General features: G+C 46.0%; 2 protein-coding genes across 5 annotated transcripts; both read left to right on the plus strand.

Annotated features, from left to right (window-relative positions):
- Positions 1 to 25,808: 25,808 nt before the first annotated feature.
- On the plus strand, positions 25,809 to 35,859 carry LOC123045145 (uncharacterized). Of its 4 annotated transcripts, none has more exons than XM_044468088.1 (17): positions 25,844 to 26,004; positions 26,806 to 26,849; positions 26,972 to 27,380; positions 27,516 to 27,741; positions 27,816 to 28,064; positions 28,161 to 28,276; positions 28,382 to 28,477; positions 28,563 to 28,650; positions 29,414 to 29,643; positions 30,137 to 30,321; positions 30,410 to 30,609; positions 30,985 to 31,317; positions 31,426 to 31,527; positions 33,659 to 33,956; positions 34,447 to 34,595; positions 34,804 to 35,176; positions 35,255 to 35,859. In XM_044468088.1, the coding sequence occupies exons 3-16, from the start codon at positions 27,082 to 27,084 to the stop codon at positions 35,146 to 35,148; spliced, it is 2,916 nt and encodes a 971-aa protein (XP_044324023.1). In that variant the 5' UTR covers positions 25,844 to 26,004; positions 26,806 to 26,849; positions 26,972 to 27,081; the 3' UTR covers positions 35,149 to 35,176; positions 35,255 to 35,859. The 4 variants fall into 4 exon arrangements, with proteins under 4 accessions (XP_044324022.1, XP_044324023.1, XP_044324020.1 ...); XM_044468085.1 differs by having other exon boundaries at positions 34,804 to 35,088; XM_044468086.1 differs by having other exon boundaries at positions 25,849 to 26,004; positions 26,412 to 26,849; positions 34,804 to 35,088.
- A 436-nt stretch (positions 35,860 to 36,295) lies between these two features.
- Positions 36,296 to 37,984, plus strand: LOC123045146 (probable disease resistance protein At5g45490). Its single transcript, XM_044468089.1, has one exon. The coding sequence runs from the start codon at positions 36,382 to 36,384 to the stop codon at positions 37,771 to 37,773; it is 1,392 nt and encodes a 463-aa protein (XP_044324024.1). The 5' UTR covers positions 36,296 to 36,381; the 3' UTR covers positions 37,774 to 37,984.
- Positions 37,985 to 72,089: the final 34,105 nt, after the last annotated feature.

Genomic DNA, 72,089 nt, shown 5'->3' on the forward strand with positions numbered 1-72,089 from the left:
GCCGATCCAACTCGACTTCCTTCTCTTCGTACATGCGCACGCGAGGCGAATCATGTATTATGTCGCAGGGTAGTACTGCTTCTGCGCCGTACACCATAAAAAATGGTGTATATCCGGTGGTGCGATTTGGCGTGGTCTGCAGCCCCCATAGTATGGAATCGAGCTCCTCGACCCAGTGCGTGTCTGATTCTGTCAAGGATCGCACTAGTCTGGGTTTGATGCTACTCATGATGAGACCGTTTGCACGTTCGACCTGGCCGTTTGTTTGGGGATGATAGACGGAGGCGTAATCGAGCTTAATGCCCATGTTGTCGCACCAAGTTTTCACTTCATCGGTTGTGAAGTTTGAGCCATTGTCAGTGACGATGCTGTGGGGGATGTCGTATCGGTGTACAACCCCCGATATGAAGTCTATCATTGGTCCGGATTCGGCCATTTTGACTGGTTTGGCTTCTATCCATTTGGTGAACTTGTCCACCATGACCAATAAGTATTTTTTTCTTATAGCTTCCCCCCTTAAGGGGTCCGACCATATCCAGCCCCCAGACCGCGAAGGGCCAAGTGATGGGGATTGTTTGGAGGGCGGTAGGGGGCATGTGGCTCTGATTGGCAAAGAGTTGGCAACCGACGCAGTGTTGGACAAGGTCTTGTGCATCTGCTCGGGTTGTAGGCCAATAAAAGCCTGTGCGGAAGGCCTTGCTAACAAGTGCCCGAGCCGCAGCATGGTGTCCGTCGAGTCCGGCATGGATTTCAGCCAAGAGCTTCCGCCCTTCCTCTTCGGAGATGCATCTTTGGAGCACTCTGGTCGCACTTTTCTTATAGAGTTCCCCCTCGTGGACCTTATAGGCTTTGGAACGCCGCACGATGCAACGTGCTTCATTTTGGTCCTCGGGGAGTTCCTGCCTATTTAGGTAGCCAAGAAGGGCTCAGTCCACGAGGCGATTACAGCCATGATTTCGTGGGCCGAAGGTGTTATTTCGGTGGCGGAGCCTCCGATTACGTCTGATGGTTCGGAATCTCGGGGTGTATTCGGATACGTACTAGTGTTGCCAGACTCCCTGTCGGTGTCAAAACCGGCGGATCTCGGGTAGGGGGTCCCGAACTGTGCGTCTAGGCGGATGGTAACAGGAGACAAGGGACACGATGTTTTACCCAGGTTCGGGCCCTCTTGATGGAGGTAAAACCCTACGTCCTGCTTGATTGATATTGATATTGTGGATGTTTACAAGAGTGGATCTACCACGAGATCAAGGAGGCTAAACCCTAGAAGCTAGCCTATGGTATGATTGTAATGGTTGTTGTTGTGTCCTACGGACTGGAGCCATCCGGTTTATATAGACACCGGAGAGGGCTAGGGTTACATAGAGTCGGTTACAATGGTAGGAGATCTACGTATCCGTATCACCAAGCTTGCCTTCCACGCCAAGGAAAGTCCCATCCGGACACGGGACGAAGTCTTCAATCTTGTATCTTCATAGTCTTGGAGTCCGGTCGATGATGATAGTCCGGCCGATGATAGTTCGGCCGATGATGGTAGTCCGGCTATTCGGACACCCCCTAATCCGGGACTCCCTCAGTAGCCCCCGAACCAGGCTTCAATGACGATAAGTCCAGCATGTGTGTAGTCTTCGGCGTTGCAAGGCGGGTTCTCCTTCAAGTTCTACGTACCTGCTGAACAGTGTCCGGCTTCCTCATCAATGTTGTGCGTCTTGGCTTCCACGCCCAATAATGGCCTTCTTCCACGCGTCGCGCGAATGTGAGAAGCCAGGGTGTCTTTTATGTTTTACCCCCTAGTTGTGCGAATAATCTGCCTATAAGGGAGGCAAGAATCCAGATCCAAATCACCATCTTCCTCCCGCAAATACTCATCGGAGCGCTTTCGACCAAGAATCCATTCCATCATGGACCGTCAACGCGGCTCCTCTTCTCGCGCTCCCAGCCCTTTGCCAGGAGATTGGAGGAGATGCTCTGTTCCGCACAACGAGCTGGTGAAGCTCCAAGCGGGGGGATATCTCCCTCCGGCCTTTATGGTTCCGGTTCGAGCCGGGCTGGCCACCTACAAAGGTGGGAAGCAAGCGGAGGTTACCCCAAGTCCCAACAAAGGGGAGCGGGTATGCTTCGTCCCCTATCTGATAAGGGGGCTCCGATTTCCTGTACATCCATTCCTCCGCGGGCTCCTGGAGTTCTACGGACTCCAGCTTCATCACCTCACGCCCGCCTCAATCCTGCATATTGCAGGTTACGTAGCTCTTTGCGATCTATTCCTGGGCGTCGAGCCCCATTTCACGCTATGGAAGAGGTTGTTCTGCCTTGTACCCCGCTCTCACGAGGGGTCCATATATCAAGTGGGCGGTGCCGAAATATGGCGCATTGCCGGGACCAGATATCCATCCGGAACCCCTAAGAAGGCGTCCGAAGACTGGCCTTCGGGATCAACGGGGAGGACGATGCCACCCGTCATGGCCGCAAAGGGCCGGATTCGGTCGAAGACCTGGTGACGATCCTGTCCGGCTTGTATAAGGGGGAGAAGGAGGATTTCCTTCGGACGAACACGTTAAATGGGTTCTCCATGAATAATCCCCGGCCTTGGGTAAGCGAACACTCTGCGTGCCCGACCCATGCTTTTTGAAACTTAAGTTTCTTATATTGTGTTCTTCTTTCGACGCAGGAACTGCGCCGGATCGTGGAGGACATGCTAAGTCCAGCTCCGCAACCCGAGGATCCAGAGAGATCCCGGGATCCGGCCTCCGAAGAGGATCCGGACATAAAGGTGGAGCTAATCGACGGGGTGTTCCACCAGCTCAGCATGGACAATGCTTTAGTCGCCATCACGGCCGACTATCCCGGACTATATCCGGCTTCCCAGGTGATTGCGACCGAAGTCCTGACACCGTCATTCCTTCCTTGCTTATTTCTGACCACCGTATATGATGGCGCTGTGCAGGAGGCGCCCCTAGGGCGAGAAGCCGAGCCCGCGGTGGCTGACCAACAAAGGCCAGTCCGGACCAGTAGGCGGAAGAGGAGCGCGGCGCGGACTGAAACGTCGCCGCAAAGGTGTAGCTCACAATTCATTATTTAGAGCAACGTTCCTAGGAAGCGTTTGAGTGCTCATGACTTTTGTAGTGAAAAAGGCGCCCGCCGGACTACGGGCGTGGAGGTTGCCAATCCAACCTCTACCAGCCAGGCTCCAGCACCTGGTCTGGAGGGGGAGGCGAGCGCAAGGCGCGAGCCGGATGTTCCTCCGATGGAGGATGCCGACAGACTGTCCGCCACCAAGTCTGAGGTGGAGAGTGCCATGAATCACAGCCGCCGCCGGACAGTATTTCGTGACGCTTGCTTCTCCCCCAAGGCGTTGAATGCCTTTAACGCGGGGGACGCGCACCTTCGTGCTGCTCAAGGTGGTTTTACCAGAGCCACGGAGCAGTATGTAAAAGACATACGGGTAAGAGAATTTAATAGTTGTATATGCCAGTAGCCCCCGAGACTTAAAGTAGTTATATTAACTGATTTAAGGATCATATGAAACGTAGGATCTTACCGAGAAGAATACCCAACTATCTCAGGAGCTGCAAGAGTGCAAGGCCCAACTTGAGGCCGCACTCTCTGGTGCAGGAGGAAACACAGGGACCTCTCCTGGTAACGCATTATTTTAGAAAGATAAGTAGTGTTTGGCCTTTGCGCAAGTCTAAAAAATGACGTTGCAGGTGCTGCCGGACAAGATCCGAACAGGCAAGAACTTCTGCGCCAACTAAAGGCCGGCGAGAGGGTGCTGTATAAGGTGCAGCATGAAAGGAACAAGCTCCAGGATGCCCATGCCCAGCTTGGAGAAGAGCTGAAAGGCGTTCGGGCCGAGCTGTCGGGCTCCGTTAAGGAGAATCAGCGGCTTCGTCGCGGCATCTATAGTAAGTGCTTGAGTGAACTCCTTTGAAAAGAAGAGTTCGGCTAGGAAGTCAATTTGACAGAATATGTCTGCAGGTATGCTCACAGGTCGCCCTGCGGAGGAGATGCCCGTATCAACGGGTGATCAACTTCCCGAATTGTTGCAGCTGATCGAACGAGTTCGGCAGGCAATGAGCGGCGTCATCCAGGCTTTATGGCCAGCCTTCTCCTTACCCGAGGGTCTTGGGGAGCTTGCGGAGAAGCTTCAAGGAGTGCGGCAGCGCTTCCATTTATGGAAGATTTCAGCCTGCCGCCAAGGTGCCAGGGAGGCCTGGGCCATGGTAAAGATGCGGTACAAGAAGGCGGATCCCAACCACATGGCCGAAGTCGGACCTGTGGGGCCTGATGGGAAGGAGATCCCTGTGAGTTTAGTATACGGCCAAGTAGAGTTGGCCGCTAAATTTTCCCAACAGGACTGTAAATTAGACAACCTGTTAGACGGGATTGAGGAAGAATACAATCAGTCGATTTGACAATGTATTATAAAATGACATATAAAATGCCTTCTAGCCGGATTGTAGATCGTTTGTCTTTGCCGACCTTTTCGCTTCGACCTCGGGACCCTAGAGTTCGGAGTGTGTCCGGATACCTTCTCGGTTATGAAACAACCAGGGTATGCATGGAGACCAGGCGTAGGGGTCATTAGTGCTTTATCAGACAAGTGCCCAACTAGTTATGTTATATTACATGGGTAGTAAGAAACATCTTCCAGGGAGAATAGTTCCGTTAAGGGTTCCTTTCCTCTGGGGGTGGCATGCCCTAAAGTGCATGTCCGGACTGCGAAAAAAGCAGAAAAACATCTGGGGGCAGATAAATAAGTGGATAAAAAATCATCTTTTAAGTCACCGACCGAATATTCCCTTAAGAACGCTAGCTTTCGACTTCACCCAGTCTGAGGTACACATCCAGCTGACCCGGCAGTAACAATCGCAGAGGTGCTCCCTTTACCTCCTAGTCGAACAATCGGGAACGTAGGGGTAAGCACAGGAGCCAGGCAACCCAGCTTGGCTAAAACTTAAGTCATATCAATGCATATAATGGTGAATAAAAGGTACATGTGGAGGCTTGACACATGTGCTGGGCATGAAGCCCTTATAATTAAGCTTCTGGTAAAGAAGCCCCCAGGTATAATGAGTGCGGATAGCACATCAATTGCGTGCGAACGATGCGCAAGTAGGCCTTTTAAGGCTTTGATGAATAGGGTTGAGAAGAAAAAGATAAACAAAAGGCAGCTGAAGTAAAAAAAAATTGGACGGGGGGAAAGGGACGAACTCTTAGTCCGGCGCTAGGCATAGAATCTTCGGAGGCGGGCTGCGTTCCATGGGTTCGGCTCGAGTCGGTTATCCGACGTATTTCATAGACGGTACGCTCCGCCGGTCAAGACTTTATCGATGATGAAGGGGCCTTCCCATTTGGGCTTGAGCTTGTCCTTTTTCTTGTCTGGCAGGCGTAGAACCAGTTCGCCAACGTTGTAAGTCTTGGCCCGTACTTCTCTGCTTTGGTATCTTCGAGCCTGCTGCTGATAGAATGCGGAACGAGCCTTGGCTTCGTCGCATTCTTCCTCCAATGCGTCCAAGCTGTCCTGCCGATCCAACTCGGCTTCTCTTTCTTCGTACATGCGCACTCGAGGTGAGTCATGAATTATGTCGCAGGGCAAAACTGCTTCTGCGCCGTATACCATAAAAAATGGTGTGAATCCGGTAGTACGGTTAGGCATTGTCCGCAGCCCCCAGAGTACGGAGTCGAGCTCCTCTACCCAGTGCGTGTCAGATTTCGTAAGGGACCGCACTAGTCTGGGTTTGATGCCGCTCATTATTAGACCATTTGCTCGTTCCACTTGACCGTTGGTTTGAGGATGATAAACTGAAGCGTAATCGAGCTTGATGCCCATATTTTTGCACCATGATTTAACCTCATCGGCCGTGAAGTTCGTGTCGTTATCGGTGATGATGCTGTGGGGGACACCATAACGGTGTACTACCCCGGATATAAAGTCTATCACTGGTTCGGACTCTGCCGTTTTAACTGGCTTGGCCTCTATCCATTTGGTGAATTTATCCACCATGACCAATAGGTACCTTTGCTTGTGGGTTCCCCCTTTAAGTGGTCCAACCATGTCAAGCCCCCAGACCGCGAACGGCCAGGTAATGGGTATAGTTTTGAGGGCGGTGGGTGGCATGTGGCTCTGATTAGCAAAGAGCTGACAACCGACGCATCTTTGGACTAAGTCCTGAGCATCTGCCCGGGCCGTCGGCCAATAAAATCCTGTACGGAATGCCTTTCCTACAAGGGCCCGGGCTGCGGGGTGGTGTCCGCCTAGTCCGGCGTGAATTTCAGCCAGAAGGTCTCGCCCTTCCTCTTCGGAGATACACCTTTGAAGGACTCCGGTTGTGCTTTTCTTATAGAGTTCTCCCTCATGGACCTTGTAGGCTTTAGATCGCCGGACTACGCAGCGGGCCTCATTATGGTCTTCGGGGAGTTCCTGCCTAAGCAAGTAGGCTAGGAACGGCTCTGTCCATGGGGCGATTACTGCCATTATGTCGTGAGCTGAGGGTGTTGTTTCGTCGGCTGGATCGCCGGTTATGTCAGATTGCTCTGCGACTGCCTCCGGTTTGTTATTTCCGGACTCCTCTTCCCATAGTACGGATGGCTTGAACAACCGTTCCAGGAAGATATTTGGAGGGACAGCGTCACGTTTTGCGCCGATGCGTGCCAATACGTCGACCGCTTGATTATTATCTCTAGCTACGTGGTGGAATTCAAGTCCTTCGAACCGAGCTGACATTTTAAGGACGGCGTTGCGATAGGCTGCCATTTTTGGATCCTTGGCATCAAAGTCTCCATTTACTTGGGATATTGCGAGGTTTGAGTCCCCGCGCACCTCTAGGCGTTGGATGCCCATGGAGATTGCCATCCGGAGGCCATGTAAGAGGGCCTCGTATTCGGCTGCGTTGTTGGAGTCTGTGTACATTATCTGAAGTACGTATTGGACTCTGTCCCCGGTTGGGGACGTTAGTACGATGCCAGCCCCCAATCCGGCCAACATTTTGGAGCCGTCGAAATGCATAATCCAATTGGAGTATGCGCCGTACTCTTTAGGGAGTTCGGCTTCAGTCCACTCAGCGACAAAGTCAGCCAAAACTTGCGTCTTTATAGCTCGCCGGGGTTTGTAAGTTATGTCGAATGGTAAGAGCTCAATGGCCCATTTTGCAATCCCGCCCATTGCATCGCGGTTATTTATAATGTCATTTAGGGGTACTTCGGAGGCCATTGTTATCGAACACTCTTGAAAGTAGTGTTAGAGCTTCCGGGATGCCATGAACACCACATACGCTATCTTTTGATAGTGTGGGTAACGGGACTTGCAGGGGGTTAAAACAGTGGATACGTAGTACACTGGTTTTTGAAGAGGGAATTTATGCCCTTCTGTCTCTCGTTCTACGACGAGCACCGCGCTTACTACTTGATGTGTTGCCGCGATGTATAACAACATAGGTTCGCCCAGGTTGGGCGCAGCCAGGACCGGATTTGTTGCCAATATGGCCTTTATTTCTTTGAGTCCGGCAGTGGCAGCATCCGTCCACTCGAATTGTTCGGTGTGCCTGAGGAGGCGATAGAGGGGCAATGCCTTTTCTCCTAGGCGGGAGATAAAGCGGCTGAGAGCCGCCATGCATCCAGTCAATTTCTGGATCTGTTTGAGGTTTTTTGGAATATCCAACTGTGATAGGGCTAGTTGTTGCTGCTTTGAAGTTGTTGCTGCTTTTTCTTTAGGCTGTTTGTCGTGGCCATTAGCCTGCATCTGAAACGCTCTTGTTCGACGGGATCCTCAGGCACGACGAATTCGTCGTTGTCGAGGCTTGCCTCGTCTTCGGAGGGAGGTAAGTAATTATCATCCTCGACCTCTTTGTCTGCCGCCCTCTCGTGAGGGCTTGCTTCTGCCTCCTCCTGCGCTGGATCGTGCTGGAGGGGGTTGTCTTCGGCAATTTCTGGGGTGTTATTATCTCCTGTGCCGGAATCTCTATTCTTGCTGTGGCGGGATTTAGAGCGGCGCCGCTGACATCGGCGCTTGGGCTGTTTCTTTAAGGAATCGACCTCCGTTGCTTCTTCGCCGTCCCCATCTTTTGGGGTGTCCACCATGTATATGTCGTATGACGAGGTGGTCTTCCAGTGTCCTGTAGGCACTGGTTCTTGATAGTCTCCGGCATCGTCGTCCATACCGTCGATGTCTTCGGAGTCGTAGTCGAGTACGTCGGTTAGATCGTCGACGGTGGCTACGAAGTGGGTGGTGGGTGGGCTCTGAATTTCTTCGTCGTCCGCGTCCCAACCATCCTGGCCGTAGTTCGGTCAGGGCTCTCCGGATAGCGAGAGATGCTTCAGCGAATTTAAGATATCACCGAAGGGTGAGTGCTGAAAGATGTCCGTAGCGGTGAATTCCATGATCGGCGCCCAATCGGATTCGACTGGAAGGGGCGCAGGAGGTTCGGAGTCCGGCAGAGAGTCCGGCACCTCGGAGTCATGAGCTTTATGCGGGACAAGGTAAGTGTTCGACTCCATCGTCGTAGAAGTTGCAGCTCCCGAGGCGGTGTCCAGCCATCCGTCCTCGATCTGAGCGATCGGCTCCGGACTATGGGTCGGAGCGGATTCGTGTGCGGCCTCCAAGGTGCTGTCCGACGGCAGAGTTAGGTCGTGCCCATCGTGACAGCGCGGCACGCTCGGCTGTGGCTCAGATCCATCGAAGATCAAGTCCCCGCGGATATCGGCCGTGAAGTTTAGACGTCCAAACCTGACCTGACGGCCAGGGGCGTAGCTTTCGATCTGCTCCAGATGGCCAAGTGAGTTGGCCCGCAGTGCAAAGCCGCCGAATACGAAGATCTGTCCGGGGAGAAAAGTCTCACCCAGGACTGCGTCGTTGTCGATTGAAGAGGCCATCAAGCCTATCGGCGACGACACAGAGGAACTCTCAATGAAAGCACCAATGTCGGTGTCAAAACCGGCGGATCTCGGGTAGGGGGTCCCGAACTGTGCGTCTAGGCGGATGGTAACAGGAGACAAGGGACACGATGTTTTACCCAGGTTCGGGCCCTCTTGATGGAGGTAAAACCCTACGTCCTGCTTGATTGATATTGATATTGTGGATGTTTACAAGAGTGGATCTACCACGAGATCAAGGAGGCTAAACCCTAGAAGCTAGCCTATGGTATGATTGTAATGGTTGTTGTTGTGTCCTACGGACTAGAGCCATTCGGTTTATATAGACACCAGAGAGGGCTAGGGTTACATAGCGTCGGTTACAATGGTAGGAGATCTACGTATCCGTATCGCCAAGCTTGCCTTCCACGCCAAGGAAAATCCCATCCGGACACGGGACGAAGTCTTCAATCTTGTATCTTCATAGTCTTGGAGTCCGGTCAATGATGATAGTCCGGCCGATGATAGTTCGGCCGATGATGGTAGTCCGGCTATCCGGACACCCCCTAATCCGGGACTCCCTCACTCCCCTTCCCATACCACGGATGGCTTGAAGAGCCTTTCTAGGAATATGTTAGGTGGGACAGGGTCACGTTTAGCGCCGATGCGTGCGAGGATATCCGCCGCTTGATTGTTTTCTCGAGCCACATGATGGAATTCGAGCCCCTCGAACCGAGCTGACATTTTGAGGACGGCATTACGGTAGGCCGCCATTTTCGGATCCTTGGAATCAAAGTCTCTGTTTATTTGTGATATTGCAAGGTTTGAATCCCCGCGCACCTCCAAGCGTTGAATGCCCATAGAGACTACCATCCGAAGACCGTGCAACAGAGCCTCGTATTCGGCTGCGTTGTTGGAGTCTGTGTATAATATTTGGAGTACGTATTGGACCGTGTCTCCAGTGGGGGACGTCAGGACTACACCTGCTCCCAATCCGGCCAGCATTTTAGAGCCGTCGAAGTGCATGATCCAGTTAGAGTACGCGTCGTACTCTTTAGGGAGTTCGGCTTCTGTCCATTCGGCGACAAAGTTAGCCAGTACTTGCGACTTGATGGCCCGCCGTGGTTTGTATGTTATGTCGAACGGAAGGAGCTCGATGGCCCATTTAGCAATCCGGCCCGTAGCGTCGTAGTTATTTATTATGTTGTTGAGTGGTACTTCGGAGGCCTTCGTAATTGAACACTCTTGAAAGTAGTGTCGTAGCTTCCGGGATGCCATGAAGACCGCGTATGCTATCTTTTGATAGTGTGGGTATCAGGATTTGCATGGGGTGAGGACCGTGGATACGTAATATACCGGCTTCTGGAGCGGAAATTTGTATCCGTTAGCCTCTTGTTCGACGATGAGCACTGCGCTTACAACTTGATGTGTTGCAGCTATGTACAATAGCATAGGTTCGCCAGTATTTGGTGCTGTTAGGATTGGATTAAAAAGGTCGAGAAAGGAAAAAGGAGGGAACATAATTAAAAAGGAGGGGGTAAGGAGACGAACACCGAGTTCGGCGCTAGGCGTAGAATCTCCAGAGTCTGGCCGCTTTCCATGGGTTCAGCTCGAGTTTGTTATCGGATGCATTACATAGGCGGTACGCTCCTCCGATGAGTACTTTATCGATAACGAAGGGACCCTCCCACTTAGGTTTGAGCTTGTCCTTCTTCTTCTTCGGTAGGCGTAGAACGAGTTCGCCAATATTATAAGTTTTGGCCCGCACTTCTCTGCTTTGGTACCATCGAGCCTGCTGCTGATAGAATGCGGAATCGGCTTTTGCGACATCGCACTCCTCCTCCAGGGCATCTAAGTTGTCCTGCCAATCCAACTCGGCTTCCTTCTCTTCGTACATGCGCATGCGAGGTGAATCATGTATTATGTCGCAGGGTAGTACTGCTTCTGCACCGTACACCATAAAAAATGGTGTATATCCGATGGTGCGATTCGGCGCGGTCCGCAGCCCCCAGAGTACGTAGTCGAGCTCCTCGACCCAGTGCGTGTCTGATTCTATCAAGGATCGCACTAGTCTGGGTTTGATGCCGCTCATGATGAGACCGTTTGCACATTCGACCTGGCCATTTGTTTGGGGATGATAGACGGGGGCGTAATCGAGCTTAATGCCCATGTTGTCGCACCAAGTTTTCACTTCATCGGTTGTGAAGTTTGAGCCATTGTTAGTGATGATGCCGTGGGGGACGCCGTATCGGTGTACAACCCCAGATATGAAGTCTATCACTGGTCCGGATTCGGCCGTTTTGACTGGTTTGGCTTCTATCCATTTGGTGAACATGTCCACCATGACCAATAAGTATTTTTTTCTTATGGCTTACCCCCTTAAGGGGTCCGACCATATCCAGCCCCCAGACCGCGAAGGGCCAAGTGATGGGGATTGTTTGGAGGGCGGTAGGGGGCATGTGGCTCTGATTGGCAAAGAGCTGGCAACCGACGCAGTGTTGGACAAGGTCTTGTGCATCTGCTCGGGCTGTAGGCCAATAAAAGCCTGTGCGGAAGGCCTTGCTGACAAGTGCCCGAGCCGCAGCGTGGTGTCCTTTGAGTCCGGCATGGATTTCAGCCAAGAGCTGCCGCCCTTCCTCTTAGGAGATGCATCTTTGGAGCACTCCGGTCGCACTTTTCTTATAGAGTTCCCCCTCGTGGACCTTATAGGCTTTGGAACACCGCACGATGCAACGTGCTTCATTTTGGTCCTCGGGGAGCTCCTGCCTATTTAGGTAGCCAAGAAGGGCTCAGTCCACGAGGCGATTACAGCCATGATTTCATGGGCCGAAGGTTTTATTTCGGTGGCGGAGCCTCCGATTACGTCTGATGGTTAGGAATCTGGGGGTGTATTCGGATCCGTGCTAGTGTTGCCGGACTCCCCTTCCCATACCACGGATGGCTTGAACAGCCTTTCTAGGAATATGTTAGGTGGGACAGGGTCGCGTTTAGCGCCGATGCGGGTGAGGATATCCGCCGCTTGATTGTTTTCTCCAGCCACATGGTGGAATTCGAGCCCCTCGAACCGAGCTGACATTTTGAGGACGACATTACGGTAGGCCGCCATTTTCGGATCCTTGGCATCAAAGTCTTCGTTTATTTGTGATATTGCGAGGTTTGAATCCCCGCGCACCTCCAGGCGTTGAATGCCCATAGAGACTGCCATCCGAAGACCGTGCAACAGAGCCTCGTATTCGGCTGCGTTGTTGGAGTCAGTGTATAATATTTGGAGTACGTATTGGACCGTGTCTCCGGTGGGGGACGTCAGGACTACACCCGCTCCCAATCCGGCCAGCATTTTAGAGCGTCGAAGTGCATGATCCAGTTAGAGTACGCGTCGTACTCTTTAGGGAGTTCGGCTTCTGTCCATTCGGTGACAAAGTCAGCCAGTACTTGCGACTTGATGGCCCGCCGTGGTTTGTATGTTATGTTGAACGGAAGGAGCTCGATGGCCCATTTAGCAATCCGGCCCGTAGCATCGTGGTTATTTATTATGTCGTTGAGTGGTACTTCGGAGGCCAGCGTAATCGAATACTCTTGAAAGTAGTGTCGTAGCTTCCGTGATGCCATGAAGACCGCGTATGCTATCTTTTGATAGTGTGGGTATCGGGATTTGCATGGGGTGAGGACCGTGGATACGTAATATACCGGCTTCTGGATTGGGAATTTGTATCTGTCAGCCTCTCGTTCGACGACGAGCACTACGCTTACAACTTGATGTGTTGCAGCTATGTACAGTAGCATAGGTTCGCTAGTATTTGGCGCTGTTAGGACTGGATTACTAGCCAATAAGGTCTTTATTTCGTCCAGTCCGGCCGCGGCTGCATCCGTCCACATGAAGTGTTCGGTGCACCGAATAAGGCGGTAAAGAGGTAATGCCTTTTCTCCTAACCGGGAGATAAAGCGGCTTAAGGCAGCCACACATCCAGCTAGTTTCTGGATATGCTTGAGGTCTGTTGGGATAGCCAACTGCGACAGAGCTCGGATTTTTGCCGGATTCGCTTCAATTCCTCTATTGGAAACAATGAAGTCGAGCAGCTTCCGAGAGGGCACGCCGAAAACACATTTTTCCGGGTTTAGCTTGATGTCATATGTTCGGAGGTTATCAAACATAAGCCTTAAGTCGTCCATTAGGGTTTCGACGTGTCTTGTTTTTATGACCACGTCGTCCACATATGCCTCCACTGTCTTGCCGATTTGCTTTTCCAGGCATGTTTGAATCATGCATTGATAGGTTGCGCCGGCATTATTAAGCCCGAAAGGCATAGTGTTGAAGCAGAAATGACCATATGGCATTATGAAAGCCGTTGCAGCTTGGTCGGACTCTGCCATCTTTATTTGATGGTATCCAGAGTATGCGTCTAGAAAACACAGTGAGTCGTGTCCTGCGGTGGCGTCGATGATTTGGTCAATGCGAGGGAGGGGGAAGGGATCCTTGGGGCAAGCCTTATTGAGGTCTTTGAAGTCGACGCATAAGCGCCAGGATTTGTCCTTCTTCGGTACCATTACCAGATTTGCCAGCCAATCTGGATGCTTGATATCTCTGATGAATCCGGCCTCAAGTAACTTGGCTAGCTCTTCTCCCATGGCTTGCCATTTGAGCTCTGAGAAGCGGCGAAGAGTCTGTTTGACAACCTTGTATCCTTTCAGTATATTGAGGCTGTGTTCGGCCAGTCTGCGTGGGATGCCTGGCATGTCTGAAGGGTGCCAGGCAAAAATGTCCCAATTCTCGTGTAGGAATTCTCGTAGTGCGGCATCCATTGCGGGGCTCAGCTGTGTCCCGATGGAAGCTGTCTTCATGGGGTCCGTTGGATGGACCTGGAATTTGACTATATCGTCTGCGGGTTTAAATGAGGTGGACCTGGGTCGCTTGTTGAGTATCACGTCGTCCCTGTCCACGGTGGCACGCAACGTTGTTAATTCTTCGGCTGCTAGAGCTTCGGATAATGCTTCCAGGGCTAGTGCTGCGGTTTTATTTTCGGTGCGAAGTGCGACGTCCGGATCATTGGCTAGAGTGATGATTCCATTGGGTTCGGGCATTTTAAGCTTCATGTACCCGTAATGGGGTATAGCTTGAAAGCTTGTGACCGAGTCCTGCCCTAAAAGGGCGTGGTATCCGCTGCTGAAAGGAGCCACTTGGAATGTGATTTATTCGGACCTGTAATTCTCCGGAGTGCCGAATACCACATCGAGTGTGATCTTTCCCGCACACCGTGCTTCCCGACTAGGGATGATTCCCCTGAAGGTTGTGCCGCTTTACTCAATGCGGTTTTTATCAATTTCCATCTTATTGAGTGTTTCTTCGTAGATCAAGTTTAATCCGCTTCCGCCATCCATGAGTACTTTAGTGAGCCGAAAGCCGTCCACAATTGGTCTAAGTACCAAAGCGGCGGGTGCCCGGACTGTCTGGAATTGAGGCTCATCACTGGCACTGAAAGTTATAGCAGTGTCGTTCCACGGGTTTATTTTTGCCACGTGGCAGATTTCAGTGAAATTTCGATGAGCTCGCTTGCGCCTATTGTTTGAGGCGAAAGTCTTGAAGACTGTTAGTACCGTATTGTTTTCTTTGGCGGGATGTTGTTCTGCTTTATGGCTTACAAGAAGATCCTCGCCACTTTTTGCTACCTGCCGGAGTATCCAACATGCTCTAAGGCTATGTGTTAGTGTAGTGTCTGGCGTGCTGTGGAGTTTACATGGCCCATTGAGCCATCCTTCCAATATGGTTCCACGCCCTGGGGTGGGCTTTGGTTTCTTGGGGATTCGATCAGCTGACTTACGAGAGTTCGCCCGTTTAGCTCGGACAAAGGTTTTGGTGAGAGCCGGACTATCCCAAAATTCTATTTGGGTTTTCCAGGCGCTTTCCATCGCACAGTACTTCTGTACTGTGGCTGCTAAGTTAGCGAAGTGCACTATGTCACGGTGGCTTATAGAATTAAGGATCCCTTTGTTCGTGCAATTTTTACAGAAAAGTGAGATTGCGTCTTCCTCACGACAGTCCGTGACCTTGTTTAGCACAAGGAGGAATCTGGCCCAGTAGCGATGTACTGTCTCTTGGGGCTCTTGTCTGATATGGGAGAGATGGTTTAAGTCCGGGTGGGTGGATGTAGCTGAATCTGGATTTTGATCCGATCTAACGCCTAGGGGCAGAGGAGCTTCCGGGCTTGATAGCTCGGGATCCGGAGTGTTGCCCGATTTTTCCGGCCCGATACCCGATTCTAAATATGGGGTCTGGGTCATGTTCTCCCGTGAGCGGGTATCCGGCTCAGAGAGCTCGGTAATCCGGACATAATTCGTCCTCAAAATAGAGGGATAATCCGTATGCGGCTCCTCAACTACCGCTATCTCGTGGGTGACCGGTGGGGATTTAATATCCCTCTGGTCGGGTTTAAGCCCGACCCAATCATAGTCTATAGCGACTCCCAGAGCAGTGATGCGATCCAAGATCTCATTGAGGGAGGAGAGCTCTATTGGATTCATCTGTTCGACGAGTTCCGAATTGATGTGGAGGCTGTTTTTGATGACTTGAGAGGTCATCGTCGGCGTGGAAGCCGATCGGGCGGCCATGACGAAGCCGCCTAATTGGAGAGTCTGGCCTACCGCCAGCGCTCCCCCAGAGGTGATGTTGTCCTTGACAACGAGACGGGCCATCGAGCCTTGTAGCGACGACACAGAGGAACTCTCAATGAAAGCACCAATGTCGGTGTCAAAACCGGCGGATCTCAGGTAGGGGGTCCCGATCTGTGCGTCTAAGGCTAATGGTAACAGGAGGCAAGGGACACAATGTTTTACCCAGGTTCGGGCCCTCTCGATGGAGGTAAAACCCTACTTCCTTCTTGATTGATATTGATGATATGGGTGTTACAAGAGTTGATCTACCACGAGATTGTAGAGGCTAAACCCTAGAAGCTAGCCTATGATGATTATGATTGTGTCTCTAAGGACTAAACTCTCCAATTTATATAGACACCAGAGAGGGGTAGGGTTTACATGGAGTCGGTTACAAAGAAGGAAATATAATATCCAGATCGCCAAGCTTGTCTTCCACGCAAAGGAGAGTCCCATCCGGACACGGGACGGAGTCTTGAGTCTTGTATCTTCATGCTCCAACAGTCCGGCCAAAGTATATAGTCCGGCTGTCCAGATACCCCCTAATCCAGGACTCCCTCAGTAGCCCCTAAACCAGGCTTCAATGATGACGAGTCCGGCGCGTAGTTTTGTCTTCGGCATTGCAAGGCGGGTTCCATCTCCGAATACTCCAAAGTACCCGTTGCAACGAACAGTGTCCGGCTTCCCATCAATGTTGTACTCCCCGGTTTCTGTGCTTCAATAATGACCATCTCCACGTGTCGAGCAAATACGAGGGGCCAGGGCATTTTTGCATTCGCCACCCCGGTCCTGCAAGCAAAACCCTCTATTTGAAGGGACGGGGATTTTCAAATCCAAGCTTCACCTTCTTCCCTTGAGCGAGCATCCAATAGAGCGTGCCCAGAAAAAATCATTCCAGCATGGCCGGTCGTCGCAGCTCCTCCTCTCGCTCCCGTTGCTCTAGGCCAGGGGGTTGGGAAGAATGTTCTATTCCTCAAAACCGCTTAATAAAGCTGCAGACCCAAGGGTATCTTCCACCGGCGTTCATGGTCCCCGTCCGAGCCGGAATAGCCACCTATAATGGCGGGGAGCAAGCAGAGAGATCCCCTAATCCATCCCTGGGGGAGCGAATATGCCTCATACCTCATCTGCTAAGGGGCGCTGGGTTTCCAATCCACTCATTCCTTCGCGGGCTCCTGGAGTTCTACGGCCTCCAGTTGTACAACTTCACCCCTGCCTCCGTACTGCATATAGCAGGATACATCGCCCTTTGTGAACTATTTCTGGGCTGCGAGGCTCACTTCGGGTTATGGAAGAAGTTGTTCTGCCTCGTTCCTCGCAATCAGGGGGAATCCATATGTCAGGTGGGCGGAGCCGAAGTATGGCGCGTCGCCAAGACCGGATACCTATCCGCTACTCCCAAGAAGGCATCGGAGAACTGGCCCTCGGAGTGGTTTTATGTTGATGATGTTCCCCTTCCGGATCCAGTCCGGACAGGTCTCCCTAAGTTCAGTAATGCTCCACCGAAGGCACGCCAAAGTTGGAGCCCTCAGGGCCCCCAAGAGGAGGATACCAGAGAAATACACTTCCTGATGAGCAGGATAAAGTTACTGGCCACATCAGGGCTGACAATAGTCGAGGTTATGGCAATATGCATAATGCAGGGAGTGCAGCCGCTTCAATATCGAGGGAAGCCCATGTGGCACTACAACGGGGAAGATGATGCCACCCGCTGTGGTCGCAAGGGTTTGGACTCTGCCACTGCTTTGGCGAGGATATTGTCCGATTTGTATAAAGAAGAATAAGAAGAATTCCTTCCTATTAAACCGCGGGATGGGTTTTCTATGTACAACCCCCCAAGCTGGGTAAGTCGTCATTCTTTCACTTGCCTCATTCATTCTGGCGTCCTTCGTCAAGATTATTTACCTCGATATTTCTGAGAAGGTACTGAGGAGGGCCGTAGAAGGAATTTCCAGCCCCTCCCCGTAGCCAGAGGACCCAGGAAGGGCCTTCGACCCAGGACTCGAAGAAGACCCGGATATTACTGTGGAGCTCGTCAATGGGACATTTTATCAGGCGAGCTGCGATGGCGCCTCAGTGGCTATTATCACCGACTATCCCAGACTACTACCTGCATCGCGTGTAAGCAAAGCCAAAAAACCCTATCCTCTGAAGAGGACTCCTTTCTGATGTCATGCCCTATGCCTGAGATATCGTATTTTTGTAGAGACGACAGTCGGAACGCGGCGCCGAGCCCCTGGGGGCTCGTCGGCAAAGGGCGTCCGGATCGGGCAGGCTTAAGAGGAAGGCGGTTAGGGCCGAAACGCCGCTACAGAGGTATGGTAAAAACCTGCTCTGTGATTATTGTGTTTGAAATGTGACAACACCCTTTGTGTCCTGGCAGAAAGAGGAGTAGCCGGACTATATCCGGAGATCCTGCCAATCATGCCTCCACCAGCCGGATTCCAGGACCGGCTTCAAGAGAGGAAGCGGACACGGGGCCGATGCCGAATTGTCCTCCGATAGAGGATGCGGATATGCTCTCTGCCACGAATTCCGAAGTAGAGAGTTCCATGAATCACCGGTGCCGACGGGTCGTACTATGCAACAACATCTTTTCCGAAGAGGCATATAATGCTTTCAATTCAGGAGACACATACATCCGAGCTGTTCAAGGCGGGCTTGCCCGGGCGACAGACCAATATGCTAAAGATATACGGGTAAGAAAATTTGATAAGCATATATAGCAGTAGCCCCTGAGACTTTAAACGGTTGGAACAACTGTTTTAAGGATCAATTTATGCACAGGGCCTTGTAGATAAGAATGCTCAATTGTCTCGAGAGCTGGAGGAGTGCAAGACTCAGCTGAGGGCCATGGTTGCCAAGCTAGAGGAATCCCCGAGGGCCTCATCTGGTAACATTTATCTTAATTGTATGGAAATGTACCAGTTAGTAAGTGGCTTGTATGATAAGTCTAGCAGAAAATTCTGCAGACAATCCCGGGGTGAATCCGGAGGCCGTAAGAGGTGACGAGACACATCTCTAGAGGCAGCTAAAAGCTGGCGAGCGTATTCTTACGCAAGTTAGGCTGGAGAAGAACAATCTTCAAGATGCCAATGTCCGGCTGGGCGTCGAATTAGGAGATGTTCGTGCTCAGCTGGAAGACTCCGTGAAGGAGAACAGAAGGCTTCGTCGCGACATTTATGGTAAGAGCTAAGACGAACTGTAGTACAGCTCCGCAAGGAAGCATATTGAAAGAATTTATATCTGTAGGTATGTTGACGGGCCGCCCTGAAGAGGAGATGCCCGCGTCTACAGGCGATTTGCTGCAAGACCTTTCACAGCTGCACGAGCGAGCTCGGCAGGTGATGCAGGGTATTGCCCAGGCCTTGTGGCCATCTAGTTTCCTGCCAAAAGGCATGGGGGAGCTCGTGGATATGCTCCAAGGAGCACGACGGCGCTTCCGATTGTGGAAGATGTTGGTCTGCCGACAAGGTGCAGGAGAAGCCTAGGCTATGGTGAAGACGCGCTACACCAAGCTTGACCCGAACCATATGGCCAAAGTTGGACCGGCGGGACCAGATGGGCAAGAAATTCCCGTGAGTCTAGTGTATGACCAGGTAGCTCTTGATTCATTGCATATCCCGGTACACTGCCGGAGGCATTCATATAGAGTCATATCTTGTTCTAGTATCGAGTTGTAATCCATGAGTTGTAAATAAATAGAAGTGTGATGATCATCTTTATTATAGCATTGTCCCTCGAATAAAAAAAGAGAAAGGCCAAATAAAAAAAAGAAAGGCCAAAAGAAAGAGAAAGGCCAAATTTAAAAAAAGGAAGGCCCAAAAAAATAAAAAAAAATAAAAAAGGGGGACAATGTTACTATCCTTTTCCACACTTGTGATTCTAAGTAGCACCATGATCTTCATGATAGAGAGTCTCCTATGTTGTCACTTTCATATACTAGTGGGAACTTTTCATTATAGAACTTGGTTTGTATATTCCAACGATGGGCTTCCTCAAAGTGCCCTAGGTCTTCGTGAGCAAGCAAGTTGGATGCACACCCAATTAGTTTCTTTTGTTGAGCTTTCATACATTTATAGCTCTAGTGCATCTGTTGCATGGCAATCCCTACTCCTCATGTTGACATCAATTGATGGGCATCTCCAGAGCCCATTGATTAGCCTCGTCAATGTGAGACTTTCTCCTCTTTTTTTTCTCCACACAACCTCCATCATCATATTCTATTCCACCCATAGTGCTATATCCATGGCTCACACTCATGTATTGCGTGAAAGTCGAAAACGTTTGAAAAGGCTAAAGCATGAAATAATTGCTTGGCTGAAACCGGGGTTGTGCATGATGGGAGTATTTTGTGTGACGAAAATGAAACATAGCCTAACTATATGATTTTGTAGGGATAAGCTTTCTTTAGCCATGTTATTTTGAGAAGACATGATTGCTTTGTTAGTATGCTTGAAGTGTTATTACTCTTATGTCAATATGAACTTTTATCTTGAATCATTTGAATCTGAACATTCATGCCACAATAAAGAAAATTACATTGAGAAATATACTAGTAGCATTCCACATCAAAAATTCTGTTTTTATCATTTACCTACTCGAGGACGAGCAGGAATTAAGCTTGGGGATGCTTGATACGTCTCCAACGTATCTATAATTTTTTCTTGTTCCATGCTATTATATTACATGTTTTGGATGTTTATGGGCTTTAGTAAACACTTTTATATCATTTTTGGGACTAACCTATTAACCGGAGGCCCAACCCAAATTGTTGTTTTCTTGCCTATTTCAGTGTTTCGAAGAAAGGAATATCAAACAGAGTCCAAACGGAATGAAACCTTCGGGAGAGTTATTTTTGGAACGGAAGCAATCCAGGAGACATGGAGTGGATGCCAGGGAAGCTTCGAGGTGGCCACGAGGCAGGGAGGCGCGCCCTACCCCCCTGGGCGCCCCCACCCTCGTGGGCCCCTAATGGCTCCCCTGACCGACTTCTTTCACCTATATATATATCCATATACCCTAAAAACATCGGGGAACACAATAGATCAGGAGTTCCGCCGCCGCAAGCCTCTGTAGCCACCAAAAACCAATCGGGACCCTGTTCCGGCATCATGTCGGAGGGGGGATCCCTCACCGGTGGCCATCTTCATCATCCCGACGCTCTCCATGGCGAGGAGGGAGTAGTTCACCCTCGGGGCTGAGGGTATGTACCAGTAGCTATGTGTTTGATCTCTCTCTCTCTCGTGTTCTTGAGGTGATCCAATCTTGATGTATGTCTTGTCGTGCTTATCTGTGGTGACAATGGGATATTCACGTGATCTACTTGATGTATGTTTTGGTGATCAACTTGCGAGTTCGATGAACTTATGCATAGGGGTTGGCACACGTTTTCGTCTTGACTCTCCGGTAGAAACTTTGGGGCACTCTTTGAAGTACTTTGTGTTGGTTGAATAGATGAATCTGAGATTATGTGATGCATAACGTATAATCATGCCCACAAATACTTGAGGTGACATTGGAGTATCTAGGTGACATTAGGGTTTTGGTTGATTTGTGTCTTAAGGTGTTATTCTAGTACGAACTCTATGATAGATCGAACGGAAAGAATAGCTTCATGTTATTTTACTACAGACTCTTGAATAGATTGATCAGAAAGGATAACTTTGAGGTGGTTTCATACCCTACAATAATCTCTTCGTTTGTTCTCCGCTATTAGTGACTCTTTGTTGCATGTTGAGGGATAGCTATATGATCCAAGTATGTTATTATTGTTGAGAGAACTTGTACTAGTGAAAGTATGAACCTTAGGCCTTGTTTCCTAGCATTGCAATACCATTGTGCTCACTTTTATCACTTGTTACCTTGCTGTTTTTATATTTTCAAATTACAAAAACCTATATCTACCATCCATATTGCACTTGTATCACCATCTTTTCGTCGAACTAGTGCACGTATACAATTTACCATTGTATTGGGTGTGTTGGGGACACAACAGACTCTTTGTTATTTGGTTGCAGGGTTGTTTGAGAGAGACCATCTTCATCCTACGCCTCCCACGGATTGATAAACATTAGGTCATCCACTTGAGGGAAATTTGCTACTGTCCTACAAACCTCTGCACTTGGAGGCCTAACAACGTCTACAAGAAGAAGGTTGCGTACTAGACATTAGGGGGGCGCCCTGGTGGGTTGTGCCCACCTAGGTGCCCCCCTCTGGTGGTTCTTGGCTCCAGAAATTCTCATTTATTGTATAAAAAATCCTTGCAAAGTTTCGTTCCAATCCGAGAACTTTTATTTCTGCACAAAAAACAACACCATGGTAGTTCTGTTGAAAATAGCGTCAGTCCAGGTTAGTTTCATTCAAATCATGCAAATTATATTCCAAAACAAGAGGAAAATCGTTAGGAAAAGTAGATATGACGGAGACATATCACCACACGAAACACTTTTTCCGCCACCGCAAACTTCTGGTCTTTTGCGATCCCATTTGGAGGGCTTTTCCAGTACTCTGCCTGAGGGGAAATCGCTCACGAGGGCTTCTACATCATCCTTGTTGCCTTTGGATGATGCGTGAGTGGTTTACCACAGACCTACGGGTCCATAGCTAGTAGCTAGATGGCTTCGTCTCTCTCTTTGATCTTCAATACCATGTTCTCCTCGATCTTCTTGGAGTTCTATACAATGTAATCTTCTTTTGTGGTGTGTTTGTTGGGATCCGACGAATTGTGGGTTTATGATTAGATTATTCATTGAAAGTAATTGAGTCTTTTTTAACTTTATTACGCATGATTGTTATAGCTTTGTATTTCTCTCTGATCTACCCGTTCGGTTTACCCAACTAGATTGATTTATCTTCAGTGGAAGAGGTGCTTTGTAATGGATCCAATCTTACGGTGTCCTCACCCGGTGACAGAAAGGGTAGCAAGGCACGTATAGTGTTGTTGTCATTAAGGATAAAATGACGGGGTTTATTTATATTGATTGGGTTTACTTTGTCTACATCATGTCATCTTGCTTAAAGCGTTACTCTGTTTGTCATGAACTTAATACCATAGAATCATGTTGGATAGCGGTCGATTGGTGGAGTAATAGTAATAGATGCAGGCAGGAATCGGTCTACTTGTCACGTACGTGATGCCTATATACATGATCACTGCCATGAATAACATCATAACTATGCGGTTTTCTATCAGTTGCCCAACAGTAATTTGTTCACCCACCGTACGCTACGTGTTCGAGAGAGAAGTCTCTAGTTAAAACTATGGCCCCGGGGTCTACTTTTACATATTATTAAAACCAAAAATACCTTCCTGCAATTTATTTACTTTTGTTTTGTTTTGCAGTTTACTTATCTATCTATCACTATTAGAATTAATCCTTGCAAGTAACGATTTCAAGGGGATTGACAACCCTCTTGCCCGCATTGGGTGCAAGTATTTGCTTTTGTGTGTGTAGGTGCTGTCGAAGGGGGTTTGATTGGTTCTTCTATTGGTTCGATAACCTTGGTTCTCACCGAGGGAAATACTTATCTCTGTTGTACTTCTTCACCCCTCCTCTAATGGGAAATCGCAACACAATTTACAAGTAGCACCTCCCTCCCGCGCTAGATCCCCTCGCAAGCGTGGCCTTGGCTTGATCCCGAACCACGCCTTGACTGGACTGGATCGACGCCTCGGCTGCATCGACGCTGACCACCGGCGCCGTCACATCTTGCGTGTGTCAATGCCTCGTCTGGATCCCTAGAGCGATACATTTTTCTTTTCGAGTGAAGCGAGTCAGCGACAAATCGCCTTGGTTAGACAAATGGGCTTCCGCACCAGCCCAACCAAGCCCAATCAACCACAAGCCTTAGAAAAAGTCACGAGAGTAGCGGCCCTTTAGGACAGGCGGCCCAGGTCACGGTAAACATGCACTGAAACAATGATCTGATGGCCTGAAACAATTTAAAAGCAAAACATGATGGCTGAAATCATTAAAGGTGTGAGAGAGTTCGATTTAGGCTCAGTTTTACTGTCCTAAATAAGTATGCACCCAACTTTTAAGAATATAAAAAGGGAACCTGTCTATCTTACAAATTTTTTGGACTTTGTGCCTACGGCGTCATGATCAATAGAATATTTGCTAATCCTCCTAAGAAATCAAGTTGTCTTATTGAAGAATTGAATGATGACAAAACATGATAAATTTGCATTATGCCTAGCTAAGAGCATCAAGAGTCACATATGATAAATCCGATTCCTCAAAAGCCCACAAACGTGATCGGGCGCATCCGCGGACAATGACCGGTCACGCCTCAAATTAGTTACTCTGCATCCGAATCTCTCATATTTCAACACCTAGATCCATACAAAGCATGTAAAAAAAAAATCCTCCGTACTACATACTACGTACTACCCTAGCTAATCTTCCTCGTCGGAGATGTCCTCGACGTCGGTGCTGAGCGCCGGGTGGACGGGTGCGTAGGAGGGCTCCGACTCGTCCTTCTCCTGCTCGACCTCATCCATGTAGGCGAGCATCTCCTCCTCTATGGCGTGCCGCGCCTCCATCTCCTGCCGGCAACGATGTCTGGCCTCCGCATCCGACTCTGAGTGGAGGGGAATCGATGATGGCGTGCTGCTCCGCCTGCAGATTCGCGTCCCCAATGTCCCGACATCCTCCCCCTGCTCCTCCTCCTCCTCCTCCTCAACCTCCTCCTCCTTCGAATACACTACATCGGGAGGTAGCCCCGCGGCGATCCAGACTTCATGCCTTGCCCGGATCTTCTCAAGGAGTTGCAGCCGGCGCTCCGACATTAGAAACGGGTAGCCCCTTTATCCGGCGGCATGGCTACTAATGGTGGCAGACGTGGAGTGGAAAGTTGCGACGGCCACCGACGGGCGAAGGAAATGTGGAGGGGTAGGGTTCCGGTGCTGGCGATTGGCTTAAATAGCCAGGCTAGGCACTACACGGCCCGCTGGAGCGGCGCCACGCGACGACATCGGTCCGACAGAGGAGACGAGTTTCGGACTGCCGGGTTTCCGGGCGATTCCACGTGGGACTCCAATGTAAGTCCGACGTGGCGGACGTGCCCGGGCGCCCCCATATCCGCCTCATATTCGGGCTGGATATGAGGGGTGCTGGTCAACTAGGCCCGTTTAAGGCGCCTGTCTGTGTCGAAATTTCATGACCGGTTAGTGACCGGGTGGCCCGCCCGAGCGTTTAAGGCGGGTTTGAGGCGTCCGACTGCAGATGCTATAATGACACTAAACAAAAGTGCTTGTTGGGAGGCATCTAATATGTATCTTTTATTTTCTTGTTCAGTATATCGGTCTGCATAATTATTCGTACCGTAGTAATTCTTTTTTTTTTTTTGCTTTTTTGCCAAGCTAAACCTTTAGGAGGTTGCGATGCATGTTTGTTAGGTTCTGTGCAGAAATAGAAACAAAAACTTTTGCGTCTCAGTGTTTGAGTTTTCATTCTGTATTGGATACTCCCTCAAAAATGATTTAGACGCGAACCAATTTGTGATTGGATAGTTAGAGAGACAGTGGTATCTTAGCCCACTAGGGTTCAAGTCCTGATGCTCGCATTATTCCTGGATTTATTTCAAGATTTCGGTACATTTAGTGTATTATTATATTCGTTTGGTGGGACCGACATAGATAGAATCTCTGTAAACTTTCCTACGTTGGTATTGTACAATTTTTCACCCCAAAGTTTTGCTCCTCGTATCCTTTCACTTTCCTTCGTTTTACAAAAATCCTTTGCTTTTGTTTCCTTCAATCCGAATAGGGTCTTAGGAGGTTGCGAACTTGCGATGCATGTTCGTTAGGTTCTATGTAGAAACGGAAACAAAAACCTTTGCGTTCAGTATTTGAGTTTTCATTCTATACTGGATACTTTCTAAAAATAATTTAGACGCAAATCAACCTATGATTGGATAGTTATAGCGACAGTGGTATCCCAGTTTACTAGGGTTCAAATCCTAATGCTCACATTATTTTTGGATTTATTTCAAAATTTCGAGCGATGCGCTTTCAGTGAAAGGAGACGTTTCCGTCAACGACGAGACGCCTATGATGACTTTATAAATCTAAGATAATATATCGGCTTAGTGTCTTAAAGATGCTCACATTAGGGTGTGCGTGTGTACCAGCGCATTTGTACCGCGTTAAAAGAAAATGATTAGACAATGTGCAGCACAACAAACGAACAAACACATGTTTGCGTTGGGTTGGATCGCTGCTGCTGCAAAGCCATAGAAAACAACGAGACAGGGAGAGAAAATAGAAAATGGGAGGAAACCTGTAGGCACGACGGCATCTGGCCTGCCGCCTCCGGGATATTCTTGGCATTTCTTCGTCCATCCCTCCCCCAAATCAAACGCAACGCGAACCAAATGCACGCACTCCCCCCCCTCACTCCCGTCCACCTCCACCGGATCAGGGAGGCAGTTGCCACACCACACCACCCGCCTCTTCCCCCTTCCGCCCACCGGCAAGGCCATTCCCGCGCGCCGCCGGTCGCCCAGGTGCACGTCCACCCCCTTTTTTCTCCCTCCCCCCTCCTATTCCCGGGTGCCAATCCCATTGCCTGCTCCTCGCGAACGCATCATTGTTCCATCTTGCATTGCGTTACTCCTTCACGCAATCTTGCTCCGGCTTCACTCGCTCCTCCTCCATGCCCATGCACACGCGCGGCACGCCGGTAAATTTACCGGTCGCTGATGGGTGCGATGGCCCAAAGATTGGCGCTCTTCGCTCCTCTTTTGGTGCCCTTTCTTCCCTGTCCCCGGCTCCCCTGCCGGCCAGATTAGTTGAAATAGGGGAGATACACCCGCCTGCGTGCTTGCACTTTCCTGTCGAATGCCATGGTTACTAGTTTAATTTGTTGATTAACAGCATGCTGCTAACGTTATTTTTTTTAAATATATGCAAGGGAGAGGCTGTGATGCAATTTAAGAGTCCTTTAATCCGACTGAATCTGCATCAAGTAGTCTTCTCAGTTTATTTATGCAGCTCATGGGATTATATCGGCCCTTCGCGTTTCGACCTTTCAGGATAATCTGTTCCCTTCCACTGTGAATTGACTCTGAATTGTTTCACCCACTACTTATTAATCTAGCTGTTAAACGAGTTACACAAAGGCATAATATCGATCACTAGTATTGATTCTTGACTACGGGCACGGTTTCTTGCTCTGGCAAACTATCTGGGGTCGCTCATTGTGCCATGCTAAGTTCTTGCTTATATCATATCATAAGTGGTACTGGGATTGGATGTAAATAGTTGTTGGTACAAGTATAACACTCATATTTCCGTCTTGGTCACAGAACTTGGAGAAGAAGGAAAAAAACAATTTATCGTCACCACTGTGGTACTGTTTCTCTTTACAACTACAACCATACAATGAGCAATCATGTACTTTGGCTTTCTTAAATTCATGCATCAACTCCTTCTGTTTTGCTGAATTTTTCTGACAGCATCTAATGCATGCAGAGAATCAATTTATCTTGAAGCTTGCAGACTCGAAGGAACACTTGTCGTGCATTGTGCACACTATTGCTCTGAGAAAAAGTAGCTATAGTACTTAAAGCAACTTTTCTTGGATGGGTTCAGACAAGCAGAGTGGTAGCCCACTATTGGGAACCCTCAAGATGGAGAGGGTTCGGACGATCCTGACACACACGCCATATCCTCATGAACACTCGAGGCATATCATGACAGCAGTGATAATTGGGTGCCTCTTTTTCATCTCGTCCGACAATATGCATACTCTGATACATAAACTGGACAGCAATATCAAATGGTGGTCCATGTATGTTTGCTTGATTGGTTTCTTCTACTTCTTTTCATCTCCCTTCCTTGGAAGAACAATTCAGCCGAGTTACTCAAATTTCAACCGATGGTATGTATTCATAGACTTCCTAGGAACTCAGTTGCAAATATATTTGTCGTCCTTATTACACCACATAATCTTTATATATGTACCACATTAAGTTGTTAGGAGAATTTAATTATCAACTATATTGCACAATTGCAGGTATGTCGCTTGGATTTGCTTTGCATCCCTGTATCATCTCCCTAGCTTCCAATCAATGGGCGTTGATATGCGCATGAACCTTTCACTTTTTTTGACTATATATTTCTCTTCTGTCCTCTTCATCACCGCCTTTCACATCATATTTATTGGTCTCTGGTACATTGGACTGGTTGCTCGCATGGCAGGCACAAGACCAGGAATATGGACCATAGTACAAAACTGTACTGTACGTTTACTAAAAATATTTTTTAATTTTTCTTCAAATTGCACTTGGGAAGATTAATTTTGAATCTCTTCCAGGTCATCAGTATTGCATGCTGTGTATTCTACAGTCATTGCGGGAATCTTGCTGTCCCCAAAAGCGAGTCTTTTGACAAGAGTTCTGATCCAAGTTTGCTGGCTTTTCTTAAAAACGAAAATGGAACCACATGGATATCAAATTTTCTCTTTATGAATGAACTAAAAGATCAGATATGTTCATCTTGGTTTGCACCTGTTGGATCTGCAACTGACTATCCTCTTCTGTCAAAGTGGGTTATATATGGGGAGGTAACACTTGCATCTCGTTGATTCGTCTACTCTTTGCTCTCATATTTTTGTTTGGCAACATCCATGCTCCACTTCTTTGATCATGTTATTCTCCAGTTAGTTTGCAGTGGATCCTGTGCTGGCCCATCAGATGAAATATCTCCTCTGTACTCACTGTGGGCTACATTCGTCGGCCTTTATATTGCCAACTTTGTTGTGGAGAGATCAACTGGGTGTGTGCTTATTGTTTTGTGCAGTGCATGTTTGATTCCGAATTTATCTCTCTCTCTTCAATACTCTGTCTGAGTATTTCTTATTATCCACTGCAAATACCTCAGATGGGCTCTTACTCACTTGTCACCAGTATCAGAAGAGGAGAAGCTCAGAAAACATATGAAACCAGATTTCCTGGATATGGTACCTTGGTACTCAGGGTAGAGCCCTCTAAGCTCCAGCAATTTAGGTTCCAGATGGGAGCAACGGAAGAAAATGCCTGACTTCTTCAACTTTATTATGTAGGACATCGGCTGATTTATTCAAGACAGCGTTTGATCTTATGGTCTCTGTAACTCTTTTTGTCGGGCGATTTGACATGCGCATGATGCAGGTAAGTGGTGTTTGGTGAGGAATTAACTACCATTCAATATAAAATTTCCACCATGGAACTAAGTTGACCTAAATTTCTATGTTAGATCATCGCTGTAGTTGCTTTCACCTAAAAATGTTGCGCCCATCCTTTTAAATTTTGTAATCTTGATACACACTTTGTCCTCGCTCGTGCGCACCTGGGAAAACATCCTGGTCGATCACCCTTTCCGACATTGCTCCTAGCCATGCACGCTTAACCAAGGGGTTATTAGGAGATGAGCTTCTAGAAAAGATGCACCTTCTTAGCATGTGTATTACTATCTATGCTTTTAAGGTAGGATACTAGGATGTCACTGTTGAAGTGTATATGTGGATTGCCTAGCCCTTTCCATCAGTTCGGACTTTTGGTTGCGTTGGCTAGTGCATGAAGCTTATCATGGTATCAGAGCTAAGGTCTTGAGTTCAAGTCCTGGCTTTCGCAATTTATTTAAAAATTGCTGCTGCCCCCCTGTGTCCACGTATGAGCCTCTTGAGCCATACATCTGAGTCTATCCACATGTTGACTTTCCGCATCACATGTGAGAGGGGGTGTTGAAGTGTATATGTGGATTGCCTAGCCCTTTCCATCAGTTCGTACTTTTGGTTGCGTTGGCTAGTGCATGAAGCTTATCAGTCACATCATGTCTATGTAATCATAACACTTTAAAGTCAAGCTTTTGTCTGCCTCTTTGTACATGATTAGTGCACTATTTTTCTTCATCCTTTTCTATATTTAACTGTAGGCTGCAATGAAAAGTACTACAGATGAAACTCGGAATGATGATGTGCTCTATGACTATTTCAATGAAAGAGAAGACCTTTGGTTTGACTTTGTCGCAGACACCGGTGATGGTGGAAATTCATCATATACAGTTGCCCGGCTGCTGGCTCAGCCATCCATTCAGACTGTAATTGGTGGTTCTATGCATACTCTTCCACGTGGAAATTTGCTTGTTATTGGCGGAGATCTTGCGTAAGATTGCACCATGTTAATCAGTTTTGACTTTTTTTCTTTAGTAAATTTATCTCTCTCCATATGTGCAAATCATCTAGCTCTTGACTGTATTTAACCAGTACGGTCACACAATTGATGAATTGATTGTATCATAATACTATGGAACTCTCCTAAAAGGAAGTAATACTATGGAACTTATATAGCCACCAATGTTCAAGTTGTACGCCGGACAATCTATCTAGGCTGTTAACCGCCTGGTTGAGTTTCTTTAATAATTTTTGGAATGAAGTGTTAATATTTATTTTTTGGTTTCCTCTAGTAAATTATGAGTTTTTGCTGCCAAATATAATTTCTTCTCTTGTAAAGATTCCATATGTTTTATGTCATGTATGTCTATTTTGTTATCATTTGCACATTAGCTATGACTTTATTGTCTATCCTTAGTGGTTCACTCTGCAAATTAGACAGATTTATCTCCATTTATTTATGTTCTATCATTTCAAATATGTAGGTATCCAAACCCTTCGTCCTTTACATATGAGAGACGCTTCTTTGGTCCTTTTGAGTATGCTATGCAACCTCCGCGTTGGTATAAGGCTGAACATATAGCTGTGGATAAGCCTGAGGTTCCTCCGGGCGTATCAAAGATGAAAAAATATGATGGACCTCAATGTTTCATAATTCCCGGGAACCACGGTTTGTTCTGTGCATTTATACTAAACTTTGTTTGTCAAAATACGTCTCATTTTACCTCCTTTGTTTGTTTCCTTGCCTTCTATAACAGATTGGTTCGATGGGCTTCACACCTTCATGAGATATATATGTCACAAAAGCTGGTTAGGTGGATGGTTTCTGCCTCAGAAGAAGAGTTACTTCGCATTGCAGCTTCCGAAAGGTTGGTGGATATTTGGTCTTGATCTAGCTCTTCATGGTGACATTGATGTGTACCAATTCAAGTTCTTCGCAGAACTTTGTCGGAATAAGGTGCATTTTTCCGTCCCCTGTTTATCCTTCTGTTTCGAACTGGATTTTTCCATTACTTCTGTTTCCTGTTTTTCAACACGCAGTTGTTTAATTACTTCTACCATGTAGCTGACTAATACTAAGGTGCCTAGTGAACACCGAAAGCAATATATGCTGACAAAGATCTTCTTTTGTAGATATAACCCCTTCTCCAGTATAGGTGGAAAAGTTTCCATGTTGACTTCTTTGTTATCATTTTATTTGGTTGGTTCCTGATGAGTGATTTATTGATCATTCCGTGTGAAATGTTTCCTTAACATTTGAATCTATTGGGAGTTGGAGATAAATTTTCATTTCCAGATTTAATTGATCCGCTACATTTCTAAAGTTATGCAGGTTGGAGAGAACGACTCTGTGATCATTGTTACACACGAGCCAAACTGGCTCCTTGATTGGTATTGGAAGGAGATTACAGGCAAGAATGTCTCACATTTGATTCAGGACTACCTGAATGGAAGGTGCAAACTTCGTATGGCTGGGGATTTGCATCATTTTATGAGGCATTCTGCTACACCATCAGATAAACCAACTTTTGTTGAACACTTACTTGTCAATGGATGTGGTGGTGCCTTTCTGCACCCAACACATGTTTTCAAAAACTTTGAAAGGTTCTCTGGTACTACCTACGAGTGCAAGGCTGCTTATCCCTCCTATGAGGAATCTAGTGGGGTATGTAGTTTCAAAAGTTAATGGAACCTCTACCATATTTAGCCTATTGATCAGCTTAACAAGCATGTCTGTTATTATGCAAGAAGATCTTATTAACTACACTTGCAGATTGCACTGGGCAACATATTAAAATTCCGCAAGAAGAATTGGCAGTTCGACATAATTGGTGGTTTTATTTACTTCATACTGGTATTCTCCATGTTCCCACAGGTCAGTTATACTTATTCCGTACGGCGTAGTTTTCTCCCTTGCATATTTTTTTTTTTGAAATCAGAGGGGTTTCCCCCCGCCCCAACTTTTATTAAAGCCAAGGCAAAAACAGCATCCAAAAGACGTCTTACAGGTTACGGCTTGCAGTTTTAAGCAACTACAACGCCCCCTTATTACAGCTGCGAAGCAGCAATCTTAACCAAGTCTCAGGCTAATAGAGTAAGATTACATCCATCACACAGGAAGATGAAACCCTTCGCTACAGCCCTGGGGAGATGTGGGACCCTGCCAGGCAATCCTAAGTAATTCTCCTCGCCGATGATCGAGTAGTCTTAGGCACTCTAGGAGCAGCGAGGCTTGAGCACCTGTGCAGAGTATTTTCCACTGACGCACCAGCGAACCCACCAAACCCACGACACATTTCATACTTCGCTACTTTCGCCCCTGGAAAACAAAATCATTGCACAAACGCCATAAGCCCCACAAGGTGGCAGAGGTTACCAAATTAGCAGCATCGTGTTTCTTCTTATGTTTCCAAAAGGGTAACAGAGACTCAAAGGAGTAAGGCACAGGAATATGTAATATATCAGCCACAATTTCCCAAATTTGTTTAGCAACAATGCAATCAAAAAACAAATGTTTGATACTCTCAGTTTCTGATTAGAAAACACAAGAAATGTCAGGAACTGCCTGACGCTTGGCTAGATTATCTCTAGTCAAACTCTTGTTATGAATAATAAGCCACAAGAAAACATGTATCTTTGGCGGGACTTTAATCTTCCAGATACAATCTTTAACCACATGATGAACCCCTCCAAAGTTAATTAGTTTGTAGAAGGATCTAACAGTTTAAAGTCCTGATTTTTCAAGCACCCAAATGGGTTTGTCTTGAATAGCAGAAAGAGTTGTATTCTGAACTAAAGATAGTAAGCCATTTCTTATAAAGAGTTTCATCCACACATCTTCTAAATGAAAGTTTCAGATTTTTGCCATTCCAAACTTGAGCAACAGTGCTATCTTGTTGCTGGCAAATGTCAAATAGGTCCCAAAACATTGTTTTGAGAGATATGTCCCCAACCCATTGATCATGCCAGAAGGCAATATTCACACCATTTCCTAATTCCCATTTATAAAAGTTTTTTGCAGCCTCAAAAGCCCAACAAGTACTCTTCCAAAAGGGAGAACCCACACCTGGTTTACTGCAAATGATGTTAGGTTTGTTAGTACCATACTTATAGCATATTTTTCCAGTCACTGTTCCTACCATCATAAAACCTTTTGCTCCAAGCTGCCAACATAGCCATATTAAAATCTAAGGTTGGGAACCCCCATACCACCACACTCTTTTCTCATAGAAATGAGCCCCCACTTAGCCAGGTGATACTTATGTTCATTACCCACATTCCCCCAAAAGAAATGGGACATTTGGGAGATGATAGCATCAATGGCCCACTTATGTAACTTCACCATAGACATCAAATATGCAGGGATGCTGGCAATGCAAGTGGTAATTAAAATCAGTTTGCCTCTATATGATAAATTCCTCCCAAGCGGACCAGAAATATTTTTAATAATTCTACCAATGATGGGGGTTGCAGGTCCCCTCTTCCCAACTTTTTGTAATGCAGGGGAACCCCTAAATACTTAAAAGGGAAAGAGCCCACATATCTTCATTTTCCTAAGGGCTTGTTCAGATGGAAGGGATTGGAATGGGATTGGAATGGATTGGGGAGGATTAAATCCTCTACAAGTCAAAATCCCCCTCAATCCTCTCCAAACCTATCCAGAAGAGGTTTAACCGAACAAGGCCTAAGTGAAGTATTATACCTTGGATGTGTTACTATTTGAAAATTAGACATATGCCACTACAAAGTTTCACTTCTGAAAAATGCCAACCTTTCAACCACCGACTTATTACTTGGAAGGTCATACTGAGTTACTGAGCAATATTACATATGCTATTCAGCTTGGTGATACTAAGCGCCTATATTCCTCGCAATTTTTTTCCGACAAAGGGAGTTTTTATTGACTCAAAACGTCGCTCCAAGACGATACTCATATTCTGCGACTATATCAGGCTTATAATCATTGATCTAATCCTGACTCTTGTTCACGTTTCCATCTTTTCCAGTGTAATCTTGTTCACATCTTAAATGAGGAAACATGGTCTGGGCGTCTGCAAAGCTTCTCAAGTACAATATGGAGTGCTTTGCTTTTTATTTTTGAACACTCTTACGTCTCCTCAGTAGGAAGTCTAACTTTGTTGATGGCATCATATTCATTTGTACCATCCAAACTCACACGGAAAAAAAGAGCTATTATTGGTGGCCTGCATGTTTTGGCCCATCTGACTGCAGCTCTAGTTTTAATGTTGCTCATGGAGTTGGGCATTGAAATATGTATACGGAATCATTTACTGGCAACGTCAGGTATGCCATCGCATATTGTACTCCCAACTACACTGCTACTATTAAATTCTTATCATAGGTTCAGATAATACTTTATGTTCTTGCTGTTATCCCTTTTGAAGTGTAAAAAGTACCTTATTCAATCATTTGTACATAGGGTATTCATTTTTTGTTTCAATCTGGATAAGATCGTAAAAGTTGAACACTATATCCCTGAGAGCATTAATCAAATTGAAGTGGCTAGACGAAATTGAAAAGTTCAGTTGGGGAAACATAATCTTTGCCACCATGTCTATGATGACATGTCCTAGGGGTTTGTTTGATGAAACTCTTATGTCATGTTCTTTCTAAAGTATCACCAACTTTTGCTTAAGCTCCACTCCAGAAAAGTTCTAGCTATGCTTATGTGGCTAGTCTCCTATTGTTTCTTCTGACATCAGAGGTTTTGCTTATTTCCTGCTTCTTCATTCAAGAAAGGCTTTTTTTTTGACAAATCTGTTTTCTGTCATAGGTTATCACCCTCTATATGATTGGTATCGGTCAATGGAAAGTGAGCATTTCCCAGATCCAACTGGTCTTCGTACTCGATTGGAACAATGGACGCTTGGACTATATCCAGCATGTATAAAATACCTTATGTCAGCCTTTGACGTCCCAGAGGTGATAGGACTCTTTCTGGAAGCATTTTTACTATACAGTATAGATGCATTGCAGTTTTGAACAAATGGATTTGTACCTGTACATGAATTTTGTGTATGATGTACCTATGAATTACCATGTGACCTCACAAAATCAAAATTTCCTCTTCTGTCCACTTTATGTAGATTTACCTTATCAGACAAAATTTAATATAGAAATATTTTTGCAGGTCATGGCTGTTACAAGGATCAACATTTGCAAGAACGGCATGATGTCTCTTTCTCGGAGTGTTCTGATCATGTACTATACTTCTGTATTTATCTATTTCTGGATTTTCTCAACTCCAGTTGTTTCCCTCATATTTGGTAGTTACCTATACATATGCATCAACTGGTTCCACATACACTTTGATGAAGCCTTCTCGTCTTTGCGCATCGCAAACTACAAATCTTTCACAAGGTTCCATATTAAGAAGGACGGTGATCTAGAAATATTTACACTTGCAGTTGACAAGGTAACATCAATATATTCAACATGCTCACGTTCACATCTTTTCAGATCAGCATTGCATTGAATGGTACTCCTATCACTCAGTATATAAGGTGGATACAGGTTTTCAGATGTATAGAAAACAAAATGCATGTAGGCTCCATTATAAACACATTGAATCTGGTGAACAGGTCCCAAAGGATTGGAAGTTGGATCCCAAGTGGGAGGCAGAGGAAAGAGGGCCTCATCAGCTCAGCCACCACCGGAGATACCCTAGCAAATGGAGGTCAGCCTCATCTCCAGACCCCGTCAGGTCGGTGCGGGTCGTTGACCATTTCACCATCACAAGAACAGTAGCACCAGATTCCGAGACCTCCTGCTGATTCCCTACATCATTGCTGGTGAAGTACTTCTTCGAGACATTAGCGATTGCTTGCGCAGATTGTCAGTTTTTCATCCCATATCCAGCTTGACTTGGGCTGACCTATGATATCTGCTCCGGTGTTGCCTTCAGCTCTCTATGCTAACTTCATCTCCGGCATTGCACAGCATATAGCAGAGATTTACTTGTGTACTAGTTAACTGGTAACAAAGAAGAATGGATGGAGGAAACATAGAAAAAATTCGATTCATCAGATAGCTTGTATTTTGAGTGCATGCTCTTTATAGTTTATACCGAAAGATAGTGGAACACGGCCAATTTTTGTCATGTGGAAACATATATCCTGGATGTAGATTTCACTGAAACACGGAGTGTAAATTTCACTATTTTCTGTAGAAGGAACCGAGTTTATTATTTGTGGAATTCGCTTCGTTACTCTGGTGCCATTGATTCCTAGTACATGCATATCTGCAATGTTATAAATTTCAGAGTCTGCAAATATGTGGCTTCTTATTGCCTGGAGAATATAATCATTTGCTTTGCTCTTCATTCAGCAAGCATCTTAACATGCAGCTATAAAACAGTGTCGAAGCTATGGAGTCCTGAGACATTTAGGTAGATACAGTGGCGAAACAAAGCAGCAACGATTCATTACTTGGGTGTCACTGCAGCGCACTGATGATTCCTACACCTTTAAAAAGAAATTATTCGAACAAAAATCCAAAGTTTGCAAATCTGTAGCTTCTCCAATCCTAAAGTCTGGAGATGATAATCATTTGTAGCATCTCGCTTTGCTCACGGAAGGAGCAAGCATCTCAACACTCGAGCTATATAAAGGCTCGATCTGCTTGCTAATGGCGTAAGCTCCCTATTGGAGGCCTGGGATAATAAGGTAGATACACCGAGAGAGAGAGAGAGAGAGATAGAGAGATAACCATGGCGCAGCAAAGCGGCAATGATGTGAAGGCTGTAATGGAGAAGCTGCTCCAGGCGTTCGAGGACGAAGTGGACAGGGACCTGCCTCACAGGGAGGCGCTGGACCACATCTTCCGCATCCTCAAGGCAAACAAGGAGAAAATCATCTCGGAGCCACCGGAGGTGGAGAAGAAGGATAAGCTGCCCGAGCTGCTGCGCAGTATCGGTGATGCCCTGCAGCAATGCAAGGCACGGTCCAAGCAGCAGCAGTCTGAGTCTGACAAGGCCAAGAGCAAGAAGATAACAATGCCGTCGGTGAGCGACTGCAACCCTTTCAAGTCTCGACCCTCGCACCTGTCCGTCGACCCCTTGCTGGAGCAGACCATCGCCATTCTCGGCGATGTTCCTCCTCCTCCTTCTCCTGGTCAGGAAGATGCAGGAGAGGAGACCGTGACGGAGTACTACGAGTGGACAACGAGCTACGTGGATGAGAGCCGGATATACGGCTGGGACAAGGAAGCCAACGATGTGGTCGACGCCCTCGTCGGCAAGGACAAGGAGGAGGGCGAAGACGATGAGGTGCTGTTCAGGACGGCGGGCATCGCCGGGATCCACGGCAGCGGCAAGACGGCGCTGGCGCAGAAGGTGTTCGTCCACGACAGGATCAAGGACGCCTTCCCTCTCCGCCTCTGGGTCTGCGTCGGCCCGCCGGACCACGAGGACAGGTTCAACCTCCTCTACCGGATGCTCGACAACCTCGGCCTCGACACGGCCAAGGTCGAGGACATCGTCGACAAGGCCGACGTCGTCGTCAAGGCAGCCACCGACGAGGACAAGGACAAGTCCAAGATCGGGGTGCTGCTCTTCATCCTCTACGTGACGCTGTACAAGACGGGGTACCTTATCGTGTTCGACGACATGAGGGCGTACAGCGACTGGTACAGCAACCTGACGCTGCAGCCACCCAAGGACGGCGAGTGGTACGAGCGGCTCGCCTACGGCCTGCCCAAAGCCAGGAAGAGCGCGGTGCTCGTCACCTGCCGCAGCGAGGACGGTGCTAGGGTGATGGTGCGCACCGGCGGCGTGTTTCACCCTCCCAAGCTCGAGGGCGAAGAAGGGTGGAAGCTTTTCCACCGGGAGTACAAGGAGGCCAAAGACAAGGAGAAGAAGGAGAAGGGCGAGAAAGAGGAGGAAGACAAGCTTTACAAGGAACTCCAAGAGATGAAGGAGGAGATCGTCGGAAAGTGCCTTGGCCTTCCGGTGGCCATCGTCCAGGCGGCCAAGGGCTTCGCCGCGCTCGAGCACGAGCCGGAAGCTGACGCCAAGGATAACGCTGCCGCGGATCAGACTGCGACGAGCAAGACCGAACCAGCTGCAACTGAGGCGATGGAGGCCAATCAGTCTGCTAATTGATTGAGTCACTGACTCACTACTCACTCTGCGTGCTTATGTGCTCTGCTAAATGTTTGTTTCGTACTGTCGAGTGTGCTTTTTGTTTTTCTTGTGTCCTTGATTTACCTTTTGTTTTCGAGAATCAATTGGATCATGGAGTTTTGGTGTGTATATGTAATGTTTGTTCGACCGACTTTGTGGAGACTTCTCCAAATTTGATTTTTTTCCCCACCAGATCTGCTAATTCTCATCTAAGGCACTGTTTGGTTCATAAGTCCTGAATTTTTTTAGTCTCAACTTATAAGTCCCAAGTCCTTAAAAAGTCCCTACATGTTTGGTTCCTGGGACTTATAAGTCCCTATAAGATCATATCACAACTATAAGTCCCTCCTTGAGAGTCTTATTTCATAAGTCCCAAATGCCCACTTTAAGTCCCTCCTGTTTGGTTTAGATGGGACTTATAGAAACTTATTAAAGTCCCTAAGCTAATAAGTCCTCGGAAACAAACACCCTCTAAGATAAAAATTTGATATGTCACATCTATATTGTCAACCACACGACCAAAGGGCTGAAATATTCGTGCAAACTTGTTGATCTTGTCGCTGCGTACCGCTTGCCGTATTCATATCTTTTTGCCAGCTGTTTTAGTTGTGTCCCGTTTGATGTGTGTATGTTTCTATGTTGAACGATTGTGGGTTATAATGGGCTTCTGTTACTTGGGTTGCGGTTTTTTTCGTGTATGTTGAGTGTTATTGAAAGAAATAAGCAATCTTTTTTTTTGAACAATACAGGGGTTACGAAGGACCACCATTAGATAAGCATGTGATTGCAATTTACATGAGGACCCTCAATGAAAAAGAAATTGCAGTCCTGACATTTTAAAAAATTACCGGAAGTCATGAGGATAGATTGCAATCCCTTCATTGCGAAAGGCTGCAACGCCGACCAGAGCACATCGCCGCCGAGGACGAAACTACTTGGCGCGGCGGATTGGCCACCGCTCCACCATCACTGCAAACCGGACAGTAAAATCAAAATAAATACTAGAAAATTTCAAAAAAAATCCTTTTTTTATGGTGAAAGATGATTGAATGATGATGTCCGCGGCAAGTTTCAGCACATTCAGACATCCGAGTAGCTCTCGGCAAAATAAATAAATCAAGTTCGAACAATACAAAACAGTAAACTTTTTCACGTACCCGAAATTTGTCTTTTTTGGTGAAAGCTATTCAAATGTCCAAATGCTCAGAAATTTGGCACAAACGTCAGGCACTCAAGCATCTTTCATCAGAAAAAATATTTTTAAAAGAATTCTAGTATTTTTAACGAATCTACTGTTCACTCCAAAAAGCCGCGTCCAAGACCCGATCGCTAGGTCGTTACATAGGATAGATCGAGAGGTTTAAGGGAGAGAAGATAGGAATAAGCTGTTGAGATTACATGTGTGCAACGCTACATGTCTAACAATACTTAGCCCTAGACACATTCTTGAAGAAAAACTGAACTCTTTTTACTCCTTGCAAATTGTTGGAAGCTAGTGAAGCATTTCAAGGTGGACATACAAATGACGTAACAAACACACAGCAATCAACAGAGATGATAAAGCCAAGCAGTAGAGTAGGTTTGAATAGAAGAAATGCGATGGAAAAAACAGCTACTGGCCACGGACGATGAGCTTGGCCTTGGCGTCTCCCTCGTGGATCCGGTACATGTCGCCAAGGCCCATATGCGCCATGAGGAACCAGACCATGGTGATGAGCTCGCCGCCGCGGCTGAGCTGCCGGACGTGCGTGCTCCCACGGCACTTGCCCGCCGCGTACGTGAGCATCTCCCCCCACACCCCGGCCACCACCTCCCACATGAGATCATCACCCAGCTCCCTCAGCACCTTGGCCAGGATGACGGCGTCGAACAGCACTGATTTACACCTGTCGCCCTTCACCACCGACGGCTTCTCTGTCGTGTTCACGTTCAGCAGCATCCTCCGCGCGTCCTTATGGTCCGGGTCCCACGCCGCCGCTGACTCGAAGAAGCGCTTGGCCTCGGCGCACGTGTCACGGTAGCGGAGCAGCCCGATGCCCGCCGTCGCGGACAGCATCTCCGGCTGCTTGATCAGAAGATATAGCATGTACTCCGACAGGGTGTTGGCGATTGGCTTCATGTTGCTCGTAGCCTCCGTCGGCGCTGTATGCTGGAACGGGTAGCAGCACAGGTCCGTGGCGATGTGCCACAGCAGCAGTGACTCGTCGAACTCTCTGTCTCTGTTCACGCTGCTCTCAAGTACGTGCAACTTCTCTTCCACCTCGTCCTTGTTACTGATGGCCTCCTTCTCTTTCGCACCTGCGGCTTCTGGTGTTGCGTCCTTGTCCTTGTCCTTGTTACTGATGACCTCCTCCTCTTTCGCACCTGCGGCTTCTGGTGTTGCTTTCTTCAGGTTCTCCATGATCTGAGTACGAAGCTTCTCAAGGACTCCCTCGCCGCGGCAGCTGCACGCCGCCGTTGTGTCTTTGATGGCCTTGGCTTCGGTGGCCCTCTCCTTGAGCCTACCAAACACAAAATCAAGTAGGGGTCCCTTCTCCTGACCCGAGCAGAGGCGCTCGCGCCGGATGAAGAAGAAATCGTCAAAGATCTCCCGGACGTGCAGCGTCTCGGCGACCCTGGTGAGCGCCCGGGCCATCCGCGGGCCGCCCAAACAGCCGCGGAGGCCGCTGCTGGCAGAGTCCGGCTTGTCCAGGCAATAGCTCACGAGGTTCAGCTGCGAGGTCCTCTCTGACCAGCGCCGCAGCCGTGGCCGCACGGACCTGACGGCGCGCGAGAGCCACTCCAGCCACCGTGTCTTCTCGAGGAGGACGAGCATCCGGTGAGAGGACAGGAGCATGGCGAGCGCGACGCCGTCGAGTGCTATCCCGCCCAGGAGCAGCGCATAGGTGATGGCGATGTCGACGTGCATGAAGCTGCCCTTGTCGCCGTGGAAGAAGAAGATGAGGAGGGAGGAGACGAGGCAGGCGGAGGCGAGGAAGCGGAGGACGCAGCCGGCCTTGCTGTGGGCGACGGGGGCCTTGGTGTACACCATGTCGTAGATGAAGTTGAGCTCCACCTCGATGACCTGGAACGCCTTGGCCGGCGAGTTGGTCACGTCCTCGCGATCGAGGAAGTAGGCTTGGCTGATCTTGCGCTCCTTGTAGCTTAGGATGAGGTTGACGAAGAGGCGGCGGAAGATGAGGAAGAAGTCGAACGCCTGCGCCTCAAGGCTCTTGTTGCTATTATTCACGAGGCGCGCTGCCTCGCCTTCCTCAAGGTCGGCAAGGGCTTTCTTGGCGTCGTCGTCGTCGCCGGCGAACACGATATCGACGACCAGTCCGGCCTTCTCCTTGGCGTCGAACTCCGTCATGAGCTTGGCGTAGTTTGGGCCCGGGTCAGGAGGGTCGAGGATGTTCTCGCGGAAGCCGTCGACGCTGCCGGAGTAGAGCGAGTAGGTGCGCTCACCGTACTTGATGATGCCGACGACGAACATGAGGACGGTGGCGGGGATCATGGGGTTGCCCTTGAGGGAGCAGAAGAAGATGACGGAGGCGGAGAAGAGCTCGAAGAGGAGGCCGATGAGGTGGCGGAGCCACAGCTCGTTGTCCTCGAGGGAGTAGGCGGTGATGGTGTCAGGGCCGCCCAGGTGGAGCAGCAGGAAGGGCGTCCAGAAGGCGAAGATGATGGGGCTGCTGTTGCCGGCGTCGGCGTTGGTGGGGGAGCCGCGCTTGAGGCCGGTGGCGTGCTGGGTGATGGTGGAGGAGGAGCTAGACTGGGAGCCGCCGATGTTGCCCATGTTGTTGAGGAGGAGGCCGAGGGCGAGGTCGGCGACCCAGTCGGCGAGGAGGTAGCATGCCCAGACGAGAAAGCGGGGGACGGGGGAGGAGGAGCGCTTGCGGACGGGGCCGACGAATATGAGGATCATCTGGAGGAAGAGGCTGAGCAGCACCGCCACCCGGATCTCCCAGTTGCTGTCGTCCTGCGGGATTGGAGGCGTGAATCCTCCCATCGCCGCCTGCCGCCGTTCAGCTCGAGCTGGAGCTGTAGCTGGGGCTACCTAGCTAGCAGCCTAGCACGTCGACGTCGCGCCCTGCAGTCTGCATGCATGCATATGCACTGACCGGTCTTTAAACTAGTACTCCGACTAGAGTAGAGTAAGCTTCACCGATGGGATGCGTACTGCTTGTCCTTAAAATAGGAAGGTGAGTGCAAATGAAATGGGGTCGACCGACGGCGGTACAGATCGATCGTCGAATAAATCCTTGCCTTGTTTGGAGAGAAAACAAAGAGGGAAAGGAACAGAAGAGTAAAGTGAAAGTACTACGTGCAGTCCATCTCATGTGCTCAAAAGAAAATTCGCATGCACATGCAGTGCAGTGGTGTCTGTATCAAGATAATCAAAGCTGCAGGCGCAGGCAAAAATGAGAGTATGCGTCAAGTTTAGCGCTAAATACCGCACGTACGTCCATCACTTGCAGAAAGAAAGAAACAAGGGTCAGATCAGCAGCATGCAGATTGCAACGAAAGCATGCATGCATGCATGCATCAAATGGTGTCTATATCAAGATATAATCAAAGTAGAAAGCAACTGATTCTCGCCATCGGTCTCCTTTAATACTCACAGCGTTAATGTACCTATGGTCCTTGTTTACAACAACAAGTCACAAGTTAGACACTTTCTCTTTTATTATTTTATTTTACCTTTTTTGAGGTAAAAATAAATAAAGATGCGGCTAAGCGGACGCATGGAAGTCTGACAAGGAAGCTCGGGGACGCATGGAAGGCAAATAGGCGATATGATGCGGCCAAAATAAAGCCCCACGGTGCAAAGGGAACATCACATGATAACTAAAGATTCACTCCAATATCAATCGTGTGCTCATAGGAATCGATATAGACGTCCACGGTCCCGTTGTCGGTCATTGAACGAACGGTTCATTCATGTCTATGAGTTGCAAAGGGCTACGGCAAGGGGATCCTATCTCCCCAATGCTTTTCATTCTAATTATGGAGCCGATGCAAAGGATGATGCAGCTAGCAGTGACCCGTGGGGTGATGGAACCGTTGGCGCCTGTGGGCATGGAGAAGCGACTATCATTCTTTGCGGATGACGTTGTCCTATTTGTCAAACCAAATAAGGTGGATCTTGCGGCATGCAAGTGTATATTGGAGCTCTTCGGCGAAGCATCGGGACTGAGGATCAACATGCAAAAATCGGCAGTTATTCCTATGAGATGCTCGGAGGAGCAAATCACCATGGCATGTGCCGAGCTCCAATGCCCCTTGGGAGCCTTCCCGATCAAGTATTTGGGGCTGCACTCTCATTAAGGAGGCCATCGGCGAGTCAGTTGAAGTATTTGGTGGATCAAATGGCTAATAAGCTTCCAAAATGGAAGGCATCACTTATGCCAAAGAGTGGCAGACTAACCTTGGTCCAATCGGTGCTTTGTGCCATGCCGATCCATGCAATGATGACGTTGGATCTATCGTTAAAAACAATTAATGCAATGAAGAAGATTTGCAGAGGTTTCTTGTGGTGTAGACGCGTGGAGGCTAATGGTGGCAATTGTGCGGTGGCTTGGGACGTGGTGTGCGCACCGAAGTGGGCAGGTGGCCTTGGCTTGCCGAACTTGCGTTGGATGAACATATCAATGCAAGCGAGATGGCCGTGGCTTGCGAGGACTGATGAGACGAGGCCATGGCGAGAGTTCAAGATCAAGGTCCCGAAGGAGTCATTGGGGCTTTGTATGGCGGCTATGAGGAGTGTGGCTAACTCTGGGCTCATGACACATTTTTGGGAGGACCGCTGGCTTGATGGTACAGGATTCAGGAGGTTGCACCACTTCTCTACAGTTTGGTTCCTAAGCGCATCAGAGAATCCAGGTTAGTTGGACCGGCGGTGGAGAATGGGAGTTGGGCATTGGACGTTGGCCCGGACATTGGACCGGTCGTGCTGCACGAGTTCTTTTTGGTATGGCATCGGGTTTCAGCTTGGGAGCCCATGGTGGATGTGCCTGATAAGGTGGTCTGGTCGTGGGAGGCCACCGGACAGTTCTCCGTGAAATCTGCTTATGCGGCTGGCTTTTGGGGTCGAGAAGGAAGCGTGACGGCGGATCTAACTTGGAAATCACGTGCACCCTCAGGTGCAGGTACTTCACGTGGTTGGCCCTCAGGGACCGCTGTTGGACGTCGGACCGACTAGCTAGACGAGGGTTACCACACCAAGACGCATGCCCGTTTTGCGTCCAGGAGGATGAAACCATTAACCACATTCTACTCACTTGTGTTTTCGCTAGGACTGCTTGGGTAAGGATCTGCGAGGCCTTGGGTAAGCCGGATTGGACTCCCACTCAACAGGACAAGTTGGCGGATTGGGCTGTGGCTAAGCAAGGTTTGGAAGGCATGAGCATCAAGGACCTTAGTGTTGGGGAACGTAGTAATTTCAAAAAATTTCCTACGCACACGCAAGATCATGGTGATGCATAGCAACGAGAGGGGAGAGTGTTGTCCACGTACCCTCATAGACCGAAAGCGGAAGCGTTAGAATAACGTGGTTGATGTAGTCGTACGTCTTCACGCCCGACCGATCAAGCACCGAAACTACGACACCTCCGAGTTCTAGCACACGTTCAGCTCGATGACGATCCACGTACTCTGATCCAGCAGAATGTCGGGGAAGAGTTTCGTCAGCACGACGACGTGGTGACGATCTTGATGTTCTACTGTCGCAGGGCTTCGCCTAAGCACCGCTACAATATTATCGAGGAGGACTATGGTGGAGGGGGGCATCGCACACGGCTAAGAGATCAATGATCTAATGTTGTGTCTAGAGGTGCCCCCTGCCCCCGTATATAAAGGAGCAAGGGGGGAGGGGGCGCGCCAAGGGGAGTCCTACTCCCACCGGGAGTAGGACTCCCTCCTTCCTTGTTGGACTAGGAGAAGGGGGGAAAGCAGAGGGAGAGAGAGGAAGGAAAGGGGGGGGGGCGCCGCCCCCCTCTCCTTGTCCTATTCGGACTAGGGGGGAGGGGCACGCGACCCAGCCCTTGCCTCCTCCCCTCTTCTCCACTAAGGCCCATGTAGGCCCATTAAGCCCCCGGGGGGTTCCGGTAACCTCCCGGTACTCCGGTAAAATCTTGATTTCACCCGGAACACTTCCGACATCCAAATATAGGCTTCCAATATATCAATCTTCATGTTTCAGCCATTTTGAGACTCCTCGTCATATCCGTAATCACATCCGGGACTCCAAACAAACTTCAGTACATCAAATCTCGTATACTCATAATATAACTGTCATCGAAACCTTAAGCGTGCGGACCCTACGGGTTTGAGAACTATGTAGACATGACCGAGAACCGTTTCCGGTCAATAACCAATAGCGGAACCTGGATGCTCATATTGGCTCCTACTATTCTACGAAGATCTTTATCGGTCAAACCGCATAACCACATACGTTGTTCCCTTTGTCATGGGTATGTTACTTGCCCGAGATTTGATCGTCGGTATCCCAATACCTAGTTCAATCTCGTTACCGGCAAGTCTCTTTACTCGTTACGTAATGCATCATTCCGTAACTAACTCATTAGCTACATTGCTTGCAAGGCTTATAGTGATGTGCATTACCGGGAGGGCCCAGAGATACCTCTCCGACAATCGGAGTGACAAAACCTAATCTCGAAATACGCCAACTCAACATGTACCTTTGGAGACACCTGTAGAGCTCCTTTATAATCACCCAGTTATGTTGTGATGTTTGGTAGCACACAAAGTGTTCCTCCGGTAAACGGGAGTTGCATAATCTCATAGTTGTAGGAACATGTATAAGTTATGAAGAAAGCAATAGCAACATACTAAACGATCAAGTGCTAAGCTAACGGAATAGGTCATGTCAATCACATCATTCTCCTAATGATGTGATCCCGTTAATCAAATGACAACTCATGTCTATGGTTAGGAAACATAACCATCTTTGATTAATGAGCTAGTCAAGTAGAGGCATACCAGTGACATTAAGTTTGTCTATGTATTCACACATGTATCATGTTTCCGGTTAATACAATTCTAGCATGAATAATAAACATTTATCATGATATGAGGAAATAAATAACAACTTTATTATTGCCTCCAGGGCATATTTCCTTCAGTGTCCCACTTGCACTAGAGTCAATAATCTAGATTACATAGTAATGATTCTAACACCCATGGAGTCTTGGTGTTGATCATGTTTTGCTCATGGAAGAGGCTTAGTCGACGGGTCTTCCACATTCAGATCCGTATGTATCTTGCAAATCTCCATGTCTCCCACCTGGACTTGGTCCCGGATGGAATTGAAGCGTCTCTTGATGTGCTTGGTCCTCTTGTGAAATCTGGATTCCTTTGCCAAGGCACTTGCACGAGTATTGTCACAGAAGATCTTCATTGGTCCCGATGCACTAGGTATGACACCTAGATCAGAAATGAACTCTTTCATCCAGACTCCTTCATTTGCTGCTTCCGAAGCAGCTATGTACTCCGCTTCGCATGTAGATCCCGCCACGACGCTTTGTTTAGAACTGCACCAACTGAAAGCTCCACCCTTCAATATAAACACGTATCCAGTTTGCGATTTAGAATCGTCCGGATCAGTGTCAAAGCTTGCATCAACGTAACCATTTACGACTAGCTCTTTGTCACCTCCATAAACGAGAAACATATCCTTAGTCCTTTTCAGGTATTTCAGGATGTTCTTGACCGCTGTCCAGTGATCCACTCCTGGATTACTTTGGTACCTCCCTGCCAAACTTATTGCTAAGCATACGTCAGGTCTGGTACACAATATTGCATACATGATAGAGCCTATGGCTGAAGCATAGGGAACATCTTTCATTTTCTCTCTATCTTCTGCTGTGGTCGGGCATTGAGTCTGACTCAACTTCACACCTTATAATATAGGCAAGAACCCTTTCTTTGCCTGATCCATTTTGAACTTTTTCAAAACTTTATCAAGGTATGTGCTTTGTGAAAGTCCAATTAAGCGTCTTGATCTATCTCTATAGATCTTGATGCCCAATATGTAAGCAGCTTCACCGAGGTCTTTCATCGAAAAACTATTATTCAAGTATCCCTTTATGCTATCCAGAAATTCTATATCATTTCCAATGAACAATATGTCATCTACATATAATATCAGAAATGCTACAGAGCTCCCACTCACTTTCTTGTAAATACAGGCTTCTCCAAAAGTCTGTATAAAACCATATGCTTTGATCACACTATCAAAGCGTTTATTCCAACTCCGAGAGGCTTGCACCAGTCCATAAATGGACCGCTGGAGTTTGCACACTTTGTTAGCACCTTTTGGATCGACAAAACCTTCCGACTGCATCATATACAACTCTTCTTCCAGAAATCCATTCAGGAATGCAGTTTTGACATCCATTTGCCAAATTTCATAATCATAAAATGCGGCAAATGCTAACATGATTCGGATAGACTTAAGCATCGCTACGGGTGAGAAAGTCTCATCGTAGTCAACCCCTTGAACTTGTCAAAAAACTTTTGCAACAAGTCGAGCTTTGTAGACAGTTACATTACCATCAGCGTCAGTCTTCTTCTTGAAGATCCATTTATTCTCGAGGGCTTGCCGATCATCGGGCAAGTCAACCAAAGTCCATACTTTGTTCTCATACATGGATCCCATCTCAGATTTCATGGTCTCAAGCCATTTTGCGGAATCGGGGCTCACCATCGCCTCCTCATAGTTTGTAGGTTTGCCATGGTCAAGTAACATGACTTCCAGAATAGTATTACCGTACCACTCTGGTGCGGATCTTACTCTGGTTGACCTACGAGGTTCGATAGTAACTTGATCTGAAGTTTCATGATCAATATCATTAGCTTCCTCACTGATTGGTGTAGTTGTCATAGGAACCGGTTCTTGTGATGAACTACTTTCCAATAAGGGAGCAGGTATAGTTACCCCATCAAGTTCTACTTTCCTCCCACTCACTTCTTTTGAGAGAAACTCCTTCTCTAGAAAGGATCCAAATTTAGCAACAAAAATCTTGCCCTCAGATTTGTGATAGAAGGTGTACCCAATAGTCTCTTTTGGGTATCATATGAAGACACATTTCTCCGATTTGGGTTCGAGCTTATCTGGTTGAAGTTTCTTCACATAAGCATTGCAGCCCCAAACTTTAAGAAATGACAAGTTTGGTTTCTTGCCAAACCACAGTTCATAAGGCGTTGTCTCAACGGATTTTGATGGTGCCCTATTTAACGTGAATGCGGCCGTCTCTAAAGCATAACCCCAAAACGATAGCGGTAAATCAGTAAGAGACATCATAGATCACACCATATCTAGTAAATTACGATTACGACGTTCTGACACACCATTTCGTTGTGGTGTTCCGGGTGGCGTGAGTTGCAAAACTATTCCGCATTGCTTCAAATGTAAACCAAACTCGTAACTCAAATATTCTCCTCCACGATCAGATCATAGAAACTTTATTTTCTTGTTACGATGATTTTCCACTTCACTCTGAAATTCTTTGAACTTTTCAAATGTTTCAGACTTGTGTTTCATCAAGTAGATATACCCATATCTTCTTAAATCATCTGTGGAGGTGAGAAAATAACGATACCTGCCGCGAGCCTCAATATTCATTGGACCACATACATCAGTATGTATGATTTCCAACAAATCAGTTGCTCGCTCCATAGTTCCGGAGAATGGCGTTTTAGTCATCTTGCCCATGAGGCACGGTTCGCAAGTACCAAGTGATTCATAATCAAGTGATTCCAGAAGTCCATCAGTATGGAGTTTCTTCATGTGCTTTACACCAATATGACACAATGGCAGTGCCACAAATAAGTTGCACTATCATTATAAACTCTGCATCTTTTGGCTTCAACATTATGAATATGTGTATCACTACTATCGAGATTTAATAAAAATAGACCACTCTTCAAGGGTGCATGACCATAAAATATATTACTCATATAAATAGAACAACCATTATTCTCTGATTTAAATGAATAACCATCTCGCATCAAACAAGATCCAGATATAATGTTCATGCTCAATGCTGGCACCAAATAACAATTATTCAGGTCTAAAACTAATCCCGATGATAGATGTAGAGGTAGTGTGCCGACCGCGATCACATCAACTTTGGAACCATTTCCCACGCGCATCGTCACCTCGTCCTTAGCCAATCTTCGCTTAATCCGTAGTCCCTGTTTCGAGTTGCAAATATTAGCAACAGAACCAGTTTCAAATACCCAGGTGCTACTGCGAGCATTAGTAAGGTACACATCAATAACATGTATAACACATATACCTTTGTTCGCCTTGCCATCCTTCTTATTCGCCAAATACTTGGGGCAGTTCCGCTTCCAGTGTCCAGTCTGCTTGCAGTAGAAGCACTCAGTCTCAGGCTTAGGTCCAGATTTGGGTTTCTTCTCTTGAGCAGCAACTTGCTTGTTGTTCTTCTTGAAGTTCCCCTTCTTATTCCCTTTACCCTTTTTCTTGAAACTGGTGGTCTTATTGACCATCAACACTTGATGATCCTTCTTGATTTCTACCTCCACAGCCTTTAGCATTGCGAAGAGCTCGGGAATAGTCTTGTCCATCCCTTGCATATTATAGTTCATCACGAAGCTCTTGTAGCTTGGTGGCAGTGATTGAAGAATTCTGTCAATGACACTATCATCAGGAAGATTAACTCCCAGTTGAATCAAGTGATTATTATACCCAGACATTTTGAGTATATGTTCACTGACAGAACTATTCTCCTCCATCTTACAGCTATAGAACTTATTGGAGACTTCATATCTCTCAATCCGGGCATTTGCTTGAAATATTAACCTCAACTCCTGCAACATCTCATATGCTCCATGAAGTTCAAAACGTCGTTGAAGACCCGGTTCTAAGCCGTAAAGCATGGCACACTAAACTATCGAGTAGTCATCAGCTTTGCTCTGCCAGACGTTCTTAACGTCGTCAGTTGCATCTGCAGTAGGCCTGGCACCCAGTGGTGCTTCCAGAACGTAATTCTTCTGTGCAGCAATGAGGATAATCCTCAAGTTACAGACCTAGTCCGTGTAATTGCTACCATCATCTTTCAACTTAGCATTCTCAAGGAACGCATTAAAATTCAACAGAACAACAACACGAGCCATCTATCTACAACAAACATAGACAAGCAAAATACTATCAGGTACTAAGTTCATGATAAATTTAAGTTCAATTAATCATATTACTAAAGAACTCCCACTTAGACAGACATCTCTCTAGTCATCTAAGTGACCACGTGATCCAAATCAACTAAACCATGTCTGATCATCACGTGAGATGGAGTAGTTCAATGGTGAACATCACTATGTTGATCATATCTACTATATGATTCACGTTCGACCTTTCGGCCTCCGTGTTCCGAGGCCATATCTGTATATAGGCTCGTCAAGTTTAACCTGAGTATTCCGCGTGTGCAACTATTTTGCACCCGTTGTATTTGAACGTAGAGCCTATCACACCCGATCATCACGTGGTGTCTCAGCACGAAGAACTTTCGCAAAGGTGCATACTCAGGGAGAACACTTCTTGATAATTAGTGAGAGATCATCTTAAAATGCTACCGTCAATCAAAGCAAGATAAGATGCATAAAGGATAAACATCACATGCAATCAATATAAGTGATATGATATGGCCATCATCATCTTGTGCTTTGTGATCTCCATCTCCGAAGCACCATCGTGATCACCATCGTCACCGGCGCGACACCTTGATCTCCATCGTAGCATTGTTGTCGTTACGCCATCTATTGCTTCTACGACTATCGCTACCGCTTAGTGATAAAGTAAAGCAATTACAAGGCATTTGCATTTCATACAATAAAGCGACAACCATATGGCTCCTGCCAGTTGCCGATAACTTCAGTTACAAAACATGATCATCTCATACAATAAAATATAGCATCACGTCTTGACCATATCACATCACAACATGCCCTGCAAAAACAAGTTAGACGTCCTCTACTTTGTTGTTGCAAATTTTACGTGGCTGCTACGGGCTGAGCAAGAACTGTTCTTACCTACACATCAAAACCACAACGATAGTTCGTCAAGTTAGTGCTGTTTTAACCTTCGCAAGGACCAGGTGTAGCCACACTCGGTTCAACTAAAGTTGGAGAAACTGACACCCGCCAGCCACCTGTGTGCAAAGCACGTCGGTAGAACCAGTCTCGCGTAAGCGTACGCGTAATGTCGGTCCGGGCCGCTTCATCCAACAATACCGCTGAACCAAAGTATGACATGCTGGTAAGCAGTATGACTTGTATCGCCCACAAATCACTTGTCTTCTACTCGTGCATATAACATCTATGCATAAAACCAGGCTCAGATGCCACTGTTGGGGAACGTAGTAATTTCAAAAAATTCCTATGCACACGCAAGATCATGGTGATGCATAGCAACAAGAGGGGAGAGTGTTGTCCATGTACCCTCATAGAACGAAAGCAGAAGCGTTAGAACAATGTGGTTGATGTAGTCGTACGTCTTCACGGCCCGACCGATCAAGCACCGAAACCACGGCACCTCCGAGTTCTAGCACACGTTCAGCTCGATGACGATCCCCGTACTCCGATCCAGCAGAATGTCGGGGAAGAGTTCCGTCAGCATGACGATGTGGTGACAATCTTGATGTTCTACTATCGCAGGGCTTCGCCTAAGCACCGCTACAATATTATCGAGGAGGACTATGGTGGAGGGGGGCACCGCACACGGCTAAGAGATCAGTGATCTAATGTTGTGTCTAGAGGTGCCCCCCTGCCCTCGTATATAAAGGAGCAAGGTGGGAGGGGGCGGCCGGCCTAGGAGGGGGCGCGCCAAGGGGAGTCCTACTCCCACCGGGAGTAGGACTCCCTCCTTCCTTGTTGGACTAGGAGAAGGGGGGAAAGAGGAGGGAGAGAGAGGAAGGAAAGGGGGGGGGGGAGGCGCCGCCCCCTCTCCTTGTCCTATTCGGACTAGGGGAGAGGGGCGCGCAGCCCAGCCCTTGCCTCCTCTCCTCTTCTCCACTAAGGCCCATGTAGGCCCATTAAGCCCCCGGGGGGTTCCGGTAACCTCCCGGTACTCCGGTAAAATCCCGATTTCACCCGGAACACTTCCGACATCCAAATATAGGCTTCCAATATATCAATCTTCATGTCTCGACCATTTCGAGACTCCTCGTCATGTCCGTAATCACATCTGGAACTCCAAACAAACTTCGGTACATCAAATCTCATATACTCATAATATAACTATCATCGAAACCTTAAGCGTGCGGACCCTACGGGTTTGAGAACTATGTAGACAAGACCGAGAACCGTTTCCGGTCAATAACCAATAGCGGAACCTGGATGCTCATATTGGCTCCTATATATTCTACGAAGATCTTTATCGGTCAAACCGCATAACCACATACGTTGTCCCCTTTGTCATCGGTATGTTACTTGCCCGAGATTTGATCGTCGGTATCCCAATACCTAGTTCAATCTCGTTACCGGCAAGTCTCTTTACTCATTACGTAATGCATCATTCCGTAACTAACTCATTAGCTACATTGCTTGCAAGGCTTATAGTGATGTGCATTACCGAGAGGGCCCAGAGATACCTCTCCGACAATCGGAGTGACAAAACCTAATCTCGAAATACGCCAACTCAACATGTACCTTTGGAGACACCTGTAGAGCTCCTTTATAATCACCCAGTTACGTTGTGATGTTTGGTAGCACACAAAGTGTTCCTCCGGTAAACGGGAGTTGCATAATCTCATAGTTGTAGGAACATGTATAAGTTATGAAGAAAGCAATAGCAACATACTAAACGATCAAGTGCTAAGCTAACGGAATGGGTCGTGTCAATCACATCATTCTCCTAATGATGTGGTCCCGTTAATCAAATGACAACTCATGTCTATGGTTAGGAAACATAACCATCTTTGATTAATGAGCTAGTCAAGTAGAGGCATACTAGTGACATTAAGTTTGTCTATGTATTCACACATGTATCATGTTTCCGGTTAATACAATTCTAGCATGAATAATAAATATTTATCATGATATGAGGAAATAAATAATAACTTTATTATTGCCTCTAGGGCATATTTCCTTCACTTAGAACTATTATTGCGCTAGTCTAGTGGGAGTTGTGGAAGCATTGGAATGCTATTATCTTTGAGGGGGCGTGCCCTTGCTTGGAGTATCTAATAGGGAGAGTGAGGCAAGAGGGCCAACTGTGGGCATCGGCCGGGCTAATGAAAGGGAATGTAACTCCCTTCTTTAGTAGGGTGGAGAGGTGGGAGACTTGTGAGGAGTAATATGTACCAACAAACCGTGTAATTGTGGTGGAGACTTTCTATGCCTTTCTTCTTTAATATATGATATGCACACTCGTGCATATTCGAGAAAAAAAAATTCATGTCTATGAGTTACCAAACCTACAGGGTCACAAGATTAAGACAACCACGATCTGAAGAGTGTTAGTGGGAGGGGAGTAATGAGAATATATTTGTGGAATTGTTTCATAAATATTCGGAATAGTTTTAAGAGAATTCAGAAGCGTTTCGGGGTCACCGGAAGGATTTCAGAGTTTATCGGGCAATACATGTTATTCCTGATAATTAATATATAGGTGGAAAATGTTTCCGGTGATGTTGCATTATATATAAAAGGGTATAATAATAATAATTATAAGCCTTTTATATTAATTTAAATATCAGCAGGTCTTAAAAGGCCAAGAGGTGGATGGAGAATTGTACTTGAACCTTGAACCCTTGGATGTTGGTTCTTGATGCTTTGCTTTATAATATAAAGCGGGAGGAAACCCTTTTTCGTTAATTGGGCCACCAAGGCCCAAGAGGGGGAGGTGCCCCCTTCCCATAGTCGGAGGCCGAATAGGGGTGGGGGAAGGACTCCCCCTCCCCCCCTTTGGCCGGCGCCAGGGGAGGGGAGTCATTCCCCTCCTCTTGGTTGCCCCCTCTCCCATCCAACCTATATATACATGAGGTATTGAGCTTTTTTGAACACACAAGTTTTGGAGCCTCCTCTAGTTCATCTAGCCCTAGTTATAGTTGGTCCTAGTAGACTAATTAGAGCTTGGTCTAGTTCCTCTAATCATCATAATTAGAAGCCGAGTGTGGTTCTAATCTCCTCCCACCGGCGGTCATTAACTCTGGACGGCAAAGCGCTACTGGATCGTGAAGGCTGCAAGCTTGCAACCAAGTAGAGAGGACATGATTTTGGTCTTAAGTTGTCCGCGGGATTGTTCATCGACGGTTAGAGGGACTTCAAGTACGGTCCACACCGACACGTTATTCTTCCGTTGCAACTCAGTGACGGTAATGATCGTGATCTCAACCCGTTATGCATCTTCATATTCATCTTGGTTGTGCGCAGGCATGATTTTTTTGTTTTCTACTACGTTTCCCAACACTCTGGTCTTACACTCTTATTATTTCACCCCTGTTGAAAATGTAACCAATTTGTTATTAATCACTTAAAATGGGGGAGATTGTAAGTGCATCTAGTGCCCCCTTAGTGGTTTTGGAGTATTGAAGACAAATGAGTTAAGGGACCAAAGTGTTTGTGAGTGTACACAAGAGATATAGTCCCTAAAGAGTTGGTTTAACTGACAAAAGCTACCCCTAAAAATGTATTTCCTTAGTGAAGAATTTGGTGCTTCCTTTAAAGAAATTGATGTGAAGAATTGGAAGCTTGAAGACTTTGTTTTCGTAGTTTCTTTCTTCTTTATTTGAGTCATTGGAAACACCATACTGCTAAAGGGGGTCTAGGTGATACATAGGCATATTTCCGAAGTGATGCTCAATCCCAAAAACATACCTATTTCTTTGAGCAAAGACTTTGGAAATCTCTCGCAGTGCAGTCGAGTTCTTTAGCAACATAGATGAAATTCTTTTGGTCTTTGACGAAATTGGTCTGATTGAAAAGTTAGGATTTTGCTAGTGCGATTTGTCTACCATGTGAGGAAACTGAGAGTTCTGATGAATTTGTCGTTCGGACCATTGCTGCGCAAGTGCTAGCTGCCGAGTGGATCCTTGTCCTGACAACGATCATGTCTGAAGGGCATTTATGTCTTATCATGTGGGGTTGCCCCTAGCTATGAATAGCCGCCCCCACAACCAATAGTTGGTGGGATCCTCCAAGAGAGAGATTGGCAAGTGTCATTTGAGAGCAACCCTTTCTCTGTCGAACTTGAGAAAAACCCAAGTGAGGAAAGACCCAACCCAGAGCCAAAGTGATTAAGCATCACTGAAGATATTGTCCTACGTGATCCGACGCTCGTTAGCTTTGAAGACTGTCATTCTTCCAGATGGTTAGGCATCATGTTTTGAGCATCCAAGAAGAATTTATGGAGTGCCATAGAATGAGTCTGTGATGGTTTTGGAAGTCTACCTTGAAGACTTACCACAAGTGATTAGGCGGGGTTTAAGTGACCTTAGCTCAAGGGGAATAAGGTGAAGACTTAGTGTCTTCTGAGTTAAATCTCAGCCTCCCTAACCAAATGTACAGTTGATACAACAGTTGAAACTAGTCAAAAAAATCCCATGTCTTCACCGAGCCTACCTGGTTTCAAATTCGTCAACCCCTTACTTTGAGTACTTTAGCTCTTGACGGATTTGTGCCTTGCATACCGAAAACTTTGAACTGAAGACTTTCACCCTAATGCATTTCATTTCTTCAGTTCATCATGTTTACATTTGATTGCATGTATGTCTGCATGTTCTTCATCTGTATCTATCTTGTGAGCATGTCTTGCTTTGCCGTGACAACTTTTTCATCTTGATACATTTTTTGTCACTCTATTATTCGTCAAAATCTCCCATCTTTGACGAATTTGTAATAATATCGCATTCACCCCCTGGGAGATAACCTACACTTTCAAGGAGCTCTTCAAGATTGCTTCTAGAAAAAATAGAACGGTCCGCAAGGACATGCTCAAACACAATTTGATCGGCCAGAAGCGACTAGTCGCCTCCTTTCCTTCGCCGATCAATCATGAGAATAACCACACCAACTCAATCCATTGAGAATTTCAGTCCGTGGATGCTCATTTCTTCTACCCAGCTCACATTTGTCACAAATGACATGATCTCCTCGAAGTGGACCCCTAATAGGACCTATCCCATGTTCACCACAGACAAGATTTGGAAGGCGCACACAAAGCTAAAATATAGATTTTTTGCCTGGCTGGTGCTACACGGTAGGATCCTCACTGTTGAGAATGTGGCATAGCATGCATGGCTGCACGACCCTATCTGCCAGCTATGTCTTAGCACACACGAGTTGATGACGCACCTTTGCAAAGACCGCCCCTTCACTTAGGCGATTTGAATCCTCGTGTGCACTTGGATGGGCAATGAGGGCCTGCCTATCTTGGGGGCCTGTTTGCTCCCATTCATCATGTTGGTTGGGAGTCAATGCTAAGAGGGATATCAAATAACTCCATTCGCCAAAGGAGCGGGCTGCTGCTATATGCTGCATGGAACACCTCGAAAGAGAGGAGCGGAAGGATTTTCATCGGCTCATGTCTTACCTATATTGAGGTGTCCCCTTGGCTTTTGAGTGTATGATGTAAATGGAAACTTCTATTGATTGATAGTTACAGGAACAATATGTGTGTGTGTGTGTGGGGGGGGGGGGAGGGAGGGATGGCCCCCGGGCAGGCAACGAAACCCAGATCCTTTTCGAAAACATCAGGGCAGGCCAAGCCCCTCAATCCGTCTCACCACCCACTGGCTCCCCAACGCGAACCGGCCATGTGCCGCGACCTAGCCTAGCTGGTTGGCGCATGCCGGCCGGTTGCTAGAAGTCAACTCCCAGATGACCAGAGGGTGTGGCTACAGTGCACCCCTTTACGCCAGCCCCGACGGGCTCGGCAATAGCACATCCCCTGCCATCGCCCAGAGCGGGCGGTGTCCCCGCGGCGTAACCCTATAGCTAGGCGGCGCGTGCCACCCCATGATGCCTGGCGAGGCATGCCATGTACCACGCAGCCGGCTGTACCCATGCTCGACGGCCCCGGTATGGCCCACACCCGGTGAGACCCGCACCCGACGGACCCAGCAGACCCGGTGGCCCGCGCTGCCAGCTCCCAGACGCTAACACCAGGGCCCTGCGCCCATGTAATACTCCCATTGTAGCCCTGGGGGGCCAGCCTATAAGACCCTCGATACCCCTCCATGTAGAGCAACGCATGAACTGGCCTGTCTTCCTTCCCCCCACGAACAGCTCCAGGAGCAAACCCGTGTCCGCTTCATATAAACCATACTCGAGAGGAGTAGGGGTGTTATCTCTCTAGAGAACCCCGAACCAGGGTACGTCTCGTGTTACACACCTACGCGTGCCAACCTCGCCTTTGGAACCCACCAGTGCCCTTGAGTCTATCCCCACCTTTAGCCATCCTATGGCATCTGCTGTGAGATCACCACGACAGTTGGCGCCCACTGTGGGGTGATGACCCACAAGTATAGGGGATCAATCATAGTCCTTTCGATAAGTAAGAGTGTTAAACCCAACGAGGAGCATAAGTAAATGACAAGTAGTTTTCAGCAAGGTATTCTCTGCAAGCACTGAAATTATAAGTAACGTGTAGTTTATAGCAAGATAATTTGTAACGAGCAAGTAACGGTAATGGTAAAAAAGTGCAGCAAGGTAGCCCAATCCTCTTGAGGCAAAGGACATGCCTAAACGATCTCTTATGATAAGCAAAGCATTCTTGAGGGTACACGGGAATTTCATCTAGTCACTTTCATCATGTTGGTTTGATTTGTGTTTGCTACTTTGGTAATTTGATATGTGGGTGGACCGGTGCTTAGGTGTTGTTCTTACTTGAACAAACCTCCTACTTATGATTAACCCCCTCGCAAGCATCTGCAACTACGAGAAAAGTATTAAGAACAAATCTAACCATAGCATTAAACTTTTGGATCCAAATCAGTCCCTTATGGAATAGCGCATAAACTAGGGTTTAACCTTCTGTCACTCTCGCAGCCCATCATCTAGTAACTACTCCCCAATGCATTCCCTTATGGACAAATATGGTGAAGTGTCATGTAGTCGACATTCACATGACACCACTAAGGGAATAACAATATACATACCATCAAAATATCAAACACATATCAAGTTCACATGATTACGTGCAACAAGATTTCTTTAGTGATGATGATGACCTCATGATTTCTTCCATGACCTCAAGAACAAAAGTAACTACTCACAAATGATAATCATGCTCAAGATCATAGGGGTATTAAATAACATAATGGATCTAAACATATAATCTTCCACCAAATAAACCATATACTAATCAACTACAAGATGTAATCAACACTACTAGTCACCGACGAGTAGCAATCTATAGTACCGGTACAAAGATTGAACACAAGAGATGAACTAGGGTTTGAGAGGAGATGGTGCTATTGAATATGTTGATGGAGATTGCCTCCCCAAGATGGGAGAGTTGTTGGTGATGATGATGACGATGATTTCCCCCCTTTAGGAGGAAAGTTCCCCTGGCGGAATCACTCCACCAAAGGGCAAAAGTGCTCCTGCCCAAGTTCCGCCTCGAGACGGCGGTGCTTCATCCTGAAAGTCCTCTCCTTATTTTTTCTAGGTCAAAATGAGTTATATACCAGAAGTGGGGCACCGGTGGTGGGCCGAGGAGGGCACAGCCCACCAGGGCGCGCCTGGGCTCCCTGGCGCGCCCAGGTGGGTTGTGCCCACCTTGTGGGCCCTCTCTGGTAGTTATTTGCTCCAATAATTCTTATTTATTCCATAAAAAATCCTCGTGAAGTTTCAGCTCATTTGGAGTTGTGCATAATAGGTAGCCTAGCGTAGCTTTTTTAGGTCAAGAATTCCAGCTGCCGGTATTCTCCCTCTTTGTGTGAACCTTGCATATTATAAGAGAAAAGGCATTAGAATTACTCCAAAAAGCATTATTATGCATAAAAACATCATAAATAACAGTAGGAAAACATGATGCAAAATGGACGTATCAACTCCCCCAAGCTTAGACCTCGCTTATCCTCAAGCGAAAACTGAAATCGAAAAACATGTCCACATGCTTAGAGAGAGAGGCGTCGATAAAAACAAAATATGGACATAGAAGCATCATGTATATTATTATAACAACAACAAACTTTAATATAAAACTTTATCATAGACTGCTCATGAACAAGTAACAATTCATCACAACATCGAAGTATAAAGCATACACTCTATTGAAAACCAACAAACTATGTTCTCAGTCAACTTTGCAACTACAATTCATCATCTTTTCAGGAAGGGTCACGTATCGGAGCCTTTTGGCAAGTCCACATACTCAACCATCATATAGTCTTCTATGATTTCTAACACTCACCTCATATACATGGGCAAAAAGTTTCAACCGGACACATAGAAAGATAGGGGCTTATAGTTTCGCCTCTCAACATACTCACCTCAAGGGTGATGCCAACAATAATTACTCATCTTTCCACACCACATGATGCTTGCCAAAATAGAAAATAAAAAGGAATAGAGAGAAGAACTTTGACTCTTGCATAAAATTAAATGCATAAAAGTAAAAGATAGGCCCTTCACAGAGGGAAGCAGAGGTTGCCATGCGCTTTTTGGTTGTATGCTCAATCCCTTAGTGCAAAAGAACGTCACATTATATTGTCCCTTATGATAGCAACCGTTATTATGCAGTCTGTCGCTTTTATTCTTTGCCATCACAAGTTCGTACAACACTCAATTTTCTCTTACACTAAACGATCTAACACTTTTAAAAGCAAATTTTATTGCCTTATTTCACCAATGACAACTTACTTGAAGGATCTTACTCAATCCTTAGGTAGGTATGGTGGAATCTTCAAAATAAGATTTGGGTTTAAGGATTTTTGGATGCACAAGTAGTATCTCTACTTAGTGCGTAACTTTTGGCTAGCAAAGATGGGGAGCAAGCACCACATGTTGAAGGATCTATGACAATATAACTTCTATGTGAATATGAACAAACATAAATCATTAAGTTATCTTCCTTGTCCAATGTCAACAATTTTGGCATATAATATTCTGAAGGGGGATCACAATCACAAAAGATGTCCAAGATAGTATATTTGCATGTGAATCTTCTCCTCCCTTATTAATTCATTCATGAATTGCATCATTGACCAATGCTACGTTTGCAAATCTCCAATAAAATTTTCTACCTATACTCTTCCCTATGTGATGTCATTACTTACCATAAGATTAGCATATGATCCTTTTCATTTATTTCCTTTCTTTTTATTGAACATGAACATAAAGAAAACAAAAATCAAACTAAACTTTATTATATATCTCGCACACGATTACAAAGATAGCTCACTAAGCAAACACTCGAAAAGAAAGGATCGAACTAAACTTTTATTCATCTAAAGCAAAAAATAACTATGGATCGAACTAAGATAAGTAAAGGTAAAAGATAATGGAGGCGATACGATACCGGGGCACCTCCCCCAAGCTTGGCACAAGCCAAGGGGAGTGCCCATGCCCGATACTCAATTTTCCTTTGGTGATGAAGAAGGAGGTGGTGGTGATGAAGTGGAGGGCTTATCCTTCTTCTCCTCTTCCAGCTTACGTCGAAGAGTAAATTGTCTATCCTCAGCTCGTCGTTCTCCATCTCGAGCTTTATTATCCTCCTGCATAATGCCTCCATGCTTTCATTTTTGAAACAAGGAGGGACTGGTTCGTCTTCATCTTCCTCTGAAGTCCAGCTATAGTGCTCCAAATCCCCATAAACCTTGGGGTTTGTGATATAAGCAGCAACATAGCTCTCACCCTCCGAGTTTTGGGATGGCATATTTTTAGATCTGTCAGGAAAACAACGAGAAAAGAAAATAGAAGATTTCTCCATGATACGGTGGTCAATAGGTTCAGGGGGTATATAAAGATTTTTTATCTTGGGAAACAAGCAAATGAAAGAAAAACAAAGTCCAAAAGGTTCCCGAGGTGGGCACAACCCACCTGGGCGCCAGGCGTGCCCTGGTGTCTTGGGCCAACCAGGGTTGCCTTCCCGGTAGTTTCTTATTTTCCTAATTTTTATTATATTCCAAAACGGGCATACAATATTTTTGCGGATTTTCCGGAGTCCGTTTACTTAACTATCATGTACCTCCTTTTTTTCATGATTCTAGAGTGTTCCGGACGGTTTCTTTTATGTGTTCTTTCGGTGGCATAGTTTGGATAATATTGCTTTCAACATTAATCGGCGTACCTTAGATATAATGTTTTATTTGTTGCCCATTAACAACCTTCGGGTTAGTACCTCCAGCATTATTTATTTTGATGGCTCCAGATCGATAAACCTCGACAGAAAATATTTTTGCGGATTTTTTGGAGTCCGTTTACTTAACCTATCACGCACCTCCTTTTTTCATGATTCTGGAGTGTTCCGGAAGGTTTCTTTTATGTGTTCTTCCGGTGTCATAGTTTGGATAATATTGCTTTCAACATTAATGGGCGTACCTGAGATATAATGTTTTATTAGTTGCCCATTAACAACCTTCGGGTTAGTACCTTCGGCATTATTTATTTTGATGGCTCCAGATCAATAAACCTCCATGATAACATAGGGTCCTTCCCATTTGGAGAGGAGTTTTCCTGCAAAGAATCTGAAACGAGAGTTGTACTAAAGAATATATTCTCCAACCTTGAACTCACACTTTTGAATTCTTTTATCATGCCAACTTTTAACCTTTTCTTTAAACAACTTAGCATTTTCATAAGCTTGGGTTCTACATTCATCTAGTGAGCTAATATCAAATAAACTCTTTTCACCGACAAGTTTGAAATCATAGTTGAGTTCTTTAATTGCCTAGTATGCTTTATGTTCCAACTCAAGAGGCAAATGATAAGCTTTTCCATAGACCATTTTATAAGGAAACATACCCATAGGATTTTTATATGCTTTTCTATAAGCCCAAAGTGCATCATCTAATTTCTTAGACCAATTCTTTCGGGACCTGTTGATAGTTTTTTGTAATATTAACTTTATTTCTCTATTTCCAGGTTCAACTTGACCACTAGACTGAGGATGACAGGGTGATGCAATTCTATGGTCAACATCATACTTAGGAAGCATTTTGTGGAAAGCACCATGAATTATGTGTGAACCACCTGAAAGCACAAGTGCTCCCCGGGTGATTTTGGTAATTAATGTCAACATATCTCTTGTTGGACTAATACTTTCATCTAGTGTATTTCAGATAAGCCCAACAATGAAGTGGCATGGACAAGAGGATGTGAAACCCCTTCAAGATGCTAAGGACAAAGGATTGGCTCAAGGTCAAAGCTTAGGACTCTATATTTTCCATTTTCACTGATCCAAGATCACATTGAGTCTATAGGAAAGCCAATACTATTAAAAGGGGATGAGGTGTTGCTTAATGGCTTGCTTGCTCAAAATGCTTAGTGATATGCTCCAAAAGCCCTCAACCACTTTCTCATATCCACATATGTCCCAAAACAAAAGTCAAACTCGGCCCCACTGATTTGATCCATCCGGCGCCACCGAGTTCATTTGACATAGCCACTGCCATAAACCTTAGCCACTTCGGTCTCACCGATAGGGATCTCAGTCTCACCGAGATGGGTTTGCAAACTCTCTGTTTCCCTTCGAAACATTTCGGTTTAACCAAGATGAGCGATCGGTCCCACCGAGTCTGCAATGCAAACTCCCTGTTCCTTTTCGTAACGCTTCGGTCACACCGAGACGAGCAAATCGGTCCCACCGAGTTTGCCTGACCAACTCTCTGTTAGCTTATTACCAAAGTCGGTCCAACCGAGTTTGAGTAATCGGTCCAACTGAGATTATGTTATGCCCTAACCCTAATGATATCGGTCCCATCGAGTTGACATGTCGGTCCCATAGAAATTGCCTAACGGTCACATATGTACTGAATCGGTCCGACCGAGTTTTCTGATTCGGTCCCACCGAGTTTGGTATAATGTGTGTAACGGTTAGATTTTGTGTGGAGGCTATATATACCCCCTCGACCCTCTCCTCATTCGTGAAGGAAGCCATCAGATCGTGCCTACACTTCCACTACCCATTTTTTGAGAGAGAGCCATCTACTCATGTGTCGAGACCAAGACATTCCAATCCAACCATATGAATCTTGATCTCTAGCCTTCCCCAAGTTGCTTTCCACTCAAATCATCTTTCCACCAAATCCAATCCTATGAGAGTGAGTTGAGTGTTTGGGATACTATCATTTGAAGTACAAGAGCAAGGAGTTCATCATCAGCACACCATCTATTACCTTTTAGAGAGTGGTGTCTCCTAGATTGGTTAGGTGTCACTTGGGAGCCTCCAACAAGATTGTGGAGTGAACCAAGGAGTTTGTAAGGGCAAGGAGATCGCCTACTTCGTGAAGATCTACCCTAGTGAGGAGAGTCCTTCATGGGCGATGGCCATGGTGGGATAGACAAGGTTGCTTCTTCGTGGACCCTTCGTGGGTGGAGACCTCCGTGGACTCGCGCATCCGTTACCCTTCGTGGGTTGAAGTCTCCATCAACGTGGATGTACGATAGACCACCTATTGGAACCACGACAAAAACATCCGTGTCTCCAATTGCGTTTGCACACTCCAATCCCATCCCTTTACTTTCTTGCAAGTTGCATGCTTTACTTTCCGCTGCTCATATACTCTTTGCATGCTTGCTTGATATGTATTGCGAATGGTTAAACTTATGCTAAATCTCCACTTAAACTTGAGAAACTTTAAAACGGCCAACTTTGTGTGTTAAGGGTCTATTCACCCCCTATAGACACCTCTTCTCGATCCTTTCAATTGGTATCAGAGCTTTGGTCTCCATTGCTTTGGTTTAAACACCATTGGAGGAAGATGGATGAGTCTACTTTGGGGAGTCTTAGACATAGAGTGCCTATACTTGATGGAGAGTACTTTCATGAGTGAAAAAAATGAGATGGTTATGATTTTCAATGAATATCATTTGAACAAATACATTACTAGCCCTTGTGCACCTCATGTTGATCCTATGCATCCTACTCTTGATGAGTCCATTGACATGATTCACAATCTTAGAACTGTTAATCTTATCACTAGACGTTTGCCTAGAAACTTGATAGGTTGCTTGCCTACTCTTAAGTGTGCCTACACTATATGGAAATTTCTTGAGGAACGATTTCCAAATTATTCCTTGCAAAATCTAGATGAGATTCTTCATAAGTCTATTGCCTTGAGTAAGATGAATTCCAATGATCCTAAGTTTGGTGATTGTCTATTTGAGCTTACAAATCTTATGCGTGCCAAAGGAGATGTTGGAATTATTAGCAATACTATTTCCAAAGCTATTAGAATTCATAAAGAAGATCATTGTCAAACTAATGAATCACCCTCTCTAGGAATTGATCCACCACATGACGATGTTGAACATGGATACTATGATGAGGATGATGATAGTGACTTTGATCTTGATGATGCAATGTGACACTTTGGTCTTATGGCAAATCTTAGGGGATACATGGCAGGAGGAAAGGAATGGGTCCTTGATAGTGGATCTACCGATCACATGACTAGAGATAAAGATATGTTTTGTGAGCTTGCTGAAAACGATGGCTCTCGAAAGTATGTCACTTTTGGTGATAACTCAAACGGTAAGGTGGTTGGCCTCGGTAAGGTGGCCATCTCACATGATAGCTCCATACAAAATGTCATGCTCATTGAATCTCTTGGCTATAATCTGCTTTCCGTTTCTAGACTAGCTGACTTTGGCTTCAATGTCCTATTTACCGAAGTAGATTGCCAAGTGTTTCATAGAGATAATCATAAAATGGTCTTTACCGGTATACGCAAAGGTGATCTTTACATTGTTGATTTCACTAAAAAGGCTCAACCTAGAACTTGCTTAATTGCTAAATCCTCTAAAGGCTGGTTGTGGCATAGACGGTTAGGTCATGTGGGCATGCGAAACCTTGACAAGCTTATTTAAGGTGATCATATCCCTGGTGTTAAAGATGTCATATTTGATAAGGATAGACTTTGCAGCACTTGCCAAGCAGGAAAACAGGTTGGAGGAAGCCACCCCGTGAAGAACATCATGACCACAAGGAGGCCGCTCGAGCTACTTCACATGGATCTTTTCAGTCCCAACGCTTACAAAAGTCTCAGTGGAAACTCTATTGGTCTAGTTATAGTTGATGATTTTTCAAGATTTACGTGGGTGTTCTTTTTTGATGATAAATCGCAGGTCCAAAAGATCTTCAAAAACTTCGCTAGGAAGGCCCAAAATGAATTTGAAGTGAAGATCAAGAAGGTTCGCAGCGACAATGGAACGGAGTTCAAGAACACAAATGTGGACACCTTTCTTGACGAAGAAGGTATTTCACATGAGTTCTCGGCTACGTACACACCTCAACAAAATGGAGTTGTTGAGAGGAAGAACCGAACACTAATGGCGAGAACGATGCTTGATGAGTACAAGACGCCAAAGCACTTTTGGGCGGAAGCGGTTGAGACAGCTTGTCATGCAACAAATCGCTTGTATCTTCACAAGCTACTCGGCAAGACGACATACAAGCTCCTCACCAGTAACAAACCCCAAGTTGGATACTTTCGAGTATTCAGCTCAAATTGCTACATTCTTGATAAGCACCATCATTCTAAATTTGCTCCTAAGTCTCATGAAGGATTCCTACTTGGTTACGGCTCAAACTCTCACACTTACCGTGTCTACAACAATTTCACCCGAAAGGTTGAAGAGACGGTAGATGTTAAGTTTAATGAATCTCATGGCTCGCAAGTAGAGCAATTGCCAATTGATGTATGAGATAAAGATCCTTCGGAAGCAATCCAAGACTTGTCTATTGGCAAGGTTCGTCCAACGGAGGTGAAGGAGAGTACCTCGTCCATCCAAGTGGAAGCTTCTACCTCATGACAAGGTGAACCAAGAGTTGATATGGAAGCATCCACAAGTGGGACACACCAATATGAAGAAAACGAGGAAGTACACCAAGATGAACCGCATCAACCTCCTTCTCCACCATGCTGAGAGAATGACAATGCCAACAATGAGGAAGGCCAAGAAGAAGAATGAGACGATGAAGAATATTTCCACCCCGATCAAAGAAAAAGCTCTCACGAGTTCAAGCAAGAGTTGCTAGAGACCATCCCGTCGAGCAAATCTACAATGACATCCAAACCGGGAGAATCACTCGCTCTAAATCTCGTTTCGCTAGCTTTTGTGAACATTATTCATTCATATCTAGCATTGAACCCATGAAGGTTGAAGAAGCATTGGAAGATCTGGATTGGATAAACGCCATGCACGAAGAACTACACAACTTTGAGAGAAACCAAGTGTGGACATTGGTCAAGAAGCCCGACAACAACCACAACATCATCGGTACCAAATGGGTGTTTCACAACAAGCAAGATGAATATGGGCAAGTAGTTCACAACAAAGCACGTCTCATCGCCCAAGGCTACACTCAAGTCGAAGGTATGGACTATGGTGAGACATATGCCCCTGTTGCTAGACTTGAGTCCATTCGCATCTTACTTGCCTATGCTAATCACCATGATATCACTTTATACCAAATGGACATTAAAAGTGCTTTTCTAAATGGTGAAATTGAGGAGGAAGTTTATGTTAAACAACCTCCCGGCTTTGTTAATTCTAAGAAACCTAATCATGTTTACAAACTTCACAAAGCTCTATGGTCTTAAACAAGCTCCTAGAGCATGGTATAAACGCTTGACCAAGTTCCTTATTGAAAAAGGCTTTGAGATTGGAAAAATTGATTCTACTCTTTTCACTAAAAGGATTAATGGAGAATTATTTGTGTGCCAAATTTATGTTGATGATATTATATTTGGATCAACTAACCCTCATTGTAGCGAGAAGTTTGGAAAGCTAATGTCAGAGAAATTTGAGATGTCTATGATGAGTGAACTCAAGTTCTTTCTTGGTTTGCAAATCAAGCAAACTAAGGAAGGTACCTTTGTCTCTCAAACGAAGTATACCAAGGACTCGTTCAAGAAGTTCAATATGCAAGAGTGCAAAGGTATGAGTACACCCATGCCTACTAGTGGACATCTTGACTTGACCAAAGATGGTGAACCCGTTGATCAAAAGGTTTATCGCTCTATGATTGGTTCATTATTATATCTATGTGCTTCTTGTCCTGATATCATGCTAAGTGTGTTCACGTGTGCACGATATCAATCGACCCCTAAAGAATGTCATCTTAAGGCCGTGAAAAGGATAGTGAGATACTTAATTCATACACCAAACTTTGGCATTTGGTATCCAAAGAGGGCCTCTTTTAATCTTGTTGGCTACTTCGATCCGGATTATGCCGGAGACAAGGTTGATAGAAAGTCCACTTCGGGTACTTGTAAATTTCTTGGTAGATCTCTTGTGTCTTGGTCCTCCAAGAAACAAAACTCAGTATCCTTATCCACCGCCGAAGTGGAATACATTGCCGCCGGTTCATGTTGTGCTCAATTACTTTGGATGACCCAAACTCTTAAAGATTATGGGATATATGTGAAACATGTTCCTTTGCTTTGTGACAATGAGAGTGCTATTAAGATTGCTCACAATTCCGTGCAACACTCTCGAACTAAGCACATTGAAGTTCGTCATCATTTCATTCGAGATCATGTTGCTAAGGGTGATATTAACCTTAAGCATGTTCGCACCGACAAGCAATTGGCAGATATATTCACTAAATCACTTGATGAGAAAGTATTTTGCAGGTTGAGAGGTGAATTGAACATCATTGATGCCTCAAACTTAGAGTAGGAACTCCATTTGGATACATACAAGACATGAGCCTACGACTAATCCTTGATATTTCTCTTATGACGATAATTATATGTCTTGGATACATTTGCACCCTCGCATGTTATCTAACCCATGCAGGTACTTGGATGGATCTAAATCTATGAGATTGCAACTCATTCATATCTTGAGAAACCTCTACATCACCAAGTCTCTACTCTACGATGGTTGAAAACAAGGAAGGATGAAACCCTTCAAATATATCCTTTGACAAATTCTTAAGTCAAATTTCATGATTGTTATTTTGGATACACAAGTGCTCTTCCTTGCAAATCTAATCCATGTAGGTAGATGAACTCCAATTACAAGTGGTGCTCCAAATGAACTACATCAACATGGAGCATCTCACACAAGTTCAACTACATAATCAAGATCACCACCACCACCCAAGGTATGTTATTCCATCTTAGAGAAGCTTTACCCCAAGACATGGGTCAAAGCAACTCAACAAGATGTGAATACATCAAGATGCTTAAATGAAAAATGGCAACCCTATTTTGAGCTTAAACGATGAGTATGACATATTATCAAGTGTCCTCACTTGACTCCTAAGTGAATATACTCTAGGTGAAGTTCTCTAGTGTTTCTCCTTGTTCTTGCATTTTGCTTCATGCATATTTATTCCCCTTTCAAAAAATAATTCATCTAGATTTCTTCTCTTTTATATATGTTCTGCATTTCTCTGCACCCAATTCCTTGCACATCCTTCAGTTAATTCATTGCAAATCCTTGTGAAATCTTACTCGCTTAGTGAGTTGAGGTGACAAGCGTTTTCTCTATGATGAACTCGGACAAACCAATTTGCCTCTTTCGGTCAAATCAAACTTTTTTGGTGCCACCGATGGAAACAACTCGGTTTAGCCGACCTCAACACTGAGAAATCACTATGTCACTTGCATTCTACACATTTTGTTTCAGCTCCACTCGATGATTCTTATCCTCTACCAGCATCACATGTGTTGCTTTGCTCTGTGACTCAAGGACCAAACCTATTTTGACTCACACTCCAGAAGACCCTTCATGGAAATTGATGTCAAAGGGGAAGAGAGAGTTCACATGAAAGCTTAATTACTTCATCAGAGGGAGAAAGCAACAGGGGAAGAGAAATATTCCTTTCAATAGAGAGACTCCAGTTGCTTGGTATTCTAAGAGGAGAGAATTCACATGTCTTTAGAGGGGAAAGACATGTTCATGTTGTTTTTGTGTTTCCTTTGCTCTGATTTTCCTTCCCCTATCTTCTCCCAATATCCATTATAAGATTCAGGGGGAGCAAGACATCTAAGTGAAGGAAATCTTAAAATTCTTTGCACATCTTTATCTTTGGGGACATGTCAACACTAATTAGAGCATCCAGTACTCACTCTCTACATGTCATCCCAATCTTGGTACTCTTGTGGCTTACTGCTCTTGCTCTGCTTAGTAGATGTTTCTGTGTTGTCTAACCTTGTTTACTCAGGTTCATCTCTTCCAAAGCCAGTCCAAGACCACAAGGTAAGTATATGCATCACATTCATGTGCATGGGGATCTCTTGCTGATGTACATATTGTTTGCAACAAGGACTCATAAGCATGAAGGTACATTTAGCATGTTCACACCATTTACTCTGATGCATATAGCCAAGATACATGTAACTCATTGCTTGCTCTATCATGTTTATGCACTCACATGATCTTATGTTCCATATTTACATGATTTCATACATGTAGGGGGAGCCTATGCATGTTACATGTCTTTCCAAAGCTTTACTTGCTTTTCTCTATATCTTTATCTAAAGCTTTGATGTATGTTGTCATCAATTACCAAAAAGGGGGAGGTTGAAATCACAAGTGCTCCCTGGGTGATTTTGGTAATTAATGTCAACATATCTCTTGTTGGACTAATACTTTCATCTAGTATACTTCAGATAAGCCCAACAGTGAAGTGGCATGGACAAGAGGATGTGAAACCCCTTCAAGATGCTAAGGACAAAGGATTGGCTCAACTCAAAGCTCAGGACTCTACATTTTCCATTTTCGGTGATCCAAGATCACATTGAGTCTATAGGAAAGCCAATACTGTTAAAAGGGGATGACGTGTTGCTTTATGGCTTGCTTGCTCAAAAATGCTTAGTGATATGCTCCAAAAGCCCTCAACCACTTTCTCATATCCACATATGTCCCAAACCAAAAGTCAAACTCGGCTCCACCGATTTGATTCATCCGGCGCCATCGAGTTCATTTGGCATAGCCACTGCCATAAACCCTAGTCACTTCGGTCTCACCGATAGGGATCTCGGTCTCACCGAGATGGGGTTGCAAACTCTCTATTTCCCTTCGTAACGTTTCGGTCTAACCAAGATGAGCCATTGGTCCCACCGAGTCTGCAATGCAAACTCCATGTTTCCTTTTCGTAACGCTTCAGTCACACCGAGACGAGCGAATCGGTCCCATCTAGTTTGCCTAACCAACTCTGTGTTAGCTTATTACCAAAGTCGGTCCAACCGAGTTTGAGTAATCGGTCCAACCAAGATTACGTTATGCCCTAACCCTAATGATATCGGTCCCATCGAGTTGACATGTCGGTCCCATAAAAATTGCCTAACGGTCACATATGTACTGAATCGGTCCGACCGAGTTTTCTGATTCGGTCCCACCGAGTTTGGTATAATGTGTGTAACGGTTAGATTTTGTGTGGAGGCTATATATACCCCTCCACCCTCTCCTCATTCGTGAAGGAAGCCATCAGATCGTGCCTACACTTCCACTACCCATTTTCTGAGAGAGAGCCACCTACTCATGTGTTGAGACCAAGACATTCCGATCCAACCATATGAATCTTGATCTTTAGCCTTCCCCAAGTTGCTTTCCACTCAAATCATCTTTCCACCAAATCCAATCCTATGAGAGTGAGTTGAGTGTTGGGGAGACTATCATTTGAAGCACCAGAGCAATGAGTTCGTCATCAACACACCATCTATTACCTTTTTGAGAGTGGTGTCTCCTAGATTGGTTAGGTGTCACTTGGGAGCCTCCAACAGGATTGTGGAGTGAACCAAGGAGTTTGTAAGGGCAAGGAGATCGCCTACTTCATGAAGATCTACCCTAGTAAGGCAAGTCCTTTGTGGGCGATGCCCATGGTGGGATAGACAAGGTTGCTTCTTCGTGGACCCTTCGTGGGTGGAGCCCTCCATGGACTCGCACAACTATTACCCCATGGGTTGAAGTCTCCATCAACGTGGATGTACGATAGCACCACCTATCGGAACCACGACAAAAACATTCGTGTCTCCAATTGCATTTGCACACTCCAATCCAATCCCTTTACTTTCTTGCAAGTTGCATGTTTTACTTTCCGCTGCTCATATACTCTTTTCATGCTTGCTTGATTTGTATTGTGAATGGTTAAACTTATGCTAAATCTCCACTTAAACTTGAGAACCTTAAAAACTGCCAACTTTGTGTGTTAAGGGTCTATTCACCCCCCTCTAGACACCTCTTGTCGATCCTTTCACCACCATAATTCATTAAATATCTAGGGACTCTAAACCTTGGGAAAATGACTTCCTTAAGCATTTTAATAGAGGTGTTGTGATCATCACTACTAGTTGGAATAGCTTCTACCGACTTAGTAACATAATCAACAACAACCAAAATATGTGTATATCCATTAGAGGAAGAAAAAGGTCCCATGTAATCAAATCCCCAAACATCAAATGGTTCAATAGCAAGTGAATAATACATAGGCATTTCTTGACGCTTACTTCTTTGACATTCATCACAAGATAAAACAAACTTACGGGCATCCTTGAAGAGAGTAGGCCAATAAAAACCAGATTGTAATACCTTGTGAGCAGTTCTATCTCCCTAATGATGTCCTCCATAAGCTTCGGAGTGACATTTCCATATGATTTGTCCCTGTTCATGATCAGGTACACAACATCTAATAATACCATCTACTCCTTCTTTATAAAGATGTGGGTCATCCCAAAAGTAATGTCTTAAATCATAGAAGAATTTTTTTCTTTTGTTGGTATGTGAAGCTAGGTGATATGTATTTAGCAACAATGTCATTTGCATAGTCAACAAACCAAGGAGTGTTATGAGAAACATTTATTGCAGCTAATTGTTCATCAGGAAAACTATCATTAATAGGTTGTGGGTCATCAAGAATATTCTCTAACCTAAACAAGTTATCAGCCACGGGGTTCTCAGCTCCTTTTCTATCAGTGATATGTAAGTCAAATTCTTGTAGCACAAGAACCCACCTACTAAGTCTAGGTTTAGCATCTTTATTTTCCATAAGATATTTTATAGCAGCATGGTCGGTGTGAATAATCACTTTAGAATCAACAATGTAAGATCTAAATTTATCACAAGCAAACACCACTGCTAAGAATTCTTTTTCAGTAGTAGCATAATTGCGCTGGGCACTGTCTAGAGTTTTACTAGCATAATGAATAACA

Source organism: Triticum aestivum, chromosome 2B (assembly GCF_018294505.1).
Source record: "Triticum aestivum cultivar Chinese Spring chromosome 2B, IWGSC CS RefSeq v2.1, whole genome shotgun sequence".
In the NCBI taxonomy this organism is placed as follows: Eukaryota; Viridiplantae; Streptophyta; class Magnoliopsida; order Poales; family Poaceae; genus Triticum; species Triticum aestivum.

Coding starts and splice junctions, on each gene's coding strand:
- LOC123045146 (XM_044468089.1), top strand. CDS start 36,382: ATGGCGCAGCAAAGCGGCAATGATGTGAAGGCTGTAATGGAGAAGCTG.
- LOC123045145 (XM_044468087.1), top strand. CDS start 27,082: ATGGGTTCAGACAAGCAGAGTGGTAGCCCACTATTGGGAACCCTCAAG. Junction 28,478..28,562: donor ATGGTACCTTGGTACTCAGG/GTAGAGCCCTCT, acceptor TTTATTATGTAG/GACATCGGCTGATTTATTCA. Junction 34,596..34,803: donor CAGCCTTTGACGTCCCAGAG/GTGATAGGACTC, acceptor ATATTTTTGCAG/GTCATGGCTGTTACAAGGAT.